General features: G+C 50.1%; 2 protein-coding genes and 4 pseudogenes across 2 annotated transcripts; 3 read left to right on the plus strand and 3 right to left on the minus strand.

The window, feature by feature from the left end:
* Nucleotides 1-29201: 29201 nt before the first annotated feature.
* On the plus strand, nt 29202-29272 carry LOC127602927 (uncharacterized; annotated as a pseudogene).
* Nucleotides 29273-29372: 100 nt separating this feature from the next.
* LOC127602926 (uncharacterized) lies at nt 29373-29431 on the minus strand (annotated as a pseudogene).
* Nucleotides 29432-29482: 51 nt separating this feature from the next.
* LOC127602924 (uncharacterized) lies at nt 29483-29542 on the minus strand (annotated as a pseudogene).
* A 61-nt stretch (nt 29543-29603) lies between these two features.
* On the plus strand, nt 29604-29663 carry LOC127602925 (uncharacterized; annotated as a pseudogene).
* A 6325-nt stretch (nt 29664-35988) lies between these two features.
* Nucleotides 35989-43375, plus strand: LOC127602545 (uncharacterized). Its single transcript, XM_052068740.1, has 17 exons — nt 35989-36322; nt 37113-37213; nt 37282-37722; nt 37811-37926; nt 38040-38144; nt 38239-38812; nt 38888-39203; nt 39283-39507; nt 39601-40141; nt 40222-40434; nt 40502-40626; nt 40657-40773; nt 40859-41127; nt 41208-41453; nt 41544-42144; nt 42387-42707; nt 42785-43375. Exons 2-16 carry the CDS (start codon nt 37116-37118, stop codon nt 42534-42536), a joined length of 4137 nt encoding a protein of 1378 aa, XP_051924700.1. The 5' UTR covers nt 35989-36322; nt 37113-37115; the 3' UTR covers nt 42537-42707; nt 42785-43375.
* Nucleotides 43376-44497: 1122 nt separating this feature from the next.
* LOC127602113 (uncharacterized) lies at nt 44498-50808 on the minus strand. Its single transcript, XM_052067965.1, has 15 exons — nt 50660-50808; nt 50151-50591; nt 49947-50062; nt 49729-49833; nt 49061-49634; nt 48670-48985; nt 48366-48590; nt 47732-48272; nt 47439-47651; nt 47100-47371; nt 46746-47014; nt 46420-46665; nt 45729-46329; nt 45166-45486; nt 44498-45088 (listed from the first exon to the last, which is right to left on the minus strand). The coding sequence occupies exons 1-14, from the start codon at nt 50755-50757 to the stop codon at nt 45337-45339; spliced, it is 4167 nt and encodes a 1388-aa protein (XP_051923925.1). The 5' UTR covers nt 50758-50808; the 3' UTR covers nt 44498-45088; nt 45166-45336.
* Nucleotides 50809-70826: the final 20018 nt, after the last annotated feature.

Consider the following 70826-nt stretch of genomic DNA (forward strand, 5'->3'; position numbering starts at 1 on the left):
GTACAGCATCTGGTTAATTAATGTATGTTTTTGCCTTAGTTGGCATAGACTGTAGAAGCACACTATCATCATGTGCAGATAATTTTACTTATTAAACACTTTACTGTCGGCTTAAGTGCTGTTATGTTAGCCGTGCCCTTTTGGAATAGTATCACCGCTTGAATTTGAATGGTTGTTTTAAAATACGAAATAAATTGAAGAATCATATTTTTCCATCATTGGAGGATTAATCACAGAAAGAAAATGTACTTGTGATGCGATTTTCTGGTTTCTGAGCAGTTAGATGAAGTAATTCAGCATGCAGACAAATATATGTGCCGGTGAGCGTCCATATTTCATCTGCAACCGCTCGTTCATTTTTCACAATGCGTATTCATTAACATCCCGTGCGGAATTGAGTTATAGAGGCGCTGGAATGCTGTGTGTCAAGAAGCCACCTCCTTGTGTGTGTGTGTGTGTGTGTGTGTGTGTGTGTTAGTTCAGCTCCTTTGCCTTGTTTCAGACCAGCGTTAGTTTGGTGAAAAGGTCAAAGTCAGGGTAGCCTTAAAAACTACAGAAAGCAAGTCACTCTTTGGAGCCCATCTATCAAGTGACAGTCACAAACTCTCTCGTCAACATTTGAAAACACATGGGTAGAAATAACAGAACAATACGCACATGCAGAAGAATATGAGTCTATTATGCCATTATTTCAGCTCTGTGTGGAGAGCCGGTTCCAGAGGTTCGGCTCCCTAGAAAGAGGAGTCTCTTTCACATACGTAGTGGCACCTCAGTTTTTGTTGTTGTTGTTGTTGTTTGAAATGCTGAATTAATGTATTCCCAAATTTTATGTAAAATTAATAACTAATTTGAGAACTACATTATATTGACGTTGCAATATTTAGATCGATTTATTGCACAGTGCTACAAAAATAAACTGAATAATACAATCAGAGAGGACCATCAAAAAAGATTTTTGTGCAGGGTATTGTTGAACTATTCTACGAAGAGCAACAGTTGTAGTTGACACTCACGTGTTCATTAAGAGCAGGTTCCTTTGTGTGAATATTCTTCTGCAGCTCAGTGGCTGAAATTAATATGTCTAGTGCTGGTTGTTTGTGCAGCCTGTCCAATATGACATTTTAATGATGCTAAGTATGCACTAGTCTCTCCTAATGTTAAATATTTGGAGATTATGAGTCTGATTAAATGTCATTCTTGTTTGGAAGAATCAGAGTCCTTGACATACTTGTTTTGGCATTGTTGTATGCATGTTATATGTCAGGGGTGTCAAACTCATTTCACCTTGTGGGCCACATATGGCCTACGTAGATGTCAAGTCGGCCTGACCATTGAAATTAAACCATACTCTGCTATAAATTACCAAAATAACATGTCTTGTTTTGGTCTAAAGAAGCACAAGAACATTAGGTAAATGTTGAAATTTAATGAAGATACATTTTACAAAACATTTCATGAAGCACCTTAGATTTCCTTAGACAAATGTGTAATCTACTTTTATCATTCACATATATTCATTGTAACGGATCCCACTGATTGTACAAAGGAACAAAACTTTAACAAGTAATTGGTATTGAAAAATCTTGTCATGCACTTTAAGGTTAAATGAGATTTATAAAGAAAGGAATTTTTAAACAATTTAACATGTCAGTGACAGACTGAGACTGCTGTTGTCTTCTCTGATCAAAACAATGTTGTCTTCTACTCTGATCAAAATAGTGTGTCTCCTAGCAGATACTCAGTGAAATGTACCTTAGTAAAAATATGAATTCCGTGTCTTTTATGCATTTTTTTCACTTTTAAATTATCCCGCGGGCCTGATCAAACCTCCTTGGGGCTGGTTCCGGTCAGCGGGCCGTATGTTTGACACCCTTGTTATATGTGTCCCCCTTTTGAAGAGATGCTGGCAAGATTCATGTCAAAATGCTTGGGGACTTTATAAACGGCAGTGATAATGGGAACTTAATTAGGCTATTAGGAAAACAGTTTATCTTTAAAGCTATTAAGAGATTTTTACTGAACATACATTTCAAAAGTTAGATGAGGTGATATAGAACATTGAAGGGGAACGTGACTGAAACACACAATGAAATTAAAAATTATAAAAGAATGTGGGAGGTTATAAATAAATGTTTAGGTCTGGATTAAGATTGAGATGGATACCCAAAAAAACAAATGCAGTTAAAAAAAACATTGATTAACACATAAAAACAGCAAACACAATAAGATGCTGAAACATTGGTGGATGGCATGCCTTGTTTATTTTTGTTATGTGGTAATGTTTCAAATAAAAAAAGAGGGACAGGAGTCTGCACTCTGCCCTGAAACTATAAACTGAATGTCTAGAATAAAGTGTAGTCTAACTATGCGCATGGATGGAATCTTCTTTCTTTTGGTATTTTGCTGGACTTTGCACAGGTAGATCTGTGCGCAATAGGCCATTTGTACCTTTATGCGACTTTGTGTGTTGGAAGTGGTATTTTCCCGGGAAATCATCGTGGCATTTATCATTTGCATCAAAAGCAGGGCAGTCGGAGGGGTATATACGCCGTGCTTGACATTGCGGAAACAGAAATAGACTCGCTGGGGCCCGTTTCTGACACTAGCAGCCGATAAACTCGATCTCCCCTTGCGGATGATGTAGTCGGTCGTGCATGTGACATGGGCAGGTGGAGGTTGCCTTGCACCCCCGATTGTGCGCCGAGTGTGACACACACACAAAGAAATTGTGCTATTAAAATCTACTTAAGATGATAATGGTTATAATTTGTTCAATGAAGAGATTAATACAATGATTCAGAGGGTTTCTCCCTCGCTGGTGTCATATTTATGAATGGCATACCACAACGTCCATCACAAGTCACACCTGTCTGGAATCTGGCCTTCTTCCCTGCCTGCTTTATAAGCCAAGCCACACCAACAACTCACTGTCGGATTCTTAGCCTTGCTCACGACTCCATCTCCAAGTGCCTAATTTTCTAGACGTTCTTGACATTTTTGCCTAATAGCCTTGTCTTGTTAGTTCATTTTATTTTTGTTCTCCTAAGTGTTTTCCTTGTTATGTCTTCTCGGTTTTTGTTCGTCCTGTATTGGATTTTCTTGTCCGTTAAATTGACAAGCAATTGTTGTTTTTATAATTTCTTTCCATTTGCAGGCGCTTTTTGTTTTTTCTTAACTTTTCCTGGTTCTTTCTTACCAGCATCCTACATTGTACTTTGTAGGTCTTGCGTTTTTGTTAATAAATAAGATAAGATATCCTTTATTTGTCCCACAATGGGGAAATTTACAATATTTCTGTGACCTGATCTGCGTCTGTGCACACACACATACACCCACATTGTGTAATCCTCATTCTCCGTACGAACACTTGATAGCACGAAAATGAGATTACGACCGTATTCAGGCCAAGCACACGGGCCGCAGTTTACCAAGAAAGGGCCTGACCTCTCGATTAATTTGTGCACACTTTGCATCTTCTTGAACAAAACGTTTTTTGTTTTTTTTTAATGCAATTTGAATACCCCTTGCCATCCCGTATGGAGTTTGCATAATTTCGACATGCTTTAGTGGATTTTCTGTTTAGATCCTTCAGCTTCCTTAAAAACTCTTTATTGTCCGGTTTGAATGTTCACTAAATGCTTGTCTATACGTCACTTCAGACTGACTAGTATCCAATTCAGTTAGTGCCCCCGAACTCTTAGGCAGCTCAGCCACAACCAATTCGAATATGGATATGGACAAAAATGTAATTACAGTTCAGTAATGAAACCTGACCAAATAAACCACACCAAAGGTTAGTGAGGATACAGTTTGATTAAAATGGATTCAAAGAGCGCTATTGTGAAAGCACCTTTAGCCCCACAGCTCGTGTAAAACTATATGTGACAAGGTTAATGAAAATAAAAATTGAGTGGCGTTGAACATGTCATACAGCAACCTTCAATGGGATATTATTAAGATTTCATAACTTATTTGCTGCTTTTTTACCTGAACCGCCAATGCCCGATTAAGCTTAGCAACTCATGTTTAGCTGAGAGTGCAGAAAGCCCCCATGTTTCTGACATCTCTTATAGGTCTCTTACAGGGGAAATGCGACTGCAGAGAGTGTAACGATCGAGTTCTCCCGTGAAAGGAAACATTCCATCCAGGGAGGGGATTCCTGCTGCTGCAGGAGGCTCAGGATGCAGAAAGCAGATGCTGAGATTGGAGCAGTGCCAACTCGTGCAGGAGTCCTGGGGGCCTCCGTGGTGTGCATGAGCAGCGAGAGAAATGTTTGCTTTCTAGATGTGACCGTCAAATGGTGGGGAGCGCTATAAAGACCATATACCCAGAACTGAGTCTTGGAAATGAGGTCAGAGAAAAATAACATAGACCTGCATGCTTCTGAAAAGATAACCAATCTCAAGGTATTACACCATTTTTCCCCTTGTATAAAACATTCCTACTTGTAGTTTGACATTCCCTTTGTGAAGCAATGCCAGGTTCCCGCATAACTTTGCAACAGTAGCCAACCAGAGCATCTGAGCACATCAAAAAGATGCTTGTACCATCATGTGCCACAATTCTGATCTTGTTCGGGAACTCCATCTCAGCTGACTTGGAGCAAAAGCAAAAGTGCACTCAGGACAGGTCAGCAGGCAATAGCTAGCAATACCATTCCTGCATTTTTTTTTCTTTGCTTTTCCTGTCCATTCGAAATGTAATGAATGCTTGAATCTTTTTTATTTCACACAGAAACCAAAAGGAAAACATGGAAATACATTTTTTCCCCATTGAATTATGCCTATTTGCAATACAAACTAAGCTCCGAGCAAACAATATATGATTTAGTGCCCAAAAAGACAATATTCTGTTTCTACGGAGAGTATCTCATTGCTTCCAAGATGAAGGGCTACCCTATAGGAAAATGAATGTATGAACTCGCTCACCTCTGTAGGCATTCCATGAACCCTCCCTGTGGGGTTCTGGGCATATAAATCTTTGAAAAATCGTTTTCCTGCTCAGCACCTGCTGGATGGTGGGACTGCTCACCTCAGCTTCAACTCTGCGTGGCTCTTAGATGCCGAGTCAAAGCAAAGCAACCATGATGTTTTACTCAACAGCCCTACCTGGGTTTGATGGTTTGCAGTGGCACTGGTCAAGGCTGGAGTCATGTTGTTTTATGATGAGCAATATCATCAAATGTGCTGCATGTACACCCTCGAAGGCAGATGTTTATGTTGGTCATGTGTGAAGCCTTAACCCTTTTATAAAAGCTTATTGCTCTTTGTTGCGGTTTTACTTTCTTCGAGGTCATTTGTTGTATGGACCTAACCTTCAATTAAACATGCGTAACTCGTTTAATGGCTTTTTCATTGCAGGCCATGACCGTGCCAAAAAACGAAGCAGCTGCTTACTCTGGTGGCCTCCTATGCTGAGGATTATTTTAGGCAAAAATGTTGTGCTGTATGGACAGTGTTTGTGCCCACACTTGCACATGGATCTTCATCAGGTAGTGAGTGACCAAAAACCCAAATCTATCCAATGGGATTTTTTTAACCCAAATATTTCTAAGTTAGCAGGGTGAAGGCAGTAAAATGTTGTTCTTCTTCTCTGGGAGCACTTTATCACAACATGAGCTGCTCCAGTTCCACTCATGTCCTAATGAGCGACAATGACTCAAATGACAGTTTGTTCACACCCTATTCCAGGGGTGGCCAACCAGTCAGAGACTAAGAGACATTTTTTTTTTTACTGTGTTACTGCAAAGAGCCACATCATACCCTTCCTCGTGCAGGCGCGTGCACACACACACACACACACACACACACACACAAACACGCAAACACACAGTTTTTTTGCTCAAAGATCGACTTTTGAAGCGACCAACTTCCCACGTTCGACCCAATCGCGCACGTGCAAGCATACACACACACACACACACACACACACACACGTATGCACGCACGCACGCACGCGGGTGCCCACCCGTGCACTCGCGTACATTTGCACGCACGCCACGATGAGCAACAGTCGGAATGGGCCAAAAATGAACAAAAGTGAAAGACACAAACAAACAAATCTTTTTTTCCCACCCCTTGCGTTCGACTTGGGAACAGTCCGCTGGCTCCCGGTCGATTGTGATATTCGGCACCTTTGCCTTGACATCAGAGGTAATTTGCTGACTAGCTTAGCACTTAGCTACATTGTTTGTGCATGAGCGGTGATGCGCTCATCTGATTGGTTGCCCTCTATGTCAATCAAGCAATGGGATTGATGATAGGCTGACGTAGTACGTTCTGTTTATTTAGCGCCTTTGTTTAAATGGCATCGCCATGCAGAGGCGTTTTCGACGCTTGTCGTGTGAAAGCCCGGTAGCCGCATTGAACCAGCCAAAGAGCCACATGCGGCTCGCGAGCCGCGAGTTGGTCACCCATGTGGCCTATTCAATAGGCGTCAAATATAAAATACAAGAGAAAAAGTGAGCATTGTTCAGGTGTTTTTGTTAGAAATTTGTTAAAGTGTAACAACACAATACAATGTTTTAAAATTCCTCTAAAGTAACAATTTTTAAAAAATTCATAAATTTGTCACCGAACAGAGAAGACAGTTGTGAACAAGCCTGCCAAATTTGAATAAATAATAACATCCCCATGTAGATAAAGTGAGACTGTAAAATCCTTGGCAGACGTTGTGAGCGTGTCCGCCTAATGCTCTGAAAACACGCCCCACTCAACTCTTACCTGTCACTCAAATACATTCGTAAAATATGTGCTCGAATGTCTGAAGTGTGAATCACAGGCTAAATAATATGTATCGACACAGAACCGAATGAGGCGGCGACTTATTGGATGACGACAACGACGCCGGTCCGTGGACTTGCCTGCTGGCACACTAGGTCATGGGCCAGCATTGTCCAATAAGGCACCGCCTCACTCAGTTATGTGGCAGGTGTGGAACCACATAACAGAACGGGCTAATTAATTGGTGGGCCCTTGTGTCCGACACTGCAGCCATGTTATTATCAAAGACTAAATTTAACACTATATAATGTATTAATTACTCTTACATGTTTAGTTACTGCCAAGTATAAGTAAGTTGCAGTTGCGCCTGACAGCCACTGATTATAAGCATAAGTATTGACCTCCATGCAAGAAATCTGGGCTTGGTTTAAGACACCACCACCGCCACAAAAAAAAGTAATTTAATGAGTAAAACCTAAACACTAGAGGTTATGTATGGGACATTACAACCAATAATAAGAAAGAATACTAAAATAACCAGATTTTATTCAAGGTAAAAGTACAAGTAACTCAAAATGTTTATGAATGCAAGAGAAAAAAAAAGCTTTTGAGTCAACATAGAACATTAACAATTTCCAAAATACAAAAAGCAACACTACAGGAACTCACACACGAATTTCAATACTAACCCAATGTCAACAAAGAGCACAGGAACACAGGGCTACAGGGGCACAACATGCTCAAACCCAATCAAAACAAAATCCATGATTTCAGGAAAAGAGAAATAATCTGCTCCGGAGGCAACCATAGCCATTGTAAATCTCAAGTAAAAAAAAAAAAAAATCTGCTAATGTTACGTCTCTCGTATTCTCGAGGTCAGTGGTTCTCGACCTGGGTTCGGTGAATCGGTCTCAGAGGTTCGACGTAGCCTTTGCCTTGGAGGTTAAGACGCACCCGACTCAATATGTCATGACACGCCTTGATCACGCGATGTAATGTGACACATCATGACACATTACATCGCTTGTCCAATCAGTGCTGCGGAAAATGTAGTTCGCTCAGTCGTCAACGAGTGACTGCTGTGACAGTACGTCGTGTGATATATAATTTTTTTAAAAATAAATGCTGTCGAGAAAAAAAAACAGTTGGCTAAATATTCACAACATGGATTCACATGCATCACCGAAAGTGATGGGAATCTGTGTCCTATCTGCATGATTTGTCATGTCAAGTTGAGCAATTCAAAACTGAAGGAACACTTCTGAATCGTATTGTTATTTTTCACTAATGAAGGGTTCGGTGAACGTGCATATGAACTGGTTTGGTTCGGTACCTCTAACAAGGTTAAGAACCACTGCTCTAGGTGTATTCAATCTCTTTCCTTGCAACCTAAATCTTACTTTATTGCAAACAGATTTCATAGTTTGGTCAAGTCTGAAATTACCATCTTAAATGTCTAAAATTTTTATTCACGCTGATTAAAAATTCTAACTGAATCATGTAAAGGAAGTGTGTTATTATAATTATGCACGCTCACAGGCATACAGCCAAGCGCGAGAGAAGAAAACAAAGAAACAAATGGCAGCTAACACAAAACAATTAAAATGCTAATTGTTTTTTTTTTAATGGTACAAGTAGAGAGGAAAGACCCAAGGCCTTCCTTTATTTCTTCCTCCAACATGGACTACTTTTACATCTTGGGTGTGCTGCTTTGCGTGTCACCGTCATGCCATGCGAACGTGAAAAGTCAAGACTTTGTTTAGTGAAGTAAAGTTCTCATCGCTGACCTGACGGGAAGGTGAATGTGTGGTGTTCTGAATGACACTTCATTAGAATAGCAGCCTCTGATGTGAGGGACATACACAAAAAGTGCCGCACTAAAACATTAAACAGTAAAACATGCCAACACACCAGTCAGCTCATGCTGAGTAAACACAAAATCTAAACGATGGTTATTGAGCAAGCCTCCACCTTCCCGTACTCGCGCTCCTGTGTCTACTCCCACCTCCTGCCCTCATTCCGCACCGCTGCCCCAACATTCCCGCCTCTTTCCACATTAAGTATGCATTGATTCAGCTTTCCCCATCTTATAAATACAGCATTGATCTGCTCAGAGATCAATAGACTCATTCACATGCGTGGAGCCACTTTGAGAGCCCCCATTCTAAACTACCGGTACTCTCAGTAGCATCCTTTTCCCTTTATTATACCCTCCCAACCCCTCCAGCTCACTTTTTCATTACTTTTTACCCATGATAAAATATGTGTATGCATAATGGTACTTCCCTTCAGCTACACAAATCCTTTGATGACAGAAAGTACAACATATTTATTCCCTAACTCATTCAAATCACCTTCACAGTGTTGACACGTATGTATAGTATTAAAACCTCTTTATTGTTAAGATGAAGCGAGATAGAGAACTGAAGATTTACAGAACATTCTAGTGACTTGGGTCACAAATAATCTCTTATCGTATTTTTTTTTTTGCATGTTGTTGTTGTCTTTTGGTTTCTTTGCAACTTTGTGTCAGTTGTGTGTGCTTTTCAATGCATTTTTTCAAAAGGACAGTTATTGCTTCTTTGTTAGTTGTTAGATGCTTAAATGTTGACATTAAGACCTATATGGAGATAATGTTGCATAGTAACACAACAAAGTGGGAACATGGAGTAACAAAAATTAATTTATGCTAGTCTGATTTCCCAGGTGTTTGAGCCTTAGGGGACGTGCACACTCACACAATTTAGCCAGTAGTGACTCCGTGGCCAAGCCGTGGCCACGGAGTTGTTGTACAACTGCCATACGGTGCGTACTGTAATTAAAGCTATATCCGTCAACCCTCAGTAGGGTGCAGGTGAGCTGGACCCTATCCGAGCCGGAACCTATCCAAGGTGACTGAGAGAGAGACAGGATACACCCCAGACTGGTCGCCAGCCAACTGAAGTGTAATTGTAACCATTATTTTTAATACTTGGGTGAAAATCCTTTGTGGTCAATGACTGCTTGATTCTGAGTTTCCTCCCTGGAGATGCTTTGCCAGGCTTTCACTGGAGCATATTTATTCCAATTATTGGTTGTGTTCACATTTATGTAAAGTACCCAAATGGTACTGAGCCCTTGAACATGCAGGCACTGCGAAGAATTTTTCCAAACTCTGAAGTTAAGTAGAACAGATACACTTCTTGACTCTTTTATTCTCAATCCAGTGTGGTGGTGTAAAAAGGCCAAACCATATAACCATATTTGTTGCTTTCCAAATACGACTGGACTTAACTGCATGACTCAATATGAAAACTGCTGCCTGTTTGTGAGCAGTGCTGTTCAGGACGCAAAGCTCGAGCAGGATGAGCGATGTCCAAACTCCCGAAGTAATACTGAGAAAGAGCCAGAACAGAGAAGGAGCAAAGCCAGAATGAATATTTTTCCAATTCTACAGGAATATATTTTCCGCGTTTGAATCTTGATCTTTCCTGAGATGAAAAGTACAATCATTTTGCTGAGCACCCCTGTCCAGAAAGTCTAGAAATGACAAAAATTCAGGATTTCGAAAAAAACCTCTTTCAACAATTACTTTCCATTTTATTTACAAACCGTCTGTGCCATGCCTGTATACGCTCCCCTCTAGAAGAAGCGAGCTGAGGAAGGCTATTGAGCTTTACGGGGGTCTGTCCCTGTTGTGCACTTAAGTAGCTCCTTATTGCTTTTATGGCAAGTCACTAAAACCTGTCTTATAAAAGGGTGTCCTGGGAGTATATAAGGAATGGGTGGAAGACATCCATAAAGGACAGAGAAAAGAGGGGTGAAAAATCAATGACCGTTTCTCCATTGCCTATGAATTTTATTGAACCTGCCCCCCCCCCCCGCCCCCCCGCAACCCAACTTATCTTGGTCACCGATGTACCAGTTTTCAATTGTGCCAGTGTGCACTTTTCAGCTCGCAGAAATCACACAAGGGTTCATCATTTCCTCATTGTCCTCCTTTTATTTCCTCTCCAGCTAACATTTAGAATGAATGCTAAAAGTCAACATGAATCAAACGGCTCTGGAAGCTGCAGTCTCACATTTAAAATGACTCGTCTTAATGTCAGAACCTCACTTTACATTAGCCAGGGTGTGTAACGAGCAGACGTTTTAATGCCATTTTGTCAGTGTGCTTCGAAGCTACTACATTTTGACGAGAAGTTTGTCTCATCTTGAGGATCAGCCTCACTTGGCTCAGTGTGCAGCAGGACCCTGTCTTGCTTAACGGGATTCTAATAGGCTTAACCTTTCTGCCAGCAGCAGTCAAAACATCATAGATTGATCTTTTGCTCGAAGCAATTTAAACTACATGACGCAAGCCCGCCCCTTAACACGGTTACACTGATAGAAATATACTATTATGTTGACGAAAATGAGGTACAGAATTATTTGATGAACCTTTGTCAAAATATTTCATACATTCAGAAAACATCCCCTCCAAAAATAATCCTTCCGGTGCTTTAGTGTGCTGAAATTTCTCTCCTCAGGTTCTACTCTTCCTGCATTCTTCAAAGACATGCAAATGTATTCTCGCGCTGTCTTTTACCTTTACTCCAATAAAGCAGGCTTATTAAATGCATTAGGGAGAATCAAAGTTGAAGTGTGCTTTGAGCTCATTCAAAGAAGGTGGTGATTGGAGCTCAAAAATTGCCAGAAGATGGGAATCCCTCTTAGTGTCTCGGCGCCTATTACTGCACACTGCTTCGTGTAGCACACCAATTAGTTGCTCAGCTTCCTTTTCTGCCGCGAATACTCAGCCTTGTTGCTTCCATGCTAAATTAAGCACAAGATCTTGATTTCAGTCCGCAAAACCAATTGATTTAGACTCTGAATCCATCTATTTCATTAGTTATGCATTCCTTCCCCCCCAACCCCCCATGCAAGACAGTTCGTCTCAGGAGCCGGGATGAGAAGAGTGACCTATCCCGGAGTGTGACACAGAGGAGACTGATTTGAATGATAACCAAATAGCTAGCGATGCTTGCGCGGTGTTTAAAGATCATATGTAAATCAAATGTCGTGGGGGAGAAATTGCTTGGTGGGATTCTGTCAGAAAACAATTTAGTGATCGTTAAAAGGGATGCCTCACCGTCGCGCAAACCTCCACAAATTAAATCAATGAGCCCAGCGCTCTCTGCCCCCTTTCACTTCTATCAAGACTCCCTCATGCCTCTCTCTCTCTCTCTCGCACTTTTCTCACTCTCTGTTGCTCCCTCTCTTCTCCAGCTATCATCTTTCTTCACTTTCACAAGCTGATGAAAAGATCCCCGGAGAGATGCTAAACCTTAAAGATTTTCACAGTGACGTGGTTATCAATCTGCTCCAGCATACAAATTTAAGTAAAATTAAGAGTGAAAAGCCTTTATGTAAACCTTGAAAAAGTACACTGGGTGGCACCGGGGATGGCTCCAGGATTTGTTTTCTCTCCAGGGGCTAAACGGGGGCTTGACCGAGAAACAGGGGGGCTGAGAAAATAATTTTGACTTATATTCTAGAACGGCAAATAAAATTCTAGAGGGGCTTAACTGTGGCTACACAGATTTCCGATGGGGCTAAATGCCCCCCTCCACTCCTATCCTCGGTTTAGCGCCATCCCTGGGTGGCACGCACATGATGACAGGATGAGATCCAGGGAGCCTGAAACAGACCCCACCCGAGATGATCTCACTGTTGATCCTAATGATGATGAGTTACAAGAACGCAGCAGACAGCTCTGCTACAAAATGCATCAATGCAGCATGTAGTGATGGAGAAAAATACTTGAAAATGCCTCCACACCCCCACCACCCCACCAAGAGAGCCACTCATGCTTGGCTCCAATCCCCAAAGCCTGGATGTGTCAATCACAGTCCCCGGGGAGAGGCTGCGTGTTTTAGAAGACTTAAGAAATAAAAACATGCTGCGGAAAATCTACATTCGATAGACGGAGGCGACATGGCTCACATTGTGCATCATGTTTGCAGAGTTGTGAGCCAGCGTGGTTTATACATGTGGTTTCCAGTGTGTATTTTCTTTTACGCAGCCCACTCATGCAAGCAGAGAGGTGGGTGGGCTTGCATGCTGGCCTGCTATTATGCACACCGAACGTTACTCGTCAACAACGAGGCCGAACACACACCGACAGAAAGACGACAATCTACCCGCTTTACTGTCATATAAGCTTGTAGCACACACACTTTGTGTCCGCTTGTCAAACGCCACCCGATATCCATTGACGTCTGAAATTAAGTGAGAAACTGTCGCAAAGGCCTCTTTCTCTCTCACTTCATTTTCTCATCTCATTTTATCATCATCCTCGTTATTATTGTAAAACTGTTTTTCATATTTATTCATTTTTTGGTGTCCCATTTGTCTGCATTGAATCCCAAGCGTATGCTAATGTGTTTTGGAGACATGGAATGAGGATGAGAGAAGAAAAGTTGGGGGTGTGGGGCGTGGGGGGTGGGAGACAGCAAGAAAGGGAGGGGGTGTAAGAGAGCAATGAGGTTGGGAGGCAGGAGCGGGGGTGGGTTCAGGTGGGTATCGGAGCGCTGTTGTGAGGTGGGGGGCGGCATTATGTATTCCGCCTGCGTATTTGGAACCCAATTAATCAAGCAGAAGAGAGGAGAGATGCAGAAAGGATGAGATCGCCCTTCACATTGATGAGGCCTGGCTGGGGCAAGCGCTCAACCACCTGAGCTCCTAACAGCCATGCCGACACACTGGAATTATGGCAATACCTTTACACAGATGCGCGCGCGCACACACACACACACACACACACACACACACACGCACACACACACACACACACACACACACACACACACACACACACTCGCTTGCTCACCCTACCAGGTGGCTCCACCAACATAGAGGCTCATCTTCTCCCATCTTTTAGAAAAAATATTTTGCAACAACTGGGGTCCAAGAAACTATTTGTGCAATTGAATTGAGACTTTTCAGTATATAGTATACTAGCTGGTTCGCCGCCCTCCGGGCGGCTCATCAGCTAGTTCCTGCGGAAGGCTGGTAAGGTGGGCCTTCGGCCCACAAAAGTGTTGTTGCTTGGTTCAACTTTTTGTTCATCTTCATTGCTTATCGCGAAAATAAAGAGATGTTTAGCTCTACTAAATAACTAACAATTTCATTGCAATGCTTGTGGGTAGACATTTTTTCGCTAAGATGCCCGCGCGATTGTAGTGAGCCACTGCCTGAGCGGCGCAGTGGCGGCGCGCAGCGGCGCGGTGAAGTAGGTACGTTTTGAAAAGGGACAGACGGAAGGACAGACCGCGTGAGGGACGACGCGCAATATATATATAGATATATTTTTTTCTCCAAGATGTCATTCTTCAAAATGTTACATTCTCCAAATAATTGTTTTCTGTAAAACAAGACTCCTAAATTGTCATGATTTTAATTGTGCTCAATTAAAAAAAAAAAACCATAAATATCCTCGTAAAATGTGTTTAAAAAAAAAAAGAAAAAAGCTACCCATTAACCAACTGCATTTTGGACCAGTCAGTAGGCCTACTTGCACAAGAAACCTCTAGATGACAGTCGCTTCCTTCTTGCAAATCTACGGTTAAATAAGAGAACGGCAATGGGAGGAGAAATATGCCAAAGATAAAATTTAACCAACTGCTTATAAAATGGCCTCAACTACATGTCTAGTCAAGTGAAATTTATGAATAAAGCCCTTCATCACAGAAACGTCTCAAAGGGCTTCACATGCCCACAGTTGACAAATATGAATTACTTCCCCTGATGTGACCCCGACAGGAGGGCAAAGAAACCCCCCAAAAGCCCCATCTGACAAACCTTGAGAAAGGGCAGCAGATGAGGAAAATCCCCCTTCCCGGAGGACCGGGCTACAACGGATGCCAGTTGGGCAAAATTTAACACAACATGGCGCTACACAATGATCGTCAGACAAATGTAAGAGCCTATTTAATAAAGTGAAATGCTGATGTAAGAAGACGTTCTCGGAGAAATGGGTCCTCCTCTCAACCCAGTTGGTCAACAAGGAAATCTCCATAGCAGTGTCTCAGAGAAAGTAAAATCTAACGATTATAAAAATTTGTCATCGGATATTTACCAATCACAGTGAGTGGAGCTTCACAGGGGCCCCCAAAATGCTTGGGGCCCCCAGAAAGTCTTCCAATCGACCCCGGTCCCTCCCGATCAACACCAATGGACCTGATTTACATGGTATCCACATACTACTCACGGCCGCACTGAGCTACTGTGGGACCCATGGGTCTCCGGTTGCCGATGCCTGATCTACATAGTGCACAGAGGCAATAAATATTGACCCTGCGTGTCCAGCATGTGGCATGAATGTGGCATTTACTGCAGTATAACGTAGATACAGCAATATGGCAGGTCAGTGTGAATGCCATCCACATCACACACGCGCGCACACACACACACACACACACACACACACAAACACACACACAGGTGTTTACATTTAAAAGAAAACGTATTGTATTATTGAGTTCATTCATGCAGTGTGAAAGGTGTGAATGTCTGTTTTAATTCAACCGAAGGTGTTTAATAGGGTTAGGGTCTGGTCTTTCAAGTAATGAGTATATGGATGTTGCTTTGGGCACGGTCATGCTGGAACTGAAAAGGGGCTTCCTTCTCCAGACTGTTCCCACGAGTTGAAAGCTGTCATCCAGGCCAAACTTTGACTGATTGAGTGATTGATGTGTCATAGCAGATTATTTTTTCCCTATTTAGCCCATTTGAGTAATGACCCTAAAATGAAAAAATAATGAATAAACATTTCTCCACACCTTTTATGTTCGTGCACAACATCTGTAAGGATGCACCGAAATCATCCCACTTCCATCCACTTTCCGATAGCCAATCGTAGGACACACAGAGACAAACACAACCATCCACGCTCACAATCACACCTAAGGACAATTTTGAGTGTTCAATTATACTGCCATGCATGTTTTTGGAATGTGCGAGGAAACCGGAGTACCCGGAGAAAACCCACACAGGCCGGGGGAGAACATTGAACTCCACACAAGCAGGCCGGAGCTGAAACTGAACACGGTACCTCTGCACTGTAAGGTCGGCGCGCTAACCATTGGACCACGGGCCGTGCACCGAAAACATGTGCAGCAAAAGTGTACAGAATGACCCATCCAATAAGTTTGTTTTGCCACTTCCAGTTCGCCTGAGCCACATTTTTGTTTATCCCACATTAAGTTTCCCAAAATATCCTCTTCGAGTTATCTCTTCTCCATCGTTTCCCTACATCACTTTACCCCCCCACTCCCCGCCACACACAAATCTGTCACTTCCACTGCTCACCTGTCACACTGTCACGTCACAAGCAGACATCTTTTATCCTATTTTTTATGTGGGCGGGTGGGGGGGTGATATGAAATAATTTTGTTGTGGGGTCCCCGGGCGGTTTTGTAATTTCATGCCTGTGTATGATAATTTTATGCTGTCCTGCGTCGCGTAATTCAGGGCTGCCAAATGCTGACAGGTGATAAATATGATATTTTCCGCCCGTGTGCAATGGACCTGAGAGAAAGAAAAAAAAAACAGGTGGGAGGGGGGTCTGAGGTTTGTAGTCAGGGGGTCCTTTTGTTACTGAGGCCTTGGCGAAAGTAGTATGCACAACTGTGTTGCCACTGATTGAGCAGTTGCCCTCCACACCTTGCCTCACTTTGCATTCACTCCCTCCCGTGTGTCCTTCCTCTCTCTCGCTTCCTCCACCCAGCCGAGGGGGAGAGGGCAAGAAGATGTTGCAGACATTCAAGGATACGGAAAATGTGTAAGAAAAAAGGAAGACTGTCATAGCTGTTGTTGTTGTTGGAGTAGTCGGGTGGGGGGTGGGGGCGTTCTAAAAGGACAAGAAAGTGACCCAAGCGTGGAGGACTGATGGCTTTATGAGTGACGTGATTAGTCGCCTCCTTGCGCTGTGCAGTTAGAATGATGATATCAAAAGTCCAGCATGCACACGTCACATGTACACAGAGTACACTGTGACCTTCACATTATACCAGCACATCATGTGCATTATACTTTATTGGTCATAGCACAAAGATAGTTATGTCATATGCAGTAAAGCTCACCACTGCCCAAAGATAGATGTTTGAAATTCACCTTTCTGACATTGAGTTAAATATATATATCCCCTATTTCCATTTTTGTTTTATATTAAATGTAGCTACAATACCTTTTCAGCATTTGAATCAAATGAAAATTGATCATGAACATTTCCCTGGCCCCACCTCTCCATCCCTACACCATATCTGTGGATGCCACAACATGTCCAAGAAATCCACTCAATCAATCCGGAGACGTGGGGGCGAGGAGAGCACGACTGCAGTTCCAAGTCATTAAGCAGCCAGAAATTAATTGACTTCACGGTGCTTATATGACTGAGCGTGGGTTTATCCCAGGCGCGGCAGCCTCTATTGATATTGTATGTGTTCCTATAGCTGCACAACTAGAGGACATCATTCCCCACCTCAGCTCAGCCAAAAAAAGAAATAAATAAAAAAGAAACTGTCCTGTGATTAATAAGGTGATCACATGGTGATAAAGCACCACGGTGATCCATTGTAAAATAAAGGTTAATAATGCATGCATGTGTGCGTGCATATAATCGGAGCTCATTCTGCTGCTGACACTGTAGCAGTATGTCAACACATCCCGGTATCATTTCCAGTGATGCCCATCAAATGGATGACAACATGGAATTTTTAGACCATTCCTGATGCCTGTTAAGATTCATGTGAACGGAAATACATTCACCACAACCTTAAACATCACTACTCTTCGACCTAAAATGCAACAACTTACTCATGAGGCTTGTCGTTCACAACATCTTGTAAAACACATACGCGCGTGCATGCATACATGCCCAACAGTGGCGGATGCTGTCAAGGAGGGGAAGCTCAATTTTGGCCGACATCATAAAATGTGTCCGTTTATTTACACGTGAATTCTACTCTCCAATCCTTTTCAAGAATATTATCTCTGACCCTGTCATACCAACAAGGCTTCTTTTCCAGGGACTTAACTAGTGTCCTACAACTACAGCAACGACAATAAAACTAATCAGAAATAAAAGATTAATTCATCGCTTGTCGTTTTCAACAAAGAGAGTGTCGCTAAGATGATTAGAAGTCTCCAGTTCAACTTAGAACAGAATGAGAATTAAAAGATGCTCCCACGGATGCCTACACTAAAAGATCGGTGATTGGCTCATTTCGCTGTCAATCAAAAAGAGATTCAGACTCAGACAGATCATCCAATCATCATGCAGAAAAGCTCAGTATTCGGGCCAGCCGATACACGCCGCTGCCCATAGACTCCCAGAGATGCTGAGCATCTGGTGGGCGGGACAAAACCAGGATTTATCCAATGACTCGTCTCGTTTCAATGCATTGCGACAACCTACCCTGAACTCTCAGCGTCCGCGCGGTCGACGCTCAGCGTCCACACAGTTTAAAGCACAATGAAACTGTGGGAATGAATGCGGAGGGAGTCACGTCGTAACCAGTCTTAAGCTGATTCAGAACAAAAGTTGAGCACGTTGTAGCGCATATTTAGTCAATGACATATACATGTGCAATTGTATGTACACACATATATTTGATCACTTATTTTTGACATTTTAGGGGAAGCTGAGCTTCCCTTGCAGTCTTAGAGCAATCGCCTCTGATGCACAACCACACAAAGAGATGGGGAACATCCTCAAGGCTCCTTTTGACCTCTGTGTTGGAGCTCACTTTTAGAATCCAATCACGTGCAAGTCTTCAGGGAGAAAACAGGGCAAGATATGCAATAAGGATTAGGGAGCAACAGAAGTACAAAGTTAATATAGACTGTCTCTTTCTATGTACCGCATGCTGGTGGGCTTTGCATGGCTCGTGTGTGAATTTGGAGAAAGGGGAGTACGTATCTCACAATAGGTGAATGAATAGAAGGACAGATGAAGGAAGTGTCTACGTGAACAGACACCGTTTATAAAACCAACATTTACCCAGCGTGAAAAAAAACAAGAATAAAATTTAAAAATTCCAGGACTGACATGTTTTCTTATTAGAGCCAAAAACAACGAGGACCGACATCACCCAGCAGTGGCGGGGAGATGGATGTTTGCTTCAGACTGTGACAGCTGCATTAGGATCTAGAATCCAACTCCAGTGTTCCAGTGCCACAGTCATACAGGATTCTCAAAGGGAATGCGGAAAAGCCCTAAGCACGATCACATTTTCATTAAAAAAATAAAAATAAAGAAAGAATTCCAGGACTATATATAATATATATATATATATATATATATATATATATATATATATATATATATATATATATATATATATATATATATATATATATATATATATATATTTATATATACACACACGACACATATACAATACAGCAGTTCAAATGCGTCTTATTTTGTATGAGTATTCAAATACAATAATCGTCTTGCCAAAACCGATTTTCTACTGTTTGCATTGCATTACTTTTAGAATAAAATTTGAATTCATGTAAAAACAGGTGCTTGTTTTTGAAGCCTGGAAGAAAACCGTACCACAACGTTTTGGGTCTTACTTGAGGTAATAATTGTGGTAATAATTTCCTCTTTGGGGTTTATTTGTCTCTTTTCTGGTTACTCTCGAGAGCAATATCTCTCTGGGTAAAAAAGGAGTAAAATTATAGATTTGGATGTACTGGTTATTACAGCATTGGTTATTACAGCATTGGACTTTTTTTCTCAGATTTGAGAGGGGCACTAGAAGCTCTTGCCTGCAGCATATTTGGTTAAAATGTGTAACAAGGGAGCAAAGGATGTGGTGAATTATGTGAGCAAATATGATGCTTAGGCTAAACAAAAAAAAGAGTGTTTCCGGTAACATGAAATTTAAAAAAAAAAATGGGGTCGGTAGGTGGGACATTTTTTTTTAATCTTTCTTTTTTTTCCATCAAAAATTTAAACAAAATAACCATAAAACATAAAACAAGAAGACATTGAACTGGCCTCCGCCGATGTCCTCCTCAGCCCTCGGTGTCTTCTCGGCCCGTGGTGTTCATCAAATAGTTCACTGATTTTTTTCGATACATCAATGGATGCTATTTTCTTAACATTACGGTGCGAGCATGCAACTAACACAGAAAACGCGGTTTAAACTGACAGATCTCGGCCGCCGCCGTGTTTCAATGTTTTTGACAGACGACAGGGCAAACGACGCATGCGCTCAACTTGAACATCGCGACAGTTTGCACCAATGTAAACCCTCTACACAAAAATGTAGAGGGTTGTTTGAAAAAAAATGCAGACCGCAAAGTTTTTTTTCGACGTAGAAATTCTCGTTCGGTCAGGTTACCGGAAGCACTACGCCTTAGTAATAATTATTATAAAGATAATCTGATACCCATGACATTGTATCTTTTTAAACCCATCAAATTAGCTCTCTTCTCCACCAATAGCACACACACCAAGTTTAAATCTTCACCTTCCTTTAAAAACCCAGATATTTACCTCGATGCAATAGGATAGAAATCAATATAAGGGTGCATCCAATTTTGTGTGCGTGTATGTGTGTTTGTATACAAGAGAGAGAGAGACATTCAGGGTATAGATTGGTCTCCACAGAATGTGCTATAATCACAGACAACATGCAAGCCTAATCATTAGCTTTGCGTCAAGAAATAAGGCCCACTGTGCTAAATAAAACAAGATGTTATTTCTCATAAAACAGCCTTCTGCTTAATTTCTACAGTACAAGTAAAAGGCCCCCCAAGTTTCTCGGGCCTCAGGGCTTGTGGTGAAAGAAAGCCAAGGATTATTCTACATTTTCACCAGGTCAGAGAAAACAAGCTGCCGCCCCTGCATTTATGTGGCAAGTTTGGGTTGTTGCCTCTTACTTTCATTCTGACTGTAAGGGAGATTAAGTCCCTTGCTCCATTAACATATGTTTTCATCAATAAATCACAATCACAGCTGTAACTGAGGGTCTCACGACACACATGGCTGTCAAAAACACAAGTAGGGGCAGTGAAATGCTAGATATAGTTGTCTCTGGTGGCGGATGGAGATTTCTCTTAAGGTAAGTGCATGCATGTGTGCGTGCGTGTGCAGCGGGACAAGGCGAATGCCAAAAAGCGCTGGGTGACTGCTGATCACATGACCATGGAGATAATGGTCCAAACAACCTTGACGGGAGTGGAAGAGGTCTCTATATTTAATTAGAAACTTTAATATTTCATTCTGCCATGCCTCATTACAGTTCTTCCATCACACACTCACAGGCCCATGCCCACAAGCTGTCACATCGTGCACGAAGCGATAGGATAATTGCTTCGCGCACAACAAAAAATAAGGAAGTGGATCCCCGAAATGCAGACACCAAACAAGGTCTCCGTAGCAAAAGGGTTTAATATACAAAAATTCGCACCGACAAAGTAGTAACATAAAGTGCTGGTCAAAACAAGGACCAGAGGGCACAAAAACGAATAAAAAGCGCTTGCACAAAAGGCAAGGGGGGAAAATAAGAATCGCGAAGGCATACAAAAAACAATGTAACCACTACACGCAAGCGAGAGCCAAATCACAAACTAAGAACCATACTTACAAAATACTGAGCACCGAGAGTTCAAAAAGCGAAACACGACGAGGTCTGTAGCAATAGCAGTCAATGAGCAAAGAAGTAGCAAGGCGAAATTCAATACTCCAGCGATATGTGCATGTCAGAGGGCTCCTTAAATACAGACTGAGACTAATCATAGAATGGCAGCAGGTGTGCACAAAAGTCTGCTGATTCCACCTGCTGGCCAGACTGACACAGAACCGTGACAGTACCCCCCCTCAACGGACGCCTCCTGGCGGACCACCTGGCTTCGATGGGTGCGCAGCGTGGAAGGCGCGGAGAAGGGACGGATCCAAGATCCAGGAGCAAGGGACCCATTGCCGATCCTCCGGGCCGTAGCCCTCCCAGTCGACCAGGTACTGGAACCCCTTACCCCTGCGCCGAGAGTCCAGGATTTCCCTCACCGTGTACACCGGGTCACCGTCGACAATCTGCGGAGGAGGAGGCGAGGTGGGAGGCGGAGCCAAGGGACTGGAGGCCACCGGCTTAAGCAGGGAAACGTGGAAGACTGGGTGGACCTTCATGGTGGGCGGCAGCCGGAGCTTGACGGAGACGGGGCTGACGATCGATTCCACCACGAACGGTCCCGTGAAGCGGGGCCCCAACTTGCTCGAAGTGCCGGCCAGACGCAGATCCCTCGTAGACAGCCACACCTTCTGCCCCACCTGATAGCTTGGCGCAGGGCGACGTCGCCGATCTGCAATCTGCCGGTTCCTGGTGGCGGTACGCGACAGGGCTGCCCGGGTCTCCCTCCACACGTGATGGGCCCGCTTGAGATGGTGCTGTACCGACGGAACTTCCACCTGCCCCTCCTGTGATGGGAAAAGCGGAGGCCGATAGCCATAGGCAGACATGAAGGGAGACTGACCTGTGGCTGAGGAGACCTGGGTGTTATGCGCATACTCCACCCAAGGCAGGTGGACGGCCCAAGATGAGGGACGGTGGAGACATACACATTGTGGCGCCGCCTCCAGGTCCTGGTTCATCGGTTCGGTCTGTCCGTTGGATTGGGGGTGGTATCCCGACAACAGACTTGCCGTTGCCCCCATGGCGCGACAGAACCGTTTCCACACCCTGGAGACGAATTGGGGACCCCGGTCCGACACAATATCCAGCGGGATCCCATGGAGGCGAAAGACGTGGCTGATGAGGAGGTCGGCGGTTTCTAGGGCGGACGGCAGCTTGGACAACGGAATGAAATGGGCGGACTTGGAGAAGCGATCCACAATGGTGAGGATAACGGACTTTCCCTGGGAAACAGGGAGGCCAGTGACAAAGTCCATTGAAATATGGGACCAAGGTCGAGGAGGAACAGGTAAGGGTCGTAGCAAACCAGCCGGAGGCTGATGTGAGACCTTACTGCATGCGCAGACGGAGCAGGCCTTGATATAGTCCAGTATATCCCTTCGAAGCTCAGGCCACCAAAACCGCTGAGTGACGAGATGCAATGTCCGGTTAACCCCGGGATGGCATGCCACCTTCGATGTGTCCCCCCACTGCAACACCTCCGCGCGCAGATGTGGGGGCACAAATAGCCTTCCGGAAGGACATCCCGCCGGAACTCGGGTTCCCTCTTGGGCCTCCCGTACCCTCCGCTCAATCTCCCACCTAAGCGCTCCCATGATGCGGTGGTCCGGTAGGATGCTCTGGGGTATGCCCTCGGCCGCTGGGTCATAGATCCGATATAGGGCGTCAGGTTTCACATTCTGGGATCCAGGGCTGTAGGTGAGCGTAAAGTTGTAGCGTGTAAACAGGAGTGCCCACCGGGCTTGACGGGAGTTCAGTTGCTTGGCCGAGCGAATGTATGCGAGGTTCTTGTGGTCGGTGTACATGGTGAACGGCTCTCTAGTTCCTTCGAGCCAGTGTCTCCATTCCTGTAAGGCTAGCACGACGGCCAACAATTCTCGGTTTCCCACATCATAGTGGGCTTCAGCAGGACTGAGACGTCGTGAAAAGAAGGCGCAAGGGTGGATCTTCTGGTCGATTGGTGAACGCCGAGATAGCACTGCCCCCACTCCTGAATCCGAAGCGTCCACCTCTACTACAAACGGAATATCAGGGTTAGGTTGTTGCAACACGGGCGGCTTAGTGAACAACTTCTTTAATTCGGCAAACGCCCTGTCGGCCTCTGAATCCCACCGAAACGGGCCTTTGACGGACGTCAACCGGGTCAATGGAAGTGCTCTCTGGCTGTAATTACGAATAAAACGACGGTAGAAATTAGCGAACCCCAAGAAACGTTGTAACTGCTTCCTCGTAGTGGGTGTCGGCCATTCCACCACCGCCTTAATCTTGTCAGGATCGGCTCTCAACTGGCCCTTCTCCACAATGAACCCAAGGAATGAAATAGACTCAAGGTGAAACTCACATTTCTCTGCTTTTATAAAAAGACGATTTTCTATTAGACTTCGCAAAATCAGCCTGACGTGGTGTTGATGTTCCTTGATTGTCCTTGAAAATATCAATATGTCATCTAAGTAAACAAAACAAAACACGTTCAAAAAAATCTCTCAACACGTCGTTGATTAAACTTTGAAACACGGCAGGAGCGTAGGTTAACCCAAAAGGCATGACCAAATATTCAAAATGGCCCAATGGTGTCTTGAAAGCAGTCTTCCATTCGTCCCCCTCCCTAATGCGGACCAAATGGTAAGCACTGCGTAGATCTAGTTTTGAGAAAACGGTTGCTGATTGGAGGGGGGCAAATGCAGAATCCAATAGTGGAAGAGGATATTTGTTTTTTATGGTGATCTCATTTAGTCCCCGATAGTCTACACATGGTCGTAACGACTTGTCCTTTTCAATAAAGAAGAACCCGGCCCCTAATGGGGACTTAGATGGGCTAATGAGGCCAGCCGAGAGTGAAGTATCAATGTATTCCCTTAAAGCCTCTTGTTCTGGCTGTGAAACCCGATAAAGTCGAGAACTCGGTAGAGGGACGTTAGACAGCAAGTCGATAGCACAGTCGTAAGGTCTGTGTGGAGGTAGGGATTGAGCACGATCCTTACTAAACACTTGGCGTAAATCGTGATAGATGGGATACGTCATCAGGCGCCGACAGGTATGGCAGCCTCGGTCACACGCTCCCTAGTATTATCCCTGTTTTTGTTATTTTCGTTTGTTTTTGGCGACCCTGAGCGGCTTACTTACACGAGGGAAAAGTTGCTGCTCATTGGGGAGTCTACGCTCGGTCTTTTTTCACCAGTACACGAAAATCCACAGGGTTTTTCGGAGCTAATCGCGAGCGGAGCGGCTGCGCTGTACGCAGCATGGAAACGCCGCCGGAGGGGGAAGCGAGCCGGCGTGCTCGTCAAGCTCCGGCAGCGTGGATTTCGAACCCCGCTCCCATCGATCCATCTTGCTAATCTACGATCTCTGCCAAACAAGATGGATGAACTTCTTCTCCTCACAAAGACCAACAAAACATTTGCACGTTCTGCTGCGCTCTGCTTCACTGAAACCTGGCTCAGTGACCGCCATCCAGATCCCGCGCTACATCTACCCGGCTTCCGCCTTCTCCGAGCCGACCGCGACACGGAGCTATCAGGGAAATCGAAAGGTGGTGGGATTTGCTTCTATATCAACGAAGAATGGTGCACTGATGTCACGAAGCTCGACGCACACTGCAGCCCGGACCTGGAGTCGCTGTCTTTAAACTGCAAGCCATTCTACTCGCCACGTGAGTTCGCCTCCTTTTTACTAGTCGGTGTTTACATTGCGCCACAAGCTAACGCTAACACGGCGATACAAACGCTAGCCGAACAAGTAAACAAACTCGAGCTAAAATACCCAGAGTCACCCCTGATCATTTTGGGCGATTTTAATAGAGCACATCTTAACCGTGAACTTCCCAGATATAAGCAGCACATCGACTGTTTCACCAGAGAAGGCAACATTCTAGACCACTGCTATACAACAATCAAAAATGCATACCGATCGGTCGCCCGTGCAGCATTGGGTCTTTCTGACCACAATTTAATCCACTTAATACCTACATACAGACAGAAACTCAAATGTGTTAAACCGGTTGTTAAGACTGTGAAAAAATGGACAGATGAAGCAAAGCTAGCTCTACAAGAATGCTTAGACTGCACTGATTGGGGCGTCTTTGAAACTTCAACGGGCACACTGGATGAATACACAGACACTGTAACATCATACATCAGTTTCTGTGAGGACATGTGTGTACCAACGAAGTCCTTCCGCTCGTTTAACAATAACAAGCCATGGTTTACTCCCAAACTCAGGCAACTCAGGAAAGAGAAAGAGGCCGCATTTAGAAGTGGAGATCGGGCACTGTACAAACATGCCCGAAACCAATTGACGAAGGAAATTAACATCGCAAAGAGAAGCTATGCAGAGAGGCTGAAAAACCAGTTCTCTGCTAACGACTCTGCATCTGTATGGAATGGCCTGAAAGCAATCACTAACTATAGAATGCCATCCCCCCAAACAGTGAACAATAAGGGTCTTGCTGATGAACTAAACATGTTTTTCTGCCGATTTGAAAAGGACACCCCCATTTCCCACACACACCCACCTCTACCAGAAACCACTCTACCTACCCCCCCACCCTCTTTTTCTCCACTACAGATCCACGAACAGGACGTGAGACGGCTCTTCAAGCAGCAAAAGATCAAGAAAGCTCCGGGGCCCGACAAAGTGTCCCCCTCCTGCCTGAAAGTCTGCGCTGACCAGCTGGCTCCGGTCTTCACACAGATCTTCAACAGATCCCTGGAGCTGTGTGAGGTCCCATCCTGCTTCAAACAGTCTACCATCATCCCAGTTCCCAAGAAATCGGCAACATCGGAACTGAACGACTATAGGCCTGTCGCCCTGACGTCTGTGGTCATGAAGTCCTTTGAACGCCTTGTGCTGAACCACCTAAAGAACGTCACTGGACCCCTGCTGGACCCTCTCCAGTTTGCCTACCGGGCAAACAGGTCTGTGGAAGACGCAGTCAACATAGGTCTGCACTACATCCTCAAGCACCTCGACAGCACAGGGACCTACGCAAGGATTCTGTTTGTGGATTTCAGCTCTGCGTTCAACACCATCATCCCGGAACTCCTCACCCCCAAACTACTCCACCTCGGTGTGTCTCCTGCGATCTGCCAGTGGATCCTCAGCTTCCTGACGGGACGGACACAACAGGTGAGACTGGGAGCAACAACATCATCAATACGCACCACCAGCACTGGAGCCCCACAGGGATGTGTCCTCTCGCCACTGCTCTTCTCTCTCTACACAAACGATTGCACCTCAACAGATCCAGCTGTCAAACTCATAAAGTTCGCAGACGACACCACGGTCATCGGTCTCATCAAAGACGGCGACGAGTCTGCGTACCGCCAACAAGTGGAGCAGCTGGAGCTCTGGTGCGGCCGACACAACCTCGGGCTGAACACGCTCAAGACTGTAGAGATGATCGTGGACTTCAGGAAACATTCTTCTCCTCAGTTGCCCCTCACACTATCCAACTGCCCTGTGTCAACCGTCGAGACCTTCAAGTTCCTGGGAATCACAGTCTCCCAGGACATGAAGTGGGAAGTCAACACCATCTCCATCCTGAAAAGGGCCCGGCAGCGAATGTACTTCCTGAGGCTGCTGAGGAAGCATGGCTTGCCACAGGAGGTGCTACGACAGTTCTACACGGCAGTCATCGAATCAATCCTGTGTTCTTCCATCACGGTTTGGTTTGGGGCCGCCACAAAAAAGGACAAAATCCGACTTCAACGGACAGTTAGGACGGCAGAAAAAATCGTTGGCATCGCCCTACCCACTCTTGAGGACTTGCACACTGCAAGAATCAAGACAAGGGCACGGAAAATCCTCCTGGATCCCCCGCACCCTGCCCACCACCTTTTTCAGCCACTCCCCTCAGGCAGACGCTACAGATCTATGCGTACCAAATCCAGTAGACACTTAAACAGCTTCTTCCCTCTAGCCATTAACTCCTTAAACAGTCACTGACATAGTCACTCTTCTTGCACCACAAAATGGTATTACAAAACTACTGGTATACTCTAAAATGGTTCAATGATTTTGTTGTTTACGATGATACTAGTGCAGCGTGTTATACCGGAGACAAATTCCTTGTGTGTTCTACATACTTGGCCAATAAAGATGATTCTGATTCTGATTCTGATTCTGATGCTTGGGACGTTGTCCAAGCAAATGGCTTCGGGCGGGTCGGTGCGAGGTAGCCCTCTACCCCACGCAGACAATGCGCGTAACAGAATGGGCTCCAATTCTCAATTGCGGTGCGATCCCACGCAATGACAGGATTATGGGTCTTTAGCCAGAGTAACCCAAGGATAACAGGTACGGACCGAGACTGCATAAGATAAAGTCGCCTCTGTTCAACGTGATTACCAGAGACCTTTAACATTAAGGGGCCCGTGATCCGTTTTATCTCCGCCAGGAGTCGCCCATCAAGATCGACCACGTTTAGCCACATCCAACTCCTCTATCGGACAACCCAGGCCAACTTAGTGTCAATAAAACAATCGTCCGACCCCGAGTCCACCAGTGCCCGAACCGGAAAAGCCTGTAAAGGACCATAGATTGTCCCGTCCAGCTCAAGTCGCTTGGAGAGTCCCGACCTGGACTCCCTCCTCTCCTCCCTCCCTAAAAAGAGCCGGCCCTTTCGGCTCCTAAATGGCTCCTCAGTTTTTTTGTTGCTTAAATTAATTTAATACCAAAAATAACGTAATATTATGTGTAAAATGAAGTACTAATGCAAAAAATATAATATTTATTATTCATATGGCTTTATTTATATTCTTCTGAACATACTCAACATGGAGTGCTACAAAAATAAAAACAAAGTACAAAGACACATCTCAAAACAAGTTCATCAAAAAGTTCCAATCTCTGAATGTGTATATTTATAAGCTTTTAACTATTTACAGTAAAACAACATAAGTAAGCTTTGAATACCACACAACAAATTATAAATTAAAATTTGTAAAACAAAAAGAAAAAAAGCAGCATCCAGGTAAAGGTTTTAGCTTGTCTTTAGCGAAGATTGGCATGAAGAAAAACCAAGTGCCTCAGCTTTGAGGGGTTGATACTCTTTCTCCTCTCTGTTAATATTTGCCCTGTTTTGGAGAAGATTCTCTCTGAGGGGACAGATGTTGCGACAACACACAGCCAACACAAAATGGATGAAAATCCCTTGCAATCATTTTACCCAGTTCCTCATCAATTGTGTTCTGTTTTGCTGGTTTTATAGCTTTTTGCATAAAGTGGCTCATAGAGCTCTGGGTTGTACATCTAGGCAGTTGTGACATTGCAGCAGCAGCAACAGTTGCAGACACACTAGCACCTTCATTAATAGCTGGTTTCCTTGCTTGTCTTTTCTCTTCAAATTGTACTGATGGGTGGACATTTCTGATGTGCCTGTGCAGGTTATTTGTGGAGCCTGATCTATGGGATATTTTAACCTTGCACAGTCTACACGCTGCCTTTGAACTATCAATTAAATTGAAATGAGTCCATATTTCACTGCGTTTCCTATCCATTTTCTCACCTTTCCACTTTACACCGTGTTGTTTTTTTTCACTAACTCGCTCTCTCTTCTCCTCGTCTGTCTTGTTCGCGTGCTGCTCAGTGTGCTGCTGTGTGTCTATTCTCCCTCCCCCTTCTCTAAACTGCAACGCGCGCGCGTGTGCGTGTGTGTGTGTGTGTGTGTGTGTGTGTGTGTGTGTGTGCGTGTGTGTGTGTGTGTGTAACCCTCCCCTCCCAATGAGGTGGGAGCCGGCTCCCATCGTTCACTTCAAAGCCGGCTCGTTCGCGAACGACACATCACTATTATGCATGCCTGCTTCCTTCATGCATGCATGCTTCATGCATGCATAGTAAAATTGGAACGATACAGAGAAGATTAGCGAGATTAGCATGGCCCCTACTTTACAGGGACCATGCCATGCTAATCTTCTCTGTATCGTTCCAATTTTACTATTATTGGAACGATACAGAGAAGATTGGCATGGTCCCTACGTTTTTTAGGGGCCATGCTAATCTTCTCTGTATCGTTCCAATTTTACTATTATTGGAACGATACAGAGAAGATTGGCATGGTCCCTACGGTTTTTAGGGGCCACGCTAATTTGGAGACAGGGGCCATGCTAATCTTCTCTGTATCGTTCCAATTTTACTATTATTGGAACGATACAGAGAAGATTGGCATGGTCCCTACCACGCATTATACGGGTGGTAGGGACCATGCCAATCTTCTCTGTATCGTTCCAATAATAGTAAAATTGGAACGATACAGAGAAGATTAGCATGGCCCCTGTCTCCGGCTCAGTGCCTGTACATTGGGGTTCACACCGGTGGACGAGAGGGTTGCATCCCTCCGCCTGCGGGTGGGGGGACGGGTCCTGACTGTTGTTTGTGCATATGCACCAAACAGCAGCTCAGCATACCCACCCTTTTTGGAGTCCTTGGAGGGTGTGCTGGAGAGTATTCCTGCTGGGGACTCCCTTGTTCTACTGGGGGACTTCAATGCTCACGTGGGCAATGACAGTGAGACCTGGAGGGGCGTGATTGGGAGGAACGGCCCCCCCGATCAGAACTCGAGTGGTGTTTTGTTATTGGACTTCTGTGCTCGTCACGGACTGTCCATAACGAACACCTTGTTCAAACATAAGGGTGTCCACATGTGCACTTGGCACCAGGACACCCTAGGCCGTAGTTCGAAGATTGACCTTGTGGTCGTGTCATCGGATTTGCGGCCGCATGTTCTGGACACTTGGGTGAAGAGAGGGGCGGAGCTGTCAACTGATCACCACCTGGTGGTGAGTAGGCTCCGATGGTGGGGGAAGATGCCGGTCCGTCCTGGCAGACCCAAACGTATTGTGAGGGTTTGTTGGGAGCATCTGGCGGAATCCCCTGTCAGAAGGAGTTTCAACTCCCACCTCCGACAGAGCTTTTCCCATGTTCCGGGGGAGACGGGGGACATTGAGTCCGAGTGGACCATGTTCCGTGCCTCTATTGTTCAGGCGGCCAATCTGAGTTGTGGCCGTAAGGTGGTTGGTGCCTGTCGTGGCGGCAACCCTCGTACTCGCTGGTGGACACCAGCAGTAAGGGATGCCGTCAAGCTGAAGGAGTCTTATCGAGCCTTTATGGCCTGTGGGACCCCAGAGGCAGCTGACGGGTACCGACTGGCCAAGCGGAACGCAGCTTTGCTGGTCGCCGAGGCAAAAACCCGAGCATGGGAAGAGTTCGGTGAGGCCATGGAAGCCGACTTCCGGACGGCTTCGAGGAAATTCTGGTCGACCATCCGACGTCTCAGGAGGGGGAAGCAGTGCAACACTAACACTGTGTACAGTGGGGATGGGGTGCTGCTGACTTCGACTCGTGACGTTGTGAACCGGTGGGCAGAGTACTTCGAAGACCTCCTCAACTCCCCCAACATGCCTTCCTTGGAGGAAGCAGAGCCTGGGGACTCTGAGGTGGGCTCTCCTATCACTGTGGTTGAAGTCACCGATGTGGTTAAAAAGCTCCTCGGTGGCAAGGCCCCAGGGGTGGATGAGATCCGCCCAGAGTTCCTCAAGGTTCTGGATGTTGTGGGGCTGTCCTGGTTGACACGCCTCTGCAACATCGCGTGGTCAACGGGGAGGGTGCCTCTGGATTGGCAGACCGGGGTGGTAGTCCCTCTTTTTAAAAAGGGAGACCGGAGGGTGTGTTCCAACTACAGAGGGATCACACTCCTCAGCCTCCCTGGTAAGGTCTATTCAGGGGTGCTGGAGAGGAGGGTCCGTCAGGAAGTCGAGCCTCAGATTGAGGAGGAGCAGTGTGGTTTTCGTCCCGGCCGTGGAACAGTGGACCAGCTCTACACCCTTAGTAGGGTTCTCGAGGGTATGTGGGAATTTGCCCAACCAGTCTACATGTGTTTTGTGGACTTGGAGAAGGCGTTTGACCGTGTCCCTCGGGGAGTTCTGTGGGGGGTGCTTCGTGGGTATGGAGTATTGAACCCCCTGATACGGGCTGTTCGGTCACTATACCACCGATGTCAGAGTTTGGTTCGCATTGCCGGCAGTAAGTCGGAATCGTTTCCAGTGAGGGTAGGACTCCGCCAAGGCTGCCCTTTGTCACCGATTCTGTTCATAACCTTCATGGACAGAATCTCTAGGCGCAGCCGAAGCGTTGAGGGGGTCCGTTTTGGTGGCCTCAGTATTCCATCCCTGCTTTTTGCAGATGATGTGGTGCTGTTGGCTCCTTCAAACAGGGCTCTCCAACTCTCACTGGTGCGTTTGGTGTGAAGCGGTTGGGATGAAAATCGGCACCTCCAAATCTGAAACCATGGTCCTCAGTCGGAAAAGGGTGGAGTGCCCCCTCCGGGTCGGGGAGGGGGGGGGGAGATCTTGCCCCAAGTGGAGGAGTTTAAGTATCTTGGGGTCTTGTTCACGAGTGAGGGCAGGAGGGAGCGAGAGATCGACAGGCGGATCTGTGCAGCGTCTGCTGTGATGCGCACGTTGTATCGGTCTGTCGTGGTGAAGAAGGAGCTGAGCCAAAGGGCGAAGCTCTCAATTTACCGGTCGATCTACGTTCCAACCCTCATCTATGGTCACGAGCTATGGGTTGTGACCGAAAGAACGAGATCCCGGATACAAGCGGCCGAAATGAGTTTTCTCCGCAGGGTGTCCGGGCTCTCCCTTAGAGATAAGGTGAGAAGCTCGGTCATCCGGGAGGGGCTCCGAGTCGAGCCGCTTCTCCTCCACATCGAGAGGAGCCAGATGAGGTGGCTTGGGCATCTGATTCGGATGCCTCCTGAACGCCTCCCTGGTGAGGTGTTCCGGGCATGTCCCACCGGGAGGAGACCCCGAGAAAGACCCAGGACACGCTGGAGAGACTATGTCACCCAGCTGGCCTGGGAACGCCTCGGGATCCCCCGGGGAGAGCTGGAAGAAGTAGCTAGGGAGAGGGAAGTCTGGGCTTCCCTGCTAAAGCTGTTGCCCCCACGACCCGGCCCCGGATAACCGGTAGAAGATGGATGGATGGATGGAAGTCAGAATTTTCACTTTGTCAGAATTTTCACTTTAAAGTTAGAATTCTGAGATTAAAGTCAGAATTCTGACTTTAAAGTCTTTAAAGTCAGAATTCTGATATTAAAGTCATTATTCTCACTTTAAAGTAGACTTTAAAGACTTTAAAGTCAGAATTCTGATATTAAAGTCATTATTCTCACTTTAAAGTAGACTTTAAAGACTTTCAAGTCAGAATTCTCACTTTAAAGTCAGAATTCTCACTTTAAAGTCAGAATTTAAATTGAGCTCATCCGACTTTAAATTCTGACTTTAAAGTCAGAATTCTGAGATTAAAGTCAGAATTCTGACTTTAAAGTGAGATTTCTGAGATTAAAGTCTTTAAAGTCTTTAAAGTCAGAATTCTGTGATTAAAGTCAAAAGCGAGTATTCTGAGATTAAAGTCAGAATTAAAGTCAGAATTCTGAGATTAAAGTCACCTTACCGTGGTGGAGGGGTTTGTGTGTCCCAATGATCCTAGGAGCTAAGTTGTCTGGGGCTTTATGCCCCTGGCAGGGTCACCCATGGCAAACAGGTCCTAGGTGAGGGACCAGACAAAGCACGGCTCACAAAAAGCCCCTTATGAAAAATAAAATCGATGGTACTCAGTTTCCCTTGCCCGGACGCGCGTCACCGGGGCCCCCCTCTGGAGCCAGGCCTGGAGGTGGGGCTCGTTGGCGAGCGCCTGGTGGCCGGGCCTACACCCATGGGGCCCGGCCGGGCTCAGCCCGAAGAGGCAACGTGGGTCCCCCTTCTAATGGTCTCACCACCCGTGGGAGGGGTCAAAGTGGTCGGGTGCAATGCGAGCTGGGCGGCAGCCAAAGGCGGGGACCCTGGCGGTCCGATCCTCGGCTGCAGAAGCTAGCTCTTGGGACATGGAATGTCACCTCTCTGGCAGGGAAGGAGCCCGAACTGGTGTGTGAGGCAGAGAAGTTCCGACTGGATATAGTCGGACTTGCCTCCACACACAGCCTAGGTTCTGGTACCAGTCCTCTCGAGAGGGGTTGGACTCTCTTTCACTCCGGAGTTGCTCACGGTGAGAGACGCAGAGCAGGTGTTGGCATACTTTTTGCCCCCCGGCTCAGTGCCTGTACATTGGGGTTCACACCGGTGGACGAGAGGGTTGCATCCCTCCGCCTGCGGGTGGGGGGACGGGTCCTGACTGTTGTTTGTGCATATGCACCAAACAGCAGCTCAGCATACCCACCCTTTTTGGAGTCCTTGGAGGGTGTGCTGGAGAGTATTCCTGCTGGGGACTCCCTTGTTCTACTGGGGGACTTCAATGCTCACGTGGGCAATGACAGTGAGACCTGGAGGGGCGTGATTGGGAGGAACGGCCCCCCCGATCAGAACTCGAGTGGTGTTTTGTTATTGGACTTCTGTGCTCGTCACGGACTGTCCATAACGAACACCTTGTTCAAACATAAGGGTGTCCACATGTGCACTTGGCACCAGGACACCCTAGGCCGTAGTTCGAAGATTGACCTTGTGGTCGTGTCATCGGATTTGCGGCCGCATGTTCTGGACACTCGGGTGAAGAGAGGGGCGGAGCTGTCAACTGATCACCACCTGGTGGTGAGTAGGCTCCGATGGTGGGGGAAGATGCCGGTCCGTCCTGGCAGACCCAAACGTATTGTGAGGGTTTGTTGGGAGCATCTGGCGGAATCCCCTGTCAGAAGGAGTTTCAACTCCCACCTCCGACAGAGCTTTTCCCATGTTCCGGGGGAGACGGGGGACATTGAGTCCGAGTGGACCATGTTCCGTGCCTCTATTGTTCAGGCGGCCAATCTGAGTTGTGGCCGTAAGGTGGTTGGTGCCTGTCGTGGCGGCAACCCTCGTACTCGCTGGTGGACACCAGCAGTAAGGGATGCCGTCAAGCTGAAGGAGTCTTATCGAGCCTTTATGGCCTGTGGGACCCCAGAGGCAGCTGACGGGTACCGACTGGCCAAGCGGAACGCAGCTTTGCTGGTCGCCGAGGCAAAAACCCGAGCATGGGAAGAGTTCGGTGAGGCCATGGAAGCCGACTTCCGGACGGCTTCGAGGAAATTCTGGTCCACCATCCGACGTCTCAGGAGGGGAAAGCAGTGCACCACTAACACTGTGTACAGTGGGGATGGGGCGCTGCTGACTTCGACTCGGGACGTTGTGAACCGGTGGGCAGAGTACTTCGAAGACCACCTCAACTCCACCAACATGCCTTCCTTGGAGGAAGCAGAGCCTGGGGACTCTGAGGTGGGCTCTCCTATCACTGTGGTTGAAGTCACCGATTTGGTTAAAAAGCTCCTCGGTGGCAAGGCCCCAGGGGTGGATGAGATCCGCCCAGAGTTCCTCAAGGTTCTGGATGTTGTGGGGCTGTCCTGTTTGACACGCCTCTGCAACATCGCGTGGTCAACGGGGAGGGTGCCTCTGGATTGGCAGACCGGGGTGGTAGTCCCTCTTTTTAAAGAGGGGGACCGGAGGGTGTGTTCCAACTACAGAGGGATCACACTCCTCAGCCTCCCTGGTAAGGTCTATTCAGGGGTGCTGGAGAGGAGGGTCCGTCAGGAAGTCGAGCCTCAGATTGAGGAGGAGCAGTGTGGTTTTCGTCACGGCCGTGGAACAGTGGACCAGCTCTACACCCTTAGCAGGGTTCTCGAGGGTATGTGGGAATTCGCCCAACCAGTCTACATGTGTTTTGTGGACTTGGAGAAGGCGTTTGACCGTGTCCCTCGGGGAGTTCTGTGGGGGGTGCTTCGTGGGTATGGAGTACCGAACCCCCTGATACGGGCTGTTCGGTCACTATACCACCGATGTCAGAGTTTGGTTCGCATTGCCGGCAGTAAGTCGGAATCGTTTCCAGTGAGGGTAGGACTCCGCCAAGGCTGCCCTTTGTCACCGATTCTGTTCATAACCTTCATGGACAGAATCTCTAGGCGCAGCCGAAGCGTTGACGGGGTCCGTTTTGGTGGCCTCAGTATTGCATCCCTGCTTTTTGCAGATGATGTGGTGCTGTTGGCTCCTTCAAACAGGGCTCTCCAACTCTCACTGGAGCGTTTCGCAGCCGAGTGTGAAGCGGTTGGGATGAAAATCGGCACCTCCAAATCTGAAACCATGGTCCTCAGTCGGAAAAGGGTGGAGTGCCCCCTCCGGGTCGGGGGGGAGATCTTGCCCCAAGTGGAGGAGTTTAAGTATCTTGGGGTCTTGTTCACGAGTGAGGGCAGGAGGGAGCGAGAGATCGACAGGCGGATCGGTGCAGCGTCTGCTGTGATGCGGACGTTGTATCGGTCTGTCGTGGTGAAGAAGGAGCTGAGCCAAAGGGCGAAGCTCTCAATTTACCGGTCGATCTACGTTCCAACACTCATCTATGGTCACGAGCTATGGGTCGTGACCGAAAGAACGAGATCCCGGATACAAGCGGCCGAAATGAGTTTTCTCCGCAGGGTGTCCGGGCTCTCCCTTAGAGATAAGGTGAGAAGCTCGGTCATCCGCGAGGGGCTCCGAGTCGAGCCGCTTCTCCTCCACATCGAGAGGAGCCAGATGAGGTGGCTTGGGCATCTGATTCGGATGCCTCGTGAACGCCTTCCTGGTGAGGTGTTCCGGGCATGTCTTTTCAAATGAACTTTTGGTGGTTTTTTTCTGTTGTATTTTTTGAAATTAAGAGAAAAAGGAGGAACGCTTCACGAATTTGCGTGTCATCCTTGCGCCTAGAGCAGAGCCATGTTCGGGCGACCATGTCGCTCTGTGGTTGGTTCAAATCGCAAGTCAGCCCTCAGCCAATCGCCGACGTAAATGACCGTTACGACGCATCCCATTGGTCGACAGACCCATCGACGGGCCCTCCCCACTTTTCCTCGGCCCGCGATTCATTCTTCGCATTTGTTCGCCCCGCGATTCATTCTTCACATTTGTTCGAGATTTCCAGGCGTCGAACTCACCTGAACACCTTCTGGTAAGTTTGCTTGAATACTCTTTCAGTTTCGTTCGGGTATGTCTGTTTCGTTTCGGGCGTGAATATACAGTAAAAAAAATATACAGTAAAAAAATTGGCGAACGTATGTTCCGTGACTGTATTTTCATTTTCTGCTCTCTCCCCGCTCCCAAAGTTGTAATCGCGGGCATGTAACTTCAACACTCCTAATATATATCGCTGGAATACGTTCCGTTACTGTATTTTCATTTTCCGCTCTCTCCCCGCTCCCAAAGTTGTAATCGCGGGCATGTAACTTCAACACTGCTAATATATATCGCTGGAATACGTTCCGTTACTGTATTTTCATTTTCTGCTCTCTCCCCGCTCCCAAAGTTGTAATCGCGGGCATGTAACTTCAACACCGCTAATATATATCGCTGGAATACTTTCGAGGAGAAGACGAGACAATTACCCCAGCCGAACACGTTACCTGTGTACCTGTTTGAAAAGTAAATAATAAGGACGAGGTGTTTTTTTCATGCGCGAATGAATGCGATGGATTTCAAAAAAAGAAAGGCCACATATATCGCAAATAACCCGAGCCGAACACATTTTTCAAGCATTTTTTGCCCTGATATGTATAATTGCGTGGGGGGCATATATAATTGAGGGGGGGGGGCATACTAGTGTGTGTGAGAATGCGATGGCTTAAAAAAAAGAAAAGTCACATATGTAGCAATTACCTCAGTCGGACACATTTTACTCTTTTTTTTTTAACCTGATATGTATAATTGAGGGGGGGGGGGACTAACTGGTGTGTGTGTGGTAGGCAATGGATTTCAAGCCCAACTTTGTGTTGATGCCGCCCGGCATGAAGCACTTACGGCTGCAGTGCACGGCTCAGGCAACAAAGCTGGCCCAAGCACACAGGTAGGTGCGTCCACGCTTTCATTTCAAAAGTGTCAAAGTAGGCTAATACACCTTATTTATTGTTATAGAGCGAAACCCGCAGCTACCACCTGCAAGAGCGCTTCCGTGGTGAAGGAGGAGGCCGTGGCCCGCATCGTTAAAGGCGGCGGAGACCCCGAGTGCTGGCAACTGGTGCTCAGCGAGATGACGCTCCAGTTTGGCCAGTACCGGGGCCAAACATTCAAATGGCTCCTTGAGAACGATGTGGGCTACTGTGCCATGGTCGTGGCTTCCCACCAGAAGGAGCGCGACAACGGCGACACGTCGCAGTCACCCCTGGCGACGAATAAAGATTCCCTGTCATCGTACGCGCACGTCTTCCCGGAGATGGCCGCTGTCGTGCGGCATCGGCTGATGGTCATGGGAGCACCGTTGGTCAGGGAGCTGGATGAGCAACCGCTGAGAATGGGACATTTCCCCGACGAAACCTACCGTTCTCTCTATGAGTCAGCTGATGAGCGGCATCGAGCGTAAATAGCGTTTGTTATGTATGGGAAGGTGAAAACTTGACATTGCTTAACGCGTGTATTTTTTTTTGTTGGTGGTTTCTGTGTGTAGGTATGTTTGTCGTATACGCGCAGGGAAACCTGGTATGGCTGGCTCATTCTTGCACACCCTGAACTCCTACATCGTTGGGAGAGACAATGAGGCAAATTACAAAAGCCCTCATCCAGGTAAACGACTCATGGGTCCCAACGGCCCCGTATTGTGCCAATTTGCATCTCTGTATCTCCAACGACTGACCTCGAACGGCCGCATGATTGTGCCAATTTGCATCTCTGTACAGTCCAAAGTGAGCGGGTGTCGGTCAAAAGTGAGCGGGTGTCGGCACGGCCTGAGCCATCGGACGACGACGTCCTTGCAGCTGTCATAGAGGTGGAGTCTCAGCAGCGTGAGTGACTTTATGGTGTCAGTTGTAAAAACAAACGCACAGACAAAAAAAAAGAGAGTGAGAAGTGACTTTATTTCATCTCGCGTTGCACCAGCGTCGTCGTCCCAGGCTTCCACTTCGTCTGCCGTCACATCGCCCGTCCCTGCAACTCGCCCTCCCGCCTTGGTCTGGGCCCGTGGCGACACGGTGCCACAGCTGCCGGCGCCAAAGCAGAGCGTGCTCCCAAAGGGCTGGCTCAACACACTACCCGAGAGCGAGCACGCGTGGGTAGGCCGAGCGCTGTTCGAGAGAACGGCCGGTGGCAGAGCGGTCCTCACCACCAACCTCAAGCTGTGGTGGGAGCCCCCGAGCCCGCCCGCCTATTTAACGCAGCCCCCCGCTTCAAACAGGCAGTTCTTCCACTCGAGGTTCTTCTTGTGGGCGCCGTACAAGATGTGGGGGGTGAAACTGGCCTGCCCCGATTCCAAATGCGGCCACGACCGCCTGACCGGGGGGGGGCTGTACAGGACCGTTCGCCGGGTGCTGGATCTGAGGGGCTGGTACTTCATGGGCACAGAGAGCCTCGAGTGCCTCAAGTGCAACAAGAAGATCTCGGCCTGGGATAAGAGCATCCGGAAGCAACTGCACATCTCCAAGCAGTTGCTTTTCCCGGCAATCATGACTTACCAGTAAGTGGCGAAGAGCCGGTCGGCCGTTTTGCGTGCGGCACTGAGGATTCCCCCCCTCTCTCCTCACCTCTTTAGGCTGGCTTGCGACAAAGCGGTCATCTCTCTGATGAGGGCGCGCTCGCTGGGCAACAGTGCCACCCAGTTGCGCCGTGTGCTGACGGAGATCCACAGTGAGGAGTGGATGGCCAGGTGCACCAGCTACCTGTCCATCCTCACGCAGCTGGGTGTCCCGGTCAGCGGGCGGGACGAAATCCCGCCCATGCGCTCGCTCCCCCTCGTGCCCTGGTTCCTCGCGGCCTACGTGAGGGACGTGCTCCCCCGCCTGGAGGACAACAAGGGCCGTCTCACCTCCATCTTTGGAAACATCCTGAAGATGGACTCCACCAAGAAGGTGCGCAGTTCATCAATCACATGAAGTCACAGTTCATTAATCACTTGAAATGACACGGGCGTTGCCCTCTCACCCGCAGTTGACCAAGAAGCTGGCAGGGGAATCCGCCGGGACGGCCGCCTGGGTGACCAACGTGGGCAATGAGTACGGGCAGGTGCTCATGTCCGTGCTCACGGCCGCGGAGGGAGAGGGCCTTTCGGCCATGGCGGACGGACTGGTCCGGCGGTACGGGGACGCGGGAAAGCCACCCCCGGAGGTGTTGTACGTCGACCGTGACTGTTGCTCCGTCGCCGGGAAGAGCAAAGTAGGCGGTTTTATTCGATTTTATTCCATTTATTTTACTTGTCCCCCCACCCCCCGTGTGGTGTCTGATGGAAAAGTCCGCTTGCACTGGCAGATCCATGACACCTTTGGCCAGTGGGACCGGTTGGTGGTCCGCCTCGACGTGTGGCACCTCATGCGTCGCATTGCCAGGGGCGTCAGTACGGACGCGCACCTCCTCTATGGGCCCTTCATGGCCCGGCTCGCCTCGGCCATGTTCGAGTGGGATGAGCGAGACCTCGAGAGGCTGAGGGCGGCCAAGCAGGCAGCGCAGGGCGGCGGCCACATCACCCTGAAGCCCAAGGAGCTGGAGCGACATTGTCGCCGCCGCACCAGGGGGGCGGAGGAGACCGAGAGGCTAGTCCAGGAGGTGCTTGACCACTTTTGGGATGCCAAGGACACGATGGGCAACCCTCTCATCTACCGGGAGCGTATGACGGAGATCTGGAGGACGCAGCGTCGCCACATGCGCTGCATCCAGGACCCGCCGGGTGTGGCCCTCTACACCAAAACCGGGGAGGTCAAGAAAGGCGGGGTCACGCTCCCGGTGTTCCGCTGCGCGCGGGGGTCCTCCTCCCTGGAGTCCTTCCACCTCCATCAGTGCCGATTCATTCCGGGTGAGTTAGAAGCGTGTGCGTATATTGCCCACGCGTTCCTGCCAAAGTCTGAATTCCTTCTCATTTCCGACACTCTGCAGGCACATCGGCCAACGCCCTCCACTTTCAGGTGTACCTGCTGGAGGGCTTGACCCAGTGGAACGAGGACAGGGGCAGGGCGGCCGTGGTGGGAGGCGGCAGTGGGGAGGTACGCTGCTATAACGCGCGTGTGGTGGATGCCTTCCAGGAGGTGGTGCGGATGCGCCGGATCTCCTCCCCCTTGCGCAATTACACCCCGCCGGGGAAATACACGGGTGAGATTAAGAGAGATTCTCACGCATCCTCTGGCGTGCCGAGCGCTGACCCCGACTTTCATTCAAGGGGAGCTCATCGGGGTGGAGTACCTGCTAGCGCAGACCGGCGCCGTGCTCCAATCCTGTCCGGGAGGAGAGGGGGAACACGGGGACGACTGGCAAGACCAGGTGACGGACGGGCAGGCACACAAGGTGAAGGAGGAGGAGGAGGAGGAGGAGGAGGGGGAGGAGGAGGAGGGGGAAGACGAGGGGCTGGAACTCCACCGCCTGTTGGCCATGTCGGCACTGACCGAGGGTCTCCAAGGAGATGAGCCGGGGCAGGAGCGGGGAGCGCAAGAGGTAACGTCTGAGCCTCGGTCTCGATTTTGATCCGTCTCCGCGCACCGCCGTGCGTACGGCGCCTCAAGCCCTTCATTGAACTCAGGAGGAGAAGGAGGAGGAGGATGTCGTGGGACCGGACGGCCGAGGGGGCTACCAGCACGTCTGCCGGCTGGCCGACGCGCTGGTGCAGCTGCGCGTCAACGCTTTCGTGAAACCGTCTCAGGTGTCGCGGATAAAAGACCTGTGGGAGAAGCTTCCCGACCACGACAAGGGTCCTCCCCAGGCCCCTCCGCCGCGCCGTAAGCCGATGGTCCAGGGCCGCTTCAAGAACTCCAAGGGTCGCCACGTGCCGAGCATGGAGGCTGCCAAACGGTACGAGTGAAATTTCATCGCCGGCCGACGGCGGCTTTGCCAAGTATCTGGTCCTCTAACATGACACGGTCTCTGCGCAGTCTCTTTATCGGGAAGGGGAATGAAGTGGCACGCTCTCCAGGTGCCAGCAGGCTTGTGGAGGCCATCTTCTCGGACCTGTCCAACATCCACACCCAGGGCCACAGCCTCGCCGGTGTGCGCATCAGTCGCTGGGGCCTGGTCATGCGTGACTACAGCCGGATCAGGGACCTGTGCAGGACCAGAGAGCTCCTGGCCGCAGCCCCCGTCCACCTTTTTGCGGTTAACCACCGGACCCTTACTCAGTGGTGCGTAAGGCTCGCTCGCCGCCGCGCCAAAGACGATGAGCCTTTTTCACCAACCAACCGACCAACCAACCTCGTTTGTTTTCTTTGCAGGCACAGCCAGAGAAGCAAGCACGACAGCGCGCAAGCAATGTGCGTGGCGATTCCGGCCCCCAGCAGTAAAGCGGCGACTGCGGACGCGCTGGCTGAGGCCAGGCCTCTGATGAATCAGCAGCCCCTGGGGGAGGCGGCTTTCGAGCACCCGGTGGATAGCTCCGGTACAGCGGTGACTCACAGGGGTCCCGTCCTGCCGGATCTTTTCATGGCACTGCCCGCGCCCCAAGGCGAGCGCTCCACCCCTTTGCCGGCCGCCTCCACGCCTTTGCCGGCCGCCTCCACCCCTTTGCCGGCCGCCTCCACCCCTTTGCCGGCCGCCTCCACCCCTTTGCCGTCCGCCTCTGCCAGTCCCGGAGCCTCCACTTCGGCGCCGGCCCCGACTCCGCCGTCCGGCAAGAGGGGCCTAATCGGGTGTGAGGTCGCGCACCGGGTGAGGGCGCCGAAGGTCGCTCATTTCCGCTGCAAGCGCTGCGGCAACCCCAAAACCAAGGAGTATGGCCATAGCCGCTACAGGAGCGAGCACTTTTGCGCAATGGCGGAGGGTCGTACGGTGGACGAGTGGCTGGAAGAGAAGAGGAGCCAGGACACGGACAGAAAGGTGATCTCACTTTATGTTCTGCCGTCTCCCCGTCCCTTTTCGGCAGGCCTGAGATGTCGGCGTCGGGCGGGTGTCAAGCTCTCCACTTGCTCCTTCTTTTTGAGAGCTGCTCTTGACAGCTTCCTGGCGGCCCGTGCCACCTTCACACTTGTTGCTTCGTTGTTGTCACTGCTCACTCTTGCTTTGTTTTGGCACCCAACCGACTGGTACTTAACATGACGATTCGATGTGACCTCCCGCAGAGCGGACCCGCACCCCCACGCTTACCGCCGTGCGCTCAGCCCCGGCCTGCCCCTCCCCGACTGCGTCGTTTGCTTCCGGCACCCCCCGACGACGGCCCCGCTGCTCCGACGGCCGAGGGAGGTGGCCCCCCGCCACCCCCCCCAAACTAACGACCAAGGGCAGCTGCCCCAACGATCGAGGGAGATAGCACTTGAAAAGCACCACTTGACCTTCCCCCCTACCCATGCACTTTAAATAAATAGCTCCCACTTCTTGCACTCGGCTTCATTTCTCTCAGCGGCCAGCCAACCAACCAGACATGGCGTCCATGGAGCAGCAAGGTAAGTGCTAAGCAATGCTCAATTTCGCTTTGGTGGAAGACCTCCGGCCCACCCAACTTTGCTTGATGTTTTTGCAGGGGTCAGCGGTTCATCGTCTGCCGCAACCGTGAGCACCCCCATCGTTTGCATGGAGTGCCGAGGAAAATGCGATGCGTGCGGTGGTCTGATCACGAGCAGGAGGAGGAGGAGGAGGAGGTACCGTGCCATCGGCGAGCCCGGCGGCAGCGGTGATACGCCCGCCAGGTGTACCGTTCGCAGGAGGAAAAACAGAGCCTTGCAGGACCAGCAGCTACTCGATACCAACGAACAATTCACATGGGGCAGCGAACCTGGGCAGGACTGCCTGTGGTGTGGCGAGGCTCGTACTTTGGCGGGGGGGCATGCTTTTTACAAAGGCAGCTATTTCTGCCAATCAAACGAAGATTGTGGGGAGGACGGCGAGGTGAACATTTCAGCATGGCTGCAAAAGCAGTTGTCTGCGCTGCCGCCAAAAGATCCCCGTACCACTGCGTGGCGGCAACGCAAACACCAGACCGAGGGGCGGGAGCAGTTGACAGAGCGGAAAGCCAGAAAGTGCGGAAAGTGTGGCCACCCGCAACAGGCGGTGTACGGTCACACTTCCTTCATGAGCAAAGTGCCCAAGAAGACTCTCCGAACCTTCTGCACACTCTATGAGGGAAAACCGATGGCCCTGTGGCTGGCAGAGCAGCGGGCGAAGGAAACGCTTGATGCCGCTCCGCGAGAAGCACCTGCGCCTTCTTCCTCTAAGGAAGAACCTGTGCGCGAGTAGGAAGAACCTACAATTTTGCTTGTTTTAAAAGAAATAGATGTGGTGTGTGAAGTTAGTTGAATCAATAAATAGATGTGTGTGAAGCAGCACTAGGGAGTATGTGTCATTCATTCATTCATCTTCTGAACCGCTTGATCCTCACTAGGGTCGCGGGAATAAAATGATTTTATTTTTCATTTCGGACGACAACGCAAAGGTGCGCACATTTCGAATCCCGCGCGCACATGGCTAATTTGCATGCGCGCCGGGCGTTCAGAGCCCTCGTCCGACGGCGCGTTGCTCGATGGGCACGGTCGGAGCCGGCCGGCGGCGGCCGTCGACCCGCCGCGCCCGGCTACCCCAAGGGCGCACCTCGAACCATAAGCTCCGGAGATCCCGAGCGTCGCGGGGGGGACAAAAAGGCCCTTCCGAGCACCCGTATAATGCGCAGGACTTTGTCTCCAAAGTCCTGCGCATTATACGGGTGCTCGGAAGGGCCTTTTTGTCCCCCCCGCGACGCTCGGGATCTCCGGAGCTTATGGTTCGAGGTGCGCCCTTGGGGTAGCCGGGCGCGGCGGGTCGACGGCCGCCGCCGGCCGGCTCCGACCGTGCCCATCGAGCAACGCGCCGTCGGACGAGGGCTCTGAACGCCCGGCGCGCATGCAAATTAGCCATGTGCGCGCGGGATTCGAAATGTGCGCACCTTTGCGTTGTCGTCCGAAATGAAAAATAAAATCATTTTATTCCCGCGACCCTAGTGAGGATCAAGCGGTTCAGAAGATGAATGAATGAATGACACATACTCCCTAGTGCTGCTTCACACACATCTATTTATTGATTCAACTAACTTCACACACCACATCTATTTCTTTTAAAACAAGCAAAATTGTAGGTTCTTCCTACTCGCGCACAGGTTCTTCCTTAGAGGAAGAAGGCGCAGGTGCTTCTCGCGGAGCGGCATCAAGCGTTTCCTTCGCCCGCTGCTCTGCCAGCCACAGGGCCATCGGTTTTCCCTCATAGAGTGTGCAGAAGGTTCGGAGAGTCTTCTTGGGCACTTTGCTCATGAAGGAAGTGTGACCGTACACCGCCTGTTGCGGGTGGCCACACTTTCCGCACTTTCTGGCTTTCCGCTCTGTCAACTGCTCCCGCCCCTCGGTCTGGTGTTTGCGTTGCCGCCACGCAGTGGTACGGGGATCTTTTGGCGGCAGCGCAGACAACTGCTTTTGCAGCCATGCTGAAATGTTCACCTCGCCGTCCTCCCCACAATCTTCGTTTGATTGGCAGAAATAGCTGCCTTTGTAAAAAGCATGCCCCCCCGCCAAAGTACGAGCCTCGCCACACCACAGGCAGTCCTGCCCAGGTTCGCTGCCCCATGTGAATTGTTCGTTGGTATCGAGTAGCTGCTGGTCCTGCAAGGCTCTGTTTTTCCTCCTGCGAACGGTACACCTGGCGGGCGTATCACCGCTGCCGCCGGGCTCGCCGATGGCACGGTACCTCCTCCTCCTCCTCCTCCTGCTCGTGATCAGACCACCGCACGCATCGCATTTTCCTCGGCACTCCATGCAAACGATGGGGGTGCTCACGGTTGCGGCAGACGATGAACCGCTGACCCCTGCAAAAACATCAAGCAAAGTTGGGTGGGCCGGAGGTCTTCCACCAAAGCGAAATTGAGCATTGCTTAGCACTTACCTTGCTGCTCCATGGACGCCATGTCTGGTTGGTTGGCTGGCCGCTGAGAGAAATGAAGCCGAGTGCAAGAAGTGGGAGCTATTTATTTAAAGTGCATGGGTAGGGGGGAAGGTCAAGTGGTGCTTTTCAAGTGCTATCTCCCTCGATCGTTGGGGCAGCTGCCCTTGGTCGTTAGTTTGGGGGGGGTGGCGGGGGGCCACCTCCCTCGGCCGTCGGAGCAGCGGGGCCGTCGTCGGGGGGTGCCGGAAGCAAACGACGCAGTCGGGGAGGGGCAGGCCGGGGCTGAGCGCACGGCGGTAAGCGTGGGGGTGCGGGTCCGCTCTGCGGGAGGTCACATCGAATCGTCATGTTAAGTACCAGTCGGTTGGGTGCCAAAACAAAGCAAGAGTGAGCAGTGACAACAACGAAGCAACAAGTGTGAAGGTGGCACGGGCCGCCAGGAAGCTGTCAAGAGCAGCTCTCAAAAAGAAGGAGCAAGTGGAGAGCTTGACACCCGCCCGACGCCGACATCTCAGGCCTGCCGAAAAGGGACGGGGAGACGGCAGAACATAAAGTGAGATCACCTTTCTGTCCGTGTCCTGGCTCCTCTTCTCTTCCAGCCACTCGTCCACCGTACGACCCTCCGCCATTGCGCAAAAGTGCTCGCTCCTGTAGCGGCTATGGCCATACTCCTTGGTTTTGGGGTTGCCGCAGCGCTTGCAGCGGAAATGAGCGACCTTCGGCGCCCTCACCCGGTGCGCGACCTCACACCCGATTAGGCCCCTCTTGCCGGACGGCGGAGTCGGGGCCGGCGCCGAAGTGGAGGCTCCGGGACTGGCAGAGGCGGACGGCAAAGGGGTGGAGGCGGCCGGCAAAGGGGTGGAGGCGGCCGGCAAAGGGGTGGAGGCGGCCGGCAAAGGCGTGGAGGCGGCCGGCAAAGGGGTGGAGCGCTCGCCTTGGGGCGCGGGCAGTGCCATGAAAAGATCCGGCAGGACGGGACCCCTGTGAGTCACCGCTGTACCGGAGCTATCCACCGGGTGCTCGAAAGCCGCCTCCCCCAGGGGCTGCTGATTCATCAGAGGCCTGGCCTCAGCCAGCGCGTCCGCAGTCGCCGCTTTACTGCTGGGGGCCGGAATCGCCACGCACATTGCTTGCGCGCTGTCGTGCTTGCTTCTCTGGCTGTGCCTGCAAAGAAAACAAACGAGGTTGGTTGGTCGGTTGGTTGGTGAAAAAGGCTCATCGTCTTTGGCGCGGCGGCGAGCGAGCCTTACGCACCACTGAGTAAGGGTCCGGTGGTTAACCGCAAAAAGGTGGACGGGGGCTGCGGCCAGGAGCTCTCTGGTCCTGCACAGGTCCCTGATCCGGCTGTAGTCACGCATGACCAGGCCCCAGCGACTGATGCGCACACCGGCGAGGCTGTGGCCCTGGGTGTGGATGTTGGACAGGTCCGAGAAGATGGCCTCCACAAGCCTGCTGGCACCTGGAGAGCGTGCCACTTCATTCCCCTTCCCGATAAAGAGACTGCGCAGAGACCGTGTCATGTTAGAGGACCAGATACTTGGCAAAGCCGCCGTCGGCCGGCGATGAAATTTCACTCGTACCGTTTGGCAGCCTCCATGCTCGGCACGTGGCGACCCTTGGAGTTCTTGAAGCGGCCCTGGACCATCGGCTTACGGCGCGGCGGAGGGGCCTGGGGAGGACCCTTGTCGTGGTCGGGAAGCTTCTCCCACAGGTCTTTTATCCGCGACACCTGAGACGGTTTCACGAAAGCGTTGACGCGCAGCTGCACCAGCGCGTCGGCCAGCCGGCAGACGTGCTGGTAGCCCCCTCGGCCGTCCGGTCCCACGACATCCTCCTCCTCCTTCTCCTCCTGAGTTCAATGAAGGGCTTGAGGCGCCGTACGCACGGCGGTGCGCGGAGACGGATCAAAATCGAGACCGAGGCTCAGACGTTACCTCTTGCGCTCCCCGCTCCTGCCCCGGCTCATCTCCTTGGAGACCCTCGGTCAGTGCCGACATGGCCAACAGGCGGTGGAGTTCCAGCCCCTCGTCTTCCCCCTCCTCCTCCTCCCCCTCCTCCTCCTCCTCCTCCTCCTCCTTCACCTTGTGTGCCTGCCCGTCCGTCACCTGGTCTTGCCAGTCGTCCCCGTGTTCCCCCTCTCCTCCCGGACAGGATTGGAGCACGGCGCCGGTCTGCGCTAGCAGGTACTCCACCCCGATGAGCTCCCCTTGAATGAAAGTCGGGGTCAGCGCTCGGCACGCCAGAGGATGCGTGAGAATCTCTCTTAATCTCACCCGTGTATTTCCCCGGCGGGGTGTAATTGCGCAAGGGGGAGGAGATCCGGCGCATCCGCACCACCTCCTGGAAGGCATCCACCACACGCGCGTTATAGCAGCGTACCTCCCCACTGCCGCCTCCCACCACGGCCGCCCTGCCCCTGTCCTCGTTCCACTGGGTCAAGCCCTCCAGCAGGTACACCTGAAAGTGGAGGGCGTTGGCCGATGTGCCTGCAGAGTGTCGGAAATGAGAAGGAATTCAGACTTTGGCAGGAACGCGTGGGCAATATACGCACACGCTTCTAACTCACCCGGAATGAATCGGCACTGATGGAGGTGGAAGGACTCCAGGGAGGAGGACCCCCGCGCGCAGCGGAACACCGGGAGCGTGACCCCGCCTTTCTTGACCTCCCCGGTTTTGGTGTAGAGGGCCACACCCGGCGGGTCCTGGATGCAGCGCATGTGGCGACGCTGCGTCCTCCAGATCTCCGTCATACGCTCCCGGTAGATGAGAGGGTTGCCCATCGTGTCCTTGGCATCCCAAAAGTGGTCAAGCACCTCCTGGACTAGCCTCTCGGTCTCCTCCGCCCCCCTGGTGCGGCGGCGACAATGTCGCTCCAGCTCCTTGGGCTTCAGGGTGATGTGGCCGCCGCCCTGCGCTGCCTGCTTGGCCGCCCTCAGCCTCTCGAGGTCTCGCTCATCCCACTCGAACATGGCCGAGGCGAGCCGGGCCATGAAGGGCCCATAGAGGAGGTGCGCGTCCGTACTGACGCCCCTGGCAATGCGACGCATGAGGTGCCACACGTCGAGGCGGACCACCAACCGGTCCCACTGGCCAAAGGTGTCATGGATCTGCCAGTGCAAGCGGACTTTTCCATCAGACACCACACGGGGGGTGGGGGGACAAGTAAAATAAATGGAATAAAATCGAATAAAACCGCCTACTTTGCTCTTCCCGGCGACGGAGCAACAGTCACGGTCGACGTACAACACCTCCGGGGGTGGCTTTCCCGCGTCCCCGTACCGCCGGACCAGTCCGTCCGCCATGGCCGAAAGGCCCTCTCCCTCCGCGGCCGTGAGCACGGACATGAGCACCTGCCCGTACTCATTGCCCACGTTGGTCACCCAGGCGGCCGTCCCGGCGGATTCCCCTGCCAGCTTCTTGGTCAACTGCGGGTGAGAGGGCAACGCCCGTGTCATTTCAAGTGATTAATGAACTGTGACTTCATGTGATTGATGAACTGCGCACCTTCTTGGTGGAGTCCATCTTCAGGATGTTTCCAAAGATGGAGGTGAGACGGCCCTTGTTGTCCTCCAGGCGGGGGAGCACGTCCCTCACGTAGGCCGCGAGGAACCAGGGCACGAGGGGGAGCGAGCGCATGGGCGGGATTTCGTCCCGCCCGCTGACCGGGACACCCAGCTGCGTGAGGATGGACAGGTAGCTGGTGCACCTGGCCATCCACTCCTCACTGTGGATCTCCGTCAGCACACGGCGCAACTGGGTGGCACTGTTGCCCAGCGAGCGCGCCCTCATCAGAGAGATGACCGCTTTGTCGCAAGCCAGCCTAAAGAGGTGAGGAGAGAGGGGGGGAATCCTCAGTGCCGCACGCAAAACGGCCGACCGGCTCTTCGCCACTTACTGGTAAGTCATGATTGCCGGGAAAAGCAACTGCTTGGAGATGTGCAGTTGCTTCCGGATGCTCTTATCCCAGGCCGAGATCTTCTTGTTGCACTTGAGGCACTCGAGGCTCTCTGTGCCCATGAAGTACCAGCCCCTCAGATCCAGCACCCGGCGAACGGTCCTGTACAGCCCCCCCCCGGTCAGGCGGTCGTGGCCGCATTTGGAATCGGGGCAGGCCAGTTTCACCCCCCACATCTTGTACGGCGCCCACAAGAAGAACCTCGAGTGGAAGAACTGCCTGTTTGAAGCGGGGGGCTGCGTTAAATAGGCGGGCGGGCTCGGGGGCTCCCACCACAGCTTGAGGTTGGTGGTGAGGACCGCTCTGCCACCGGCCGTTCTCTCGAACAGCGCTCGGCCTACCCACGCGTGCTCGCTCTCGGGTAGTGTGTTGAGCCAGCCCTTTGGGAGCACGCTCTGCTTTGGCGCCGGCAGCTGTGGCACCGTGTCGCCACGGGCCCAGACCAAGGCGGGAGGGCGAGTTGCAGGGACGGGCGATGTGACGGCAGACGAAGTGGAAGCCTGGGACGACGACGCTGGTGCAACGCGAGATGAAATAAAGTCACTTCTCACTCTCTTTTTTTTTGTCTGTGCGTTTGTTTTTACAACTGACACCATAAAGTCACTCACGCTGCTGAGACTCCACCTCTATGACAGCTGCAAGGACGTCGTCGTCCGATGGCTCAGGCCGTGCCGACACCCGCTCACTTTTGACCGACACCCGCTCACTTTGGACTGTACAGAGATGCAAATTGGCACAATCATGCGGCCGTTCGAGGTCAGTCGTTGGAGATACAGAGATGCAAATTGGCACAATACGGGGCCGTTGGGACCCATGAGTCGTTTACCTGGATGAGGGCTTTTGTAATTTGCCTCATTGTCTCTCCCAACGATGTAGGAGTTCAGGGTGTGCAAGAATGAGCCAGCCATACCAGGTTTCCCTGCGCGTATACGACAAACATACCTACACACAGAAACCACCAACAAAAAAAAATACACGCGTTAAGCAATGTCAAGTTTTCACCTTCCCATACATAACAAACGCTATTTACGCTCGATGCCGCTCATCAGCTGACTCATAGAGAGAACGGTAGGTTTCGTCGGGGAAATGTCCCATTCTCAGCGGTTGCTCATCCAGCTCCCTGACCAACGGTGCTCCCATGACCATCAGCCGATGCCGCACGACAGCGGCCATCTCCGGGAAGACGTGCGCGTACGATGACAGGGAATCTTTATTCGTCGCCAGGGGTGACTGCGACGTGTCGCCGTTGTCGCGCTCCTTCTGGTGGGAAGCCACGACCATGGCACAGTAGCCCACATCGTTCTCAAGGAGCCATTTGAATGTTTGGCCCCGGTACTGGCCAAACTGGAGCGTCATCTCGCTGAGCACCAGTTGCCAGCACTCGGGGTCTCCGCCGCCTTTAACGATGCGGGCCACGGCCTCCTCCTTCACCACGGAAGCGCTCTTGCAGGTGGTAGCTGCGGGTTTCGCTCTATAACAATAAATAAGGTGTATTAGCCTACTTTGACACTTTTGAAATGAAAGCGTGGACGCACCTACCTGTGTGCTTGGGCCAGCTTTGTTGCCTGAGCCGTGCACTGCAGCCGTAAGTGCTTCATGCCGGGCGGCATCAACACAAAGTTGGGCTTGAAATCCATTGCCTACCACACACACACCAGTTAGTCCCCCCCCCCCTCAATTATACATATCAGGTTAAAAAAAAAAGAGTAAAATGTGTCCGACTGAGGTAATTGCTACATATGTGACTTTTCTTTTTTTTAAGCCATCGCATTCTCACACACACTAGTATGCCCCCCCCCCTCAATTATATATGCCCCCCACGCAATTATACATATCAGGGCAAAAAATGCTTGAAAAATGTGTTCGGCTCGGGTTATTTGCGATATATGTGGCCTTTCTTTTTTTGAAATCCATCGCATTCATTCGCGCATGAAAAAAACACCTCGTCCTTATTATTTACTTTTCAAACAGGTACACAGGTAACGTGTTCGGCTGGGGTAATTGTCTCGTCTTCTCCTCGAAAGTATTCCAGCGATATATATTAGCGGTGTTGAAGTTACATGCCCGCGATTACAACTTTGGGAGCGGGGAGAGAGCAGAAAATGAAAATACAGTAACGGAACGTATTCCAGCGATATATATTAGCAGTGTTGAAGTTACATGCCCGCGATTACAACTTTGGGAGCGGGGAGAGAGCGGAAAATGAAAATACAGTAACGGAACGTATTCCAGCGATATATATTAGGAGTGTTGAAGTTACATGCCCGCGATTACAACTTTGGGAGCGGGGAGAGAGCAGAAAATGAAAATACAGTCACGGAACATACGTTCGCCAATTTTTTTACTGTATATTTTTTTTACTGTATATTCACGCCCGAAACGAAACAGACATACCCGAACGAAACTGAAAGAGTATTCAAGCAAACTTACCAGAAGGTGTTCAGGTGAGTTCGACGCCTGGAAATCTCGAACAAATGTGAAGAATGAATCGCGGGGCGAACAAATGCGAAGAATGAATCGCGGGCCGAGGAAAAGTGGGGAGGGCCCGTCGATGGGTCTGTCGACCAATGGGATGCGTCGTAACGGTCATTTACGTCGGCGATTGGCTGAGGGCTGACTTGCGATTTGAACCAACCACAGAGCGACATGGTCGCCCGAACATGGCTCTGCTCTAGGCGCAAGGATGACACGCAAATTCGTGAAGCGTTCCTCCTTTTTCTCTTAATTTCAAAAAATACAACAGAAAAAAACCACCAAAAGTTCATTTGAAAAGACATGCCCGGAACACCTCACCAGGAAGGCGTTCACGAGGCATCCGAATCAGATGCCCAAGCCACCTCATCTGGCTCCTCTCGATGTGGAGGAGAAGCGGCTCGACTCGGAGCCCCTCGCGGATGACCGAGCTTCTCACCTTATCTCTAAGGGAGAGCCCGGACACCCTGCGGAGAAAACTCATTTCGGCCGCTTGTATCCGGGATCTCGTTCTTTCGGTCACGACCCATAGCTCGTGACCATAGATGAGTGTTGGAACGTAGATCGACCGGTAAATTGAGAGCTTCGCCCTTTGGCTCAGCTCCTTCTTCACCACGACAGACCGATACAACGTCCGCATCACAGCAGACGCTGCACCGATCCGCCTGTCGATCTCTCGCTCCCTCCTGCCCTCACTCGTGAACAAGACCCCAAGATACTTAAACTCCTCCACTTGGGGCAAGATCTCCCCCCCGACCCGGAGGGGGCACTCCACCCTTTTCCGACTGAGGACCATGGTTTCAGATTTGGAGGTGCCGATTTTCATCCCAACCGCTTCACACTCGGCTGCGAAACGCTCCAGTGAGAGTTGGAGAGCCCTGTTTGAAGGAGCCAACAGCACCACATCATCTGCAAAAAGCAGGGATGCAATACTGAGGCCACCAAAACGGACCCCGTCAACGCTTCGGCTGCGCCTAGAGATTCTGTCCATGAAGGTTATGAACAGAATCGGTGACAAAGGGCAGCCTTGGCGGAGTCCTACCCTCACTGGAAACGATTCCGACTTACTGCCGGCAATGCGAACCAAACTCTGACATCGGTGGTATAGTGACCGAACAGCCCGTATCAGGGGGTTCGGTACTCCATACCCACGAAGCACCCCCCACAGAACTCCCCGAGGGACACGGTCAAACGCCTTCTCCAAGTCCACAAAACACATGTAGACTGGTTGGGCGAATTCCCACATACCCTCGAGAACCCTGCTAAGGGTGTAGAGCTGGTCCACTGTTCCACGGCCGTGACGAAAACCACACTGCTCCTCCTCAATCTGAGGCTCGACTTCCTGACGGACCCTCCTCTCCAGCACCCCTGAATAGACCTTACCAGGGAGGCTGAGGAGTGTGATCCCTCTGTAGTTGGAACACACCCTCCGGTCCCCCTCTTTAAAAAGAGGGACTACCACCCCGGTCTGCCAATCCAGAGGCACCCTCCCCGTTGACCACGCGATGTTGCAGAGGCGTGTCAAACAGGACAGCCCCACAACATCCAGAACCTTGAGGAACTCTGGGCGGATCTCATCCACCCCTGGGGCCTTGCCACCGAGGAGCTTTTTAACCAAATCGGTGACTTCAACCACAGTGATAGGAGAGCCCACCTCAGAGTCCCCAGGCTCTGCTTCCTCCAAGGAAGGCATGTTGGTGGAGTTGAGGTGGTCTTCGAAGTACTCTGCCCACCGGTTCACAACGTCCCGAGTCGAAGTCAGCAGCGCCCCATCCCCACTGTACACAGTGTTAGTGGTGCACTGCTTTCCCCTCCTGAGACGTCGGATGGTGGACCAGAATTTCCTCGAAGCCGTCCGGAAGTCGGCTTCCATGGCCTCACCGAACTCTTCCCATGCTCGGGTTTTTGCCTCGGCGACCAGCAAAGCTGCGTTCCGCTTGGCCAGTCGGTACCCGTCAGCTGCCTCTGGGGTCCCACAGGCCATAAAGGCTCGATAAGACTCCTTCAGCTTGACGGCATCCCTTACTGCTGGTGTCCACCAGCGAGTACGAGGGTTGCCGCCACGACAGGCACCAACCACCTTACGGCCACAACTCAGATTGGCCGCCTGAACAATAGAGGCACGGAACATGGTCCACTCGGACTCAATGTCCCCCGTCTCCCCCGGAACATGGGAAAAGCTCTGTCGGAGGTGGGAGTTGAAACTCCTTCTGACAGGGGATTCCGCCAGATGCTCCCAACAAACCCTCACAATACGTTTGGGTCTGCCAGGACGGACCGGCATCTTCCCCCACCATCGGAGCCTACTCACCACCAGGTGGTGATCAGTTGACAGCTCCGCCCCTCTCTTCACCCGAGTGTCCAGAACATGCGGCCGCAAATCCGATGACACGACCACAAGGTCAATCTTCGAACTACGGCCTAGGGTGTCCTGGTGCCAAGTGCACATGTGGACACCCTTATGTTTGAACAAGGTGTTCGTTATGGACAGTCCGTGACGAGCACAGAAGTCCAATAACAAAACACCACTCGAGTTCTGATCGGGGGGGCCGTTCCTCCCAATCACGCCCCTCCAGGTCTCACTGTCATTGCCCACGTGAGCATTGAAGTCCCCCAGTAGAACAAGGGAGTCCCCAGCAGGAATACTCTCCAGCACACCCTCCAAGGACTCCAAAAAGGGTGGGTATGCTGAGCTGCTGTTTGGTGCATATGCACAAACAACAGTCAGGACCCGTCCCCCCACCCGCAGGCGGAGGGATGCAACCCTCTCGTCCACCGGTGTGAACCCCAATGTACAGGCACTGAGCCGGGGGGCAAAAAGTATGCCAACACCTGCTCTGCGTCTCTCACCGTGAGCAACTCCGGAGTGAAAGAGAGTCCAACCCCTCTCGAGAGGACTGGTACCAGAACCTAGGCTGTGTGTGGAGGCAAGTCCGACTATATCCAGTCGGAACTTCTCTGCCTCACACACCAGTTCGGGCTCCTTCCCTGCCAGAGAGGTGACATTCCATGTCCCAAGAGCTAGCTTCTGCAGCCGAGGATCGGACCGCCAGGGTCCCCGCCTTTGGCTGCCGCCCAGCTCGCATTGCACCCGACCACTTTGACCCCTCCCACGGGTGGTGAGACCATTAGAAGGGGGACCCACGTTGCCTCTTCGGGCTGAGCCCGGCCGGGCCCCATGGGTGTAGGCCCGGCCACCAGGCGCTCGCCAACGAGCCCCACCTCCAGGCCTGGCTCCAGAGGGGGGCCCCGGTGACGCGCGTCCGGGCAAGGGAAACTGAGTACCATCGATTTTATTTTTCATAAGGGGCTTTTTGTGAGCCGTGCTTTGTCTGGTCCCTCACCTAGGACCTGTTTGCCATGGGTGACCCTGCCAGGGGCATAAAGCCCCAGACAACTTAGCTCCTAGGATCATTGGGACACACAAACCCCTCCACCACGGTAAGGTGACTTTAATCTCAGAATTCTGACTTTAATTCTGACTTTAATCTCAGAATACTCGCTTTTGACTTTAATCACAGAATTCTGATTTTAAAGACTTTAAAGTCAGAATTCTCACTTTAAAGTCAGAATTCTGACTTTAATCTCAGAATTCTGATTTTAAAGTGAGAATTCTGACTTTAATCTCAGAATCGCCGACGACAACGAAATGCTAATCCTAATATAGAGTGAAATTAGCATCTCCCATTGGCTCATGTCCTCACCACTTTCGCTCGCTCCGCGATTCATTCTTCTCACATTTGTTCGAGATTTCCAGGCGTAAAATTAAACTCACATCGTCGTCGAACTCACCAATACTCTTTCTGGTAAGTTTGGTTGAATACTGTTTCAGCTTCGTGTGGATATGTCTGTTTCGGGCGTGAATATATAGTAAAAAAATATTTTCGTCAATGGATGCTACAGCTTCTTGTTGACTTTGAAACTTAGCTTGTAGCTGATGTGTGCACATTTTGAGCATGACGTCTCTGATCCACTGGTTAAAGGAAACTTTGATTCTCTCCTCTTTCATCTCAAACTGCTTCAAACAACAAAGCGTGTGATAGAAAAGTGGTTAGAACTGCATGACTGTCCGTGTTTTATGTTATGTGTTGTTTATTATTTTACTTTATGTTAACTGTTTTGTTAAGCGCTTTGTTACAGCTGCCGCTGTTGTGAAAGTGCTATATAAATCAGCATGTATTGTCTTGTATTGTATTGTATTTTCACATTTTCTGCTCTTTCCCCCTCCAAAAGTTGTAATGGCGGGCATGTAACTTCAACACTCCTAATATATATCGCTGGAATAAGACAATTACCCCAGCCGAACACATTACCGATGTACCTGTTTGAAAGTAAATAAAAAGGAGGAGGTTGTGGAAAATGTAGCAATGGGAAGAAAGCGACAATTTCTCACGTTCGCACTCAGAGAGAGTGTGTCATTTTTTTATTAGCACCAACAGCAGCAAAACTCCCCGCGCCACCCGAGACCCGCCGAAAGTCGGTTTCCATAGAAACCAGCAGATAAACATGGCGGTCCTTAAAGGGACTGCAATTATTTCTACCCCGTTACCAAATTGTGAACTCTCTGACACGCATATGTAACATTGCATTCACACGTTTGCAGTTGGTGGTGAATTATATATATATAGAAGTCACTACAGACGTCCCCCCAGAATTCAACCCAACAAAAACAGACACTCTAAAGTTCAAGTCGCGGGGGGCGAATCCGGCGGCCGTAACGGCTACGCCGTACGGGGGGAGAGAGGAAGCGCATCCGCAGGGGGCGGTCGCGGAGGAACAGGAGAAACCGAAGACGGGGAAGTCACGGGGAAAGGGTCAGAGGGGAGAAGGCGAGAAGACAAGCTTCCGGTAGGAGGACGACCTCGCCTTGGCGGGCGAGCCACTTCAACCAGCCCGGCCAAGTCCAAGTGAGCCGGCTTAAGGCGGTCCACCGAGACCCGCTCGGGTTTACCCCCCATGTCAATGACAAAATGTTTCTGTCCCGCCTCCAAAACTCGGAAGGGGCTCTCATAAGGAGGGCGCAAGGGCCCTCTGTGCCCATCAACGCGAATGAACACATAACCAGCTGACAGGAGGTCCTTGGGCATGTGAGAACCAGGAACACCGTGGCAAGAAGTGGGCAGCGGGGCAAAGAGCCTGGCATTGTCCAAGCGGGTGGAGCGTTGTGTTGTGGCCGACCAACGAGTCGAAGCAGTCGGCACAAAATCTCCAGGCACCCGCAGAGGCTGGCCATAAACCAGCTCCGCAGAGGAAGACCGGAGATACTCCTTAGGCGCCGTCCTGATGCCCAGCATGACCCACGGGAGTCTGTCAATCCAGTTGCCATCCTTCAAAGTGGCACGAAGAGCAGCCTTCATCGACCGGTGGAAACGTTCGCAAAGGCCGTTGCCCTGCGCGTGATACGCTGTGGTGCGGTGCAACTTCACCCCTAAGCCGTCTGCCACTGCAGTCCAAAGCTCAGAAGTGAACTGCACGCCGCGATCTGAGGAAATATCCGAAGGGGTGCCAAAACGGGATATCCAGGTGCCAATAAACGCTCTTGCCACGTCGACTGATGTAATGGACGAGAGCGGGGCGACCTCCGCCCAACGTGTGGTGCGGTCGACCATAGTTAACAGGTGAGTGCACCCCCGAGAAGGGGGCAGGGGGCCAACCAGGTCGACGTTGACATGGTCGAAACGTCGCTCGGGCACGTGAAAGTTTTCCAAAGGGGCCTTGGTGTGGCGGTGCACCTTGGCCCGCTGGCACTCCACGCAGGCACGAGCCCAATCTCTGACATCCTTCCTCAGGCCGTGCCACACGAACTTGGCTGCCACCAGTCTTTGAGAGGCCTTGGTCCCTGGGTGAGAGAGTCCATGGACAGCATCGAAAACCGGCCGTCGCCAGCTCAAGGGAACCACAGGCCGAGGTGTGCCTGTGGAGACGTCACAGAGCAAAGTGGTGCCGGAGCTGCCAAAAACCATGTCCCTCAGCTGCAAACCTGTAGTGGACGACCGGCACTGCTGCACTGTGGTGTCGGAAACCTGGTCCTTCGCCATACTGCAGTAGTCGAGACCCAGGTGGACCGCTCCAGCTATGGCTCTGGAGAGGCAGTCAGCAACACAGTTGTCTTTCCCCGCCACGTGTTGAATGTCTGTAGTAAATTCGGAGACATAGGACAGCTGGCGTTGCTGTCGGGCGGACCATGGTTCTGCTGCCTTGGACATGGCGAAGGTCAATGGTTTGTGGTCGACGTAAACTGTAAACCGGCGGCCTTCCAGCATGTGTCGAAAATGGCGGATGGCGAGGTACATCCTAAGCAGTTCAATGTCGAAAGTACTGTACTTTCGCTCAGGGGGGCGTAACTGCCTACTGAAAAAAGCGAGAGGCTGCCAGGTACCGTCCATCCATTGTTCAACCACCGCCCCCACCGCGTAGTCCGAAGCATCCGTGGTCAGTGCCACAGGGGCAGAAAAGGAGGGATGTGGCAGCATCGTAGCCCGTGCCAAAGCTGCTTTGGTGTCCATAAAAGCCCTGACCCTGCTTTCAGTCCAGTCAACAGTGTGTTTGGGCTTCTTGCCTTTAAGGGCCTCATATAGAAGCCGCATGGTGCGAGCCGCTCCCGGGATGAAACGATGATAGAAGTTCACCATGCCAAGAAATTCCTGCAGGGACTTCACGGTGACTGGGTGTGGGAACGCTGTGACGGCCTCCACTTTGGACGGGAGAGGAACTGCACCTGCCTCCGTTACCCTGTGCCCCAAGAAGTCTATGGTGGAGAGGCCAAACTGGCACTTCGCAGGGTTGATGATAAGTCCGTGTTGACTGAGCCGTTGAAAAAGGGTTCGGAGGTGTGCCATGTGGTCTGACGTGGAAGAACTTGCTACCAGGATGTCGTCGAGGTACACGAAAACAAAGGGAAGGTCCCGCAGCACAGAATCCATCAGGCGTTGGAAGGTCTGAGCAGCGTTCTTAAGCCCAAACGGCATGCGTAGAAACTCGAACAATCCAAAAGGTGTGATCACTGCTGTTTTAGGGATGTCGGGGGGGTGAACGGGAACCTGATGGTAGCCCCTCACGAGGTCGACCTTGGAGAAAATCACCGTGCCGGCTCGGTGAGCTGAGAAATCCTGGATGTGCGGTACAGGGTAGCAGTCGGGCGTAGTAGCGTCATTGAGCCGTCCATAATCTCCACAAGGGCGGCAGCCGCCGCCGGGTTTAGGGACCATGTGGAGACGAGAGGCCCAAGGGCTGTTCGAGCGGCGGACAATTCCCAGGCGCTCCATGTTGTCGAACTCCGTCTTGGCCACAGCCAGCTTGGCCGGGTTCAGGCGCCGCGCTCGGGCGTAGACCGGTGGGCCCGTGGTGGCGATGTGGTGTTCCACCCCGTGCCTGGCAGCCGCCGAAGTGAAGGTGGGCTGTGTGAGTGCAGGGAATTCGTCAAGCAGGCGGTGGAAAACGTCCATGAGGGGGATTATGCTGGAGAGGCGGATAACATCGGGCGGTCCGAGTGTGCACGCGTAAGAACAGAAAGTGGCAGCGTCTATTAAGCGTTGGTTTTTCACATCCACCAAAAGTCCATGAGCGCACAAAAAATCCGCCCCCAAAAGAGGTACATCGACACGCGCTGTAACAAAGTTCCAACTAAAGCGCTGCCCACCGAAGCACAGTTCCACGAACCTCATGCCGTAGGTGCGAATTGGGCCTCAGTCTGAGCGAACCAAGCAGACGCAGATGATTCCCAAAACTCGGGGAGCTTGAGCGAAACAGCGTTCACGGGCATCTTCGCGGTCTGGAATCGTCCAGCAAAAAACCAGTGTGGAAATTGTAGCAACGCGAAGAAAGCGACAATTTCTCACGTTCGCACTCAGAGAGAGTGTGTCATTTTTTTATTAGCACCAACAGCAGCAAAACTCCCCGCGCCACCGAGACCCGCCGAAAGTCGGTTTCCATAGAAACCAGCAGATAAACATGGCGGTCCTTAAAGGGACTGCAATTATTTCTACCCCATTACCAAATCGTGAACTCTCTGACACGCATATGTAACATTACATTCACACGTTTGCAGTTGGTGGTGAATTATATATATAGAAGTCACTACAAGGTGTTTTTTTCATGCGCGAATGAATGCGTTGGATCTCAAAAAAAGAAAGGCCACATATATCGCAAATACCCGAGCCGAACACATTTTTCAGGCATTTTTTTGCTGTGAATATGTATAATTGTGTGTGGGGGGCATATATAATTGAGGGGGGGGCATACTAGTGTGTGTGAGAATGCGATGGCTTAGAAAAAAAAGAAAAACCACATACGTCGCAATTACCCCAGTCGAACACATTTTACTGTTTTTTTTTTTTACCTGATATGTATAATTGGGGGGGGGGCACTAACTGGTGTGTGTGTGGTAGGCAATGGATTTCAAGCCCGACTTTGTGTTCATGCCGCCTGGTATGAAGCATTTACGGCTGCAGTGCACGGCTCAGGCAACAAAGCTGGCCCAAGCATACAGGTAGGTACGTCCACGCTTTCATTTCAAAAGCGTCAAAGTAGGCTAATACACCTTATTTATTGTTAAAGAGCGAAACCCGCAGCTACCACCTGCAAGAGTGCTTCCGTGGTGAAGGAGGAGGCCGTGGCCTGCGTTGTTCAAGGCGGCGGAGACCCCGAGTGCCGGCAACTTGTGCTCAGCGAGACGACGCTCCAGTTTGGCCAGTACCGGGGCCAAACATTCAAATGGCTCCTTGAGAACGATGTGGGCTACTGTGCCATGGTCGTGGCTTCCCACCAGAAAGAGCGCGAAAACGGCGACACGTCGCAGTCACCCCTGGCGGTGAATAAAGATTCCCTGGCATCGTACACACACGTCTTCCCGGAGATGGCCGCTGTCGTGCGGCATCGGCTGATGGTCATGGGAGCACCGTTGGTCAGGGAGCTGGGAGCTGGATGAGCAACTGCTGACAATGGGACAGTTCCCCAACGAAACTCTCTCCGGGTGCCAGCAGGCTGGTGGAGGCCATCTTCTCGGACCTGTGCCACATCCACAGCCAGAGCCACAGCCTCGCCTGTGTGCGCATCAGTCGCTGGTGCCTGGTCATGCGTGACTACGGCCGGATCAGAGACCTGTGCAGGACCAGAGAGCTCCTGGCCGCAGCCCCCGTCCATCTTTTTGCGGTTAACCACCGGACCCTTACTCAGTGGTGCGTAAGGCTCGCTCGCAGCCGCGCCGAGGACGACGAGCCTTTTTCAACAACCAACCAACCTCGTTTGTTTTCTTTGCAGGCACAACCAGAGAAGCAAGCACGACAGCGTGCAAGCAATGTGCGTGGCGATCGTTTGCATGGAGTGCCGAGGAAGATGCGATACGTGCGGTGGTCTGGTCACGAGCAGGAGGAGGAGGAGGAGGAGGAGGTACCGTGCCAGCGGCGAGCCCGACGGCAGCGGTGATACGCCCGCCAAGTGTACCGTTCGCAGGAGGAAAGCAGAGCCCTGCAGGACGAGCAGCTACTCGATGACAACGAACGATTCACATGGGGCAGCGAACCTGGGGAGGACTGGCTGTGGTGTGGCCGGGCTCGTACTTTGGCGGGGGGGCATGCTTTTTACAAAGGCAGCTATTTCTGCCAATTAAACGACGATTGGGGGGAGGACGGCGCGGTGAGCATTTCGAAATGGCTGCAAAAGCAGTTGTCTGCGCTGCCGCTAAAAACTCCACGTACCACTGCGTGGCGGCAACGCAAACACCAGACCGAGGGGCGGGCCAAAGAGGTGGGAGCCGGCTCACATCGTTCACTTCAAAGAGCCGGCTCTCGGAGCCGGCTCGTTCGCGAACGACACATCACTACAAGAAGGACCAACACAATCAACATAGCCTGACTGTGTTAGGGGGAGTGAAATCCCACCTCTTTCAGAATGGTTTGCCCCAGCAGCACGGGGAAGTGCTTGCACTTGTTTGTACGGCCGACAGTTTTGAATAGAGCGGCACATAACGAACACTGGTTTCCGGGGTCTCGTTCTTCTCCAACAAACATACAGAAACAGACTGCTGTGATCTAAGCAAACTTGAGAAAAACGAACTATGCAACCATGGTTTAAATCCACTATAGGCTGAGTACTCGTTTACCTTAGATGTGCACTTTATAATGTTATATTGCTCTGTTTTGATTTCATTAAAAAAAGCTGCTAAAGCAGCTGTTGTGTGACAGAATATTTTTTTTCACTGTTGTTGCTGGATTGATATTGTGTGAGAGATTATGTGTGAACAACTGCTCCAAGTGAAAAATGTTCATTGTTTGGTTATTTCAGTAAATATTTGCATTTGGCACATACTGATTCGTGGTTCCAAGTTGATGAGAGCATTAAAATGGGGGAAAAATAGGACAAAAAATGTAAAACGAAATTCTGAAACAATAAAAAATGTGTGAGTAATCACGATTAATTTTTTAGTTCATTTGAGGTAATGATGACAGTTGCATTTTTAGATTAAATATATTAATCGTTTGACAGCTCTAGTAAAAATATCTCAATATTATAACCCCAGAAAATATAAAATGCTATTTTATTTACGAAAGGAAAAATATCCCAACCCGATCCTATGTGAAAACATAATTGCGCCGTGAACCGAATAAATGCTTTTGGCACATTTGTCATCACAAACTGAAATCAAGCATTTGGGATAACTGATGAGACGCATAACATCACATCACTCTGGGGAATCTTTTGGCCCACTTTATTTGGGCTGTAGTTTTGAACTTGGTGATACTTGGGCTTTTCAAGCATTACCTGTGCATTTAAGCTTATATCACAGCATTCATTCATTCATATCCATTCACAGACTTCATGGTACTGTAATGTTCTGCTGCGTAACCCAAGAGCACTTCTGCTTGAGGGCATAAGATGATTCGTGGATGTTTGCCCACACAATATTCTGGGAAACAGCAAAATTCATTGTAACATTAAAATGCAGCAAGTCATTCAGGTCATGAAGTAGAACAGCCCAAGACCATCACACTTCCACTGTCATTTTTGACTGTTGGCATGATGTTCTTTTTAACAAATGCTTTGTTTTGATGCCACATGCAAAAGGCCCCACAAATTCCAAGGAAGTTAAAATTAACCCCTGTCGATCCACAAAGCACCACTCCCAAAATGTTGGGATCATCGGGATATTTCCTGGCGAATGTGAGATGAGGCTTTGTGTCAGCAGTGATTTTTGCCTTGGAACTCTCAAATGAATTCCTCTTTTGCCCATTGTCTTTCTTAAAGGTTGAGTCATGAACAGTGATCAGGGAGGCCTGCTGTCCCTTGAATGTTGTTTTGGGTTCTTTTGTGACTCTCTGGATGAGTCCTCATTTCACTCTTGGAGTCATTTTGGTTGGCTCTTCGGAATGTTCACCACTTTTCCTAGGTTTCACCACGTGCGGGTAATGGCTTTAACTGTGGTTTAGTGGAGTAGCAAAGATGTGGGAAGGGTTTTGTAACATTTTCCAAACAGATAGACTTCAGTCAATTTGTTGATTTTTTTTTCTTTTTTGGGGCGGAGGGGGCATACTGTAGCCTACTTCACTTTGTCTAACAAGAACTATTGAAGGGAACAAATGTGGTAATTGTTGCCCCAAAAATAGAAGCTTTCCAAAAACAATGTTGAATTACACCTAACATTAAGAAAACCCTGACCTTTTTTGTGCTTTTTTTTTTCTCGATACATTGTATGTGAGAGTGTAATCCAATCCACGGGGGCATTCATCCATTATCCGAGGGTCGTGGACGTGATGAAAGCTATCCCAGCTGTCTTTGAGCAGTCAGCGGGGTACACACAATCGCAGTGCACTTGGGCATATTTTGAAAATTTTGTTTGTTTGTGCGTGTGTGTTCGTTTTAGGGCTTGGTTTTGGGCAGCATGGGTGAAGGGCAAAGAAACTGGTCATTAAATTTGCGTAAATATCCAGATTCTCAAAAAAGTATGGATCCAGGTCTCATAGGTTTCTTAATTATTGAGGGTCATCTCACCTTTATAGAGTACTTTAAAAAATAATAATAATACAATACATGTAACAAGGGCTACGTTTGTTTTATAATTGCTGGAGATGATAAAACACTATGGGCAGACAACGGGTTTCTACTTGGACCAGTAAGGGGACACTAGGTTCGATTCACTGGAGCCAATGATGTCACCATTGAGGGGGTGGCATGGGCAAAGAAACAAGACAACAGTTGTAAAAACAATTAACTTTTATATCAAATATAGACACAGGACAACAAAATTATTATCACAACAACCACCGTGAAAAAAGAAAGTAAATAAATCCAATTTAGTCTCAATCTCTTAGTTGACCTTTCCCTCAAGCAAAATAATTGGCTATCACCTTTCTCAACACCTGTGTGAGTTTCCCTTTTTTTTCTTTCAATCTGAATGAAATAACTAAACACAAAATGTTCTTGTCAACTCCTGTCGTACAAAATAAATTCTTCTAAACATCACCAACACAAATAAAATAAATTAAAATTTATCAAATGTAATATATTGTATATTCTTTGGTTGGCTCGCCACCGCCACTGTACCCCCTTTTCCAGCACTTTTGGACGTCAGGGCACCGTAATGGAATCCACTCCACTGAAGGCACGCTAATCCCAGCGCTGTCCTCAATTAGAACTCCACAAAAGACCCGGCCTAATAGGGCCGAGAGCACACGAGCGCCGACAATAAAATAACTACAGTAATTAATATTAACTACTTAATTCCAAGTACTGTGAGACGTTATTAACATTTATGCACACTCACCAGAAGAATGTTGAACGATACTCCGACGATGTTATATGGTCTGCGAAATCCCGGCGGTACGGAATGCTAACAGCTACGTTAGCCAGGTACAGTACTCGAGGTTGCATAGAATGACTCTCTTTCTCCCGAAACACTTCCTCACAACGGCGAAGAATACGTCCGCTCGCCTTCAGGTCCCGTCAGAAAAAGAGACCGAGATAGGTTGCGCCGCACGTTCGTGACGTCACGAAGGTGAAAAACTGCACCTCTCATTCGCTGACACCCCACTAGTATTTTGTGCCCTGATTCGCTCGGGCCACGGCAATATTCAATTCTGTTTAATTAAGCAATTTTTAACGACGCTACTCTTTTAGTCAATAAATATTTTGGTCATGTCCACTCCCCATTGCCTCATACCATAATCTGGGTTACACCCTCCCCCCCAGAAGGTGTGCACGTCTCGGAACACCTACACGCATGGTTTTCCTTCAGCATTATATCGTGAACAACGCAGCAGTGTGGCTGCAGTGTTTCCGCGATAACCACGCTCAATTCATGAAGAAGAGCTTTCGCAGCAGTTAGCAATGGCACTCCTAACTGAGCGTACTGTAATCTCTCAGCCGGTTCTCGGTTTCTCTGGGAGCGTCAGACTTGATGACATTCCTTAGCATCATCAAAAAGTGCAACAGGAACTTCTCCGAGGGGAGGGCCGTTGCTCTGGGGTTTTCTATTACTGCCAATTGATTTATCTAGCATAGGTGGGGGTTTGATCGGGGCTCCACCACTCTCAGACGGGCGGTCGTCCTCTACGTGAATCTGCGGGACTTCTGGCTGTACAATTTCTGGCCCTACCTCAAAGCTTGGAAGTTCACTCAGCTCAAGGGGTTCGCCCGTTGATTTATCCACTGTAGGGGGGTCTACTTTCATGTGATGATCAACCATATCTTTTGAGCAAGTCTTGACAGTCTCACTTCTCTCTTCGTCCTGCATCATCTCAGCCACATACTCTCTTGCAGCCTCAGCAACCATGGGAGCAATCCGCTCTTTCAACGGAAAATTCTCTGGAACCCCGCCGCTGCTTGGCCGTTGCCACATTCCTGACTGTGTCAGGTTGGTGCTGATAGTTGAAGAACAACCAGGCAATTGAGGCAAATAATAGTGGCAGAACTCGATCCGATCCTGGGCAATAGGCCCCCGTCAGGGACTTGCCCCCCCTCCCGGGTCCTACATCCGGCACGAATCCCGTTGGTGTCTCGCAAGGTTCCCCGCCAACATTTCCTTCCCACACCTCCCGCAAGCTACCCTTCTCCCTCCGCGCCCCCCCTACCCATTCGCCCTTCGCTCCTCCCCTGCCCTCCCTTCACGCGCCACGCCCGCTCCCTCCCCTCTCCCTCCTTCTCTCTCCCCCTCATACTCTCTGCAGACTCTTTCACACCCCCTCACGTGTCTGGCATAGTTTGCTTTCGTCACCCACCTATCACACCCTCCACACTGTCTCCTTTCTCCCTTCTCCTCATACGCTCCTCCCGTGCAACTCCTTTGGTGACTCATTTTATTTCCTTTCGACGCAAACCTCCTCTCACACTTCTCGCACTCAAACTCCACCTGTTCCTCGTTCCTGCGGTGTATGCGTTTTTCGTGCATGGTTAGACCAGCTCTACTCCTGAATACTTTTCCGCACCCGTCATACCGACATACCAACCCATCATTCACCCTCCTCACATTCCTTTCCAGTCTTTCCTCGTTCCTTCCCACCTCATATCTGTGACCTTTCTGATTTTCCCATTCATACAGGTGATCCATTCGCTCTCTCACTCTCCGCTTCATCCTTCCCTGTCATTCGTCAATCTTTCTACCTCCGTCCAGTCCATCCCTGCATTCCTCATCACTCTCTTCCAGTACAACACCGTTTTCCTTTTGCACCCCATCCTCTTCCCTCTTCCTTCCAGTTCCTCCCACCATCCCAATACCATAGCTTTTGTTAGTCTTTCATTTCCCATACGCATCACATGTCCAATTCTCTGCAACACTCGCCTCTCGATTTTCCACTCGATGGATTTTACTCCCAACATTTTCCTTACATCATACATATTCACTCCTCTTTCTTGCATTTGCCTCAGTGGTTCTCCGTTCCTATCACTCCACACATACCTGTAGCACCTATCCATCCACTTCTGAAGTTTCCCCACATCCTTCTTCATCCATGTTCTTACTTGAGGGGTCATATAGCAAGCTGCTCTCCACACACGCCTCTACTACTCTCCCTTGCCACCTCTTAGATAGTCGTGTCCCCTTCAGCCACCCCTTCACACTCCCCCATAGCTTTCCTGCCCTCTTGATCCTGTTTCTCACATCTGCCCGAGTCCCAATCCAGCTTCCCAACACTCTAATCTCCTCCCCCTCTTGCGTTCCAAACTCCAGAGCCTCCTCCTTCTCCTCATTATTCCTCTCTTCCCACTGGGCCATTACACTTTTCACTCTCCTTACACTCTCGTCTATCTCTCCTTTCGTCCCCACTATAGTAGTGTCGTCCGCAAACAAGGCGCTCGATACCCTCACTTCCTTTGTTTCCGAGCTCCCTCTCTCCCAGCCATGTTCACCTGCGAATGACCCTCCTGGTATCCACCTCCACACCACCTTATTTTCCTCCCTGTTACCTTGATTCCTCGCCGCTAGTGCCTGCCTCATCACCGCCTGATGGTAGATGTTAAAGAGCATCGGTGATGTTGAGCATCCTTCCCTCAGCCCTCTCGCTGGCATCCATCCTCCACTCACTCCCTCCCTTCCCCTCACCTTATACTCTGTTGTCTCATGCAAGTCCATAATGGTGTCCAGACATCTGCCTTTCAACCCGTACCTTTCTAGTAACATCCATAGTGCTGGTTTGCTCACTCTCGGGTACGCCTTTTTTAAATCTAACAGTCTTGCACATGGCCATTTGTTATCCTTCATGTCCTTTACCCCTTCCTGGGTCACTCTCTTCTTACAATCTTCAACATCCTCCTGAATGCGTACCATCATTTGCCTTACATCTGCTGTGGACCTCCCTTTCCTAAAGCCCGCTTGGTTTTCGTCAAGGAGCCCCAGGTGTTCGGCCCACCAACTCAGTCGCTTCGCTAATATTCTCCCTAACACCCTGCTGCCCATACTCAGCAGGCACACTCCTCTATAGTTGTTTCTGTCATTCCTATCCCCCTTCTTATGTATCGGTACCATAAGTCCCACTTTTACACTACCCTCCCATCGGTCCGCCCTCTGCTCAAACATCTGCCTCACTATCTTAATCACTCTTTCTCTCACTTCCTCACACGCGCTCCGTATAAATCCTATTCTTACCCCATCTTCTCCCGGTGCTGACTCTCGTATCTCCCCCATAGCTTCCATGATTTCTTCTCTCTCTGGCACCTCATTCATGGTCTCGTTTGCTTCACTCGCTCTGCTATCGTTTCTGAGATCTACTGCTCCTTGAACTGCCTCTTCTATCACTCTTGGTTCTTCCTCGTACCTCTCCCTCGACACGCTTTCAAAATGCTCCCTGAACTCCTCTGTCGTCACCGTCGTGCTCCGAGCGGCCGGTCTATCCCTTTTTCCCAACTTCCTCAAACATTTGTACATGTCACCAATCCTTCCTCTAGAACATGCTTCCTGACAGTCCTCAATCACACCTTCCCACCAGTCTCTTTCCAGTTTCCTCAGCAGCTTCTTCAATTCCTTTCGCGTTTCCTTCACTTCCGCTTTTAGCCTGGTGAGTTCTTCTTCCATCTCCTCCACTCCTTTCCCTCCTCCCCTCACTCTCAACCTTCTCCTCGCATTCAGTGTCTCCAATTTCTTATTCCTTCTGTCTACCCTCTCCCCTATCCTCTTCTTCATCTCTTCTATGTCCTCCTCTCTCCCTACCGTCCAAGGATTGGATGTTTCTCTTCTCTCCCTTCCACATACCTCCACTGCTGTTTCCACCATTATGTTCGCCAGCTCTGTCCACCCACTCTCCTTTCCCCGTCCTTCCTTGTTCAACTCCTCCAATTTCTCTCTTGTCCTCTCCTCATATTCTCTTTTCTTCTCCAATTTCAACACCTCCCACTTCGCTTGCACCGTTCTCCTATGGGTCCTCTCTTCTGTCCTCCATCTCTTCCACTCCTCATTCACCTTCATACACACCGGTCTATGGTCTGACAATTCATACTCATTCATTGTCCACATCCTTTTCACCATGCGATGTCTCTCATTCCCTTTCACAAGAAATCCATCCAACTCATACCATTTCCCGCTTGCCATGTGTCGCCACGTCCCCCTCCTTCTAAACCTCCTATAGCTATTAACGTATGCCAGATCGTGCTCCCGACACCATTCTATTAAATCCCTTCCGGCTTCATTCATCCTCCCCAACCCATGCCCCCCACAGACTCCTCCTATCTTCACATTCGCTCCCACACTCGCATTGAAGTCTCCTCCAATTATCAGTCTTTCCCTTCCTCCCATTCCCACCTGGCTCCCCATATCTCGTCGGCATCTCTCCATCTCTCGTTCGTCCGTTCCCCAGCTCGGTTGGTAGACCGATACCAACCTGAGCCCTCCCAGCACCACCGCCACCACTCTCTCTCCCAGCCACTTCTGCTGTCCTTCCTCTATCCACGTCCTTAATGCCGTTCCCCTCAGCATCACTCCGGCTTTCCTCCCATGAACAAGCACTACCTGTTCATCCTCCTCACCCAACCACACCACCCCGGCTTCATCTGCCTTTAGTTCCGTCATCAGCACTACTTCCCAGTTTTCTTTGTTGACTCTTTCTGCTACTCTCCTCAACCGCTTTCTAAATGTTTCTCTCACACTCAATCTCCTCACATTCCATGTGACTATCACTCGTTCACCGTTCTTGTCCCGAGTCTCAGTTCTGTTTCCCCCTTCCCGCCCCGCCCTTCCTCTCCTCCTCTCTCCCCTTCTTTCATTCCTCTGTCTTCTTCTATTGTTTCTGCTTCTTGTTCCTCTCTTGCTTTCAGGGCCTGGATGGGGGTGAATCCCCACCAGTCTGTCTTTCACCCACCCTCCCAAATGTCTTTGGTCCATCCCGCCTTGCTTGCGCTTTCTTCTTACCATCCCCAACTCGCCCCCTGGGGAACCTTTTTTCCACCTCGTCGTGCCACGTGCGGGTCCGAGAAGGGCCCTCGCCTGACTTTTATTTAAGGAGGGTTGTGGGGCGGCTACTCCCACTTCCCTCCGTTCCGACGGGGCGAGCATCAGGTGTCTCTCCTTTCGGTGAGGTCCTTCCTCCTTCCCCGTCAGCTGGTAGGTATTTAGCCGCAGCAGGGGCTCGAGTCCCCCGGCGTTCCCCCTCGCGCCACGTGGAGGCATCCCACCATGCGAGGAGTGGCAGTACTCCTGATCTTCTGAGGGGGCATCATCATCATCTGGTACCTCATCATTGTCTGAAGTGTCCCTTTTGGTTTGGCTTCTCGTCAGCGGCCTCCTGACAGTCTGCCTCTCACATCCTTCAGTGCTGGCAGGTAAGAATCCACAGGGCAACAGCAAATCCCTATGTAAAGTCCTCTTTGGACCCTCCTTGCCTTCAGGAAGCACTATGTAGACAGGAAGGCCAGCCACTCTTTGAACCACCACCCACACATTGGGCTCCCATCTGTCAGCCAGTTTGTGCTTGCCCCTAATTTTCACATTCTTCACTAGAACACGATCATCTGACACTAGTGTAGATTCTACAACACGTCTATCGAACCGAAGTTTGTTCCGCTTGGCGGTCTTCGACGCATTCGCCATGGCTAGTTTATAGCTCTCCTCCAACCGACCTTTCAGGTCCTGCACATACTGGGAGTGTGATTTCCGAGAAGTACAAACAGGGAGGTTGAAGGCTAAGTCCACAGGCAGTCTCGGGCGTCTGCCGAACATGAGTTCATAAGCATAAGAACCCAGTCACATCATTCCGAGTGCAATTGTAAGCGTGCACTAGGGGTTTGACAAAATCTCTCCAATGAGTTTTGTCCTGGTTCTTGATAGTGTCCAACATCTACAGTAGAGTGCGATTGAATCTCTCCACAGGATTTCCCCTCGGATGGTAAGGTGTGGTTCTCACCTTTTTGATGCCTGCTATTCGACACAATTCCTGGATAGTGCATGATTCAAAATCTGGACCTTGGTCACTCAACAGTTTTTGTGGGAAGCCATAATGCACCAGGAAATCCTCCCATAAACACTTAGCCACAGTTAGAGCTTTCTGGTTTCGAGTAGGAATGGCCACAGAGTATTTTGTGAAATGATCAGTCAACACCAAGATGTCTTTGATACCGCTTCTGTCAGGATCGATAGATAGGAAATCCATGCAGACCAGTTTCAAGGGCCTTGTCGTCTCGATGTTGACCAATGGTGCTGCTCTCTCAGGCTGGGCTTTGCGACACACACAGCGTTCACAGGTTTTAAGCTTCTGCTCCACATCTACAATCATCCTAGGCCAATTAAAGCGGGATCTTACCAGATCAAGGGTTCGCTCTA

Source organism: Hippocampus zosterae, chromosome 6 (assembly GCF_025434085.1).
Source record: "Hippocampus zosterae strain Florida chromosome 6, ASM2543408v3, whole genome shotgun sequence".
In the NCBI taxonomy this organism is placed as follows: Eukaryota; Metazoa; Chordata; class Actinopteri; order Syngnathiformes; family Syngnathidae; genus Hippocampus; species Hippocampus zosterae.

Excerpts from the sequence above, each read along its gene's own strand:
- LOC127602545 (XM_052068740.1), top strand. The coding sequence starts at position 37,116 with ATGGATTTCAAGCCCAACTTTGTGTTGATGCCGCCCGGCATGAAGCAC. Across the intron at positions 40,774-40,858 it reads AGGAGCGGGGAGCGCAAGAG|GAGGAGAAGGAGGAGGAGGA; the intron begins GTAACGTCTGAG and ends CATTGAACTCAG. Across the intron at positions 41,128-41,207 it reads AGCATGGAGGCTGCCAAACG|TCTCTTTATCGGGAAGGGGA; the intron begins GTACGAGTGAAA and ends GTCTCTGCGCAG.
- LOC127602113 (XM_052067965.1), bottom strand. The coding sequence starts at position 50,757 with ATGGATTTCAAGCCCAACTTTGTGTTGATGCCGCCCGGCATGAAGCAC. Across the intron at positions 47,652-47,731 it reads TCAGTGCCGATTCATTCCGG|GCACATCGGCCAACGCCCTC; the intron begins GTGAGTTAGAAG and ends GACACTCTGCAG. Across the intron at positions 45,487-45,728 it reads GCCAGGACACGGACAGAAAG|AGCGGACCCGCACCCCCACG; the intron begins GTGATCTCACTT and ends GACCTCCCGCAG.